Source organism: Vicia villosa, linkage group LG3, assembly GCF_029867415.1.
Source record: "Vicia villosa cultivar HV-30 ecotype Madison, WI linkage group LG3, Vvil1.0, whole genome shotgun sequence".
Classification (NCBI taxonomy): Eukaryota; Viridiplantae; Streptophyta; class Magnoliopsida; order Fabales; family Fabaceae; genus Vicia; species Vicia villosa.
In genome coordinates, this window is record NC_081182.1 from 36969914 (window position 1) to 37042002 (window position 72089).

The following is a 72089-nucleotide window of genomic DNA, read 5'->3' on the forward strand; positions in this document are numbered from 1 at the left end:
AATCATAAATCAATTTCTAAACGTGGTAGAGCCCTTGATTTGAGCTAATTCAGTCTCTAATTATGCAGCCCCAATTTGAGAACTTAGAACCCTAGTAATGGTGACTCTTGAAACCTGCATCTAAAACACAATTAAATTATCCAGATCGAATCACACCATCAATACAAACACAAATATATAATTAATTCATATGCAGAAGGCGTGTAAGCATGGAATCGGGTTCAAGCAATTTTTGCTCTTTGCTTTAGCTTCTCTTTTTTTTTTTTACGGTTTCTAGCGGTTCTTGATGCCGCCGACCAATCCCCCCTCACGCTTTGAATCAATTTCAATATTTATATCTATTGCATTAGGTTAACAAAATTCAAGTTAATCTTTAAAATTAACATGGGGGATTTGATTTGCAAATTCATGATAATTTTCCTCTTTGGTCAAGATTGGCTGGAGATTTGGTCTGATGTCATGAACGTGAATAGTGACTTCTACAATTGGGCCAATTTGATTTTTTCCTTTTTTTATTTATTATTTTAATAACCTAATGATGATAATAATTAATAATAAAATGATAGAAAAATTAAAATATTAACACAACATTTTTTATAAATACCAATAGTAATGATAATAACATTAATTCTATTAAAATTAATTAATAACATTAATCAATATTAATCCTAAATAATAATACTAATTCTAATAAGATCCTAAAAATAATCCTAATAATAATAATGTTAATAAAAATAATCCTAATAATATATCATAAAATCTAATTAAAAATAATAAACCTAATTAATTAAAATCTAATACTAATCCTAATCCTAATATTAATAACAATAATAAAAATTAGTAATGTTAAATGCTAATAGTTAGTCGAGATAATGATCGAAACAAATGTTAGTAAAACCCCAAAATACTCCCACAATCGATAAAACCCTTGTAATAATTGGGCCCAACGCTTCGGTCCTCAACATCTGTTAATTACGCCCTTGTTTTAACTCAACCTGATTTATAAGAGAGCGGGTTTGACAATAGAAATGTCAAACCCTATGGCTCTTAATTTTGACTCTAGATGGGTTAAGAGACGTAGATCTGATCGGGAAAATTTTGGGGTATGACATACTCAACCTACGATACTCATCTATGTCATCACGTATCTCTCACATAAGCGTCCATCTCTGGAGCACAAACGAGATCATCTCACAACTAAGGTTATCTCTAACGCGAAATCGCGAGAACATCCGTATTCTCGCGTCGACGATCTCTCATGGCCGCTCAAACACGAAAGCATTAAGTACAGATACCCACAGTGAATGTTAGCTCTAAATCTATCTCTAGAGTTCAGAACCAACAGATTATCATCCTAGATAAGGATTCAAGAAGTTTATCTTTAAAGCAACCCAAATCCTCAGCATAGAGCAAAAATTCAGAACAACATCAACACATATTTGTAAAGCAAGTTAAACATAACATTATAATCGGTAAATATACATAAGATTCGAGTAACTATACAAACAAACCCAACACAAAGAAATAAACAGAGAATAGAAGAGATAAACTAAACATCTCGCGGGTTGTCAGCTCCGGTTGATGAGAAATCCACCTCCGATCTTCCAAGTGCATGACCCGGTGTTGTTTTCTAAGCCAGTCCTACTCTAAGAATGAAGTTGATGGTGTTGGGACTCAAAAATACCTAACCCATGACCTAAAAATGTGATTTTTCCCCTTTTTAACAAGTCTGAAAATTTGCAGGTCCGCTTAGCGGCACAGAGTCCGCTTAGCAGAGTCTGCTAAAAATCAGATTTTGTTTTCGCCATAACTCGAGAACCGTAACTCCGAATTGCACCCGGTTCGAAGCGTTGGAAAGCTTATTCAATGCTCTATCCAATAGTGAATGAATGGAAACCAAAATGATGATTTTGGTCATCCTTATTTTGAGCCTATGGAAGTCCGTTTGACGGTGGCTAAGCGGGCTTGCACAAAAACTACGAAATCAAAGCCGTGCCTTTGACACTTTATTCCTCAAGGCTCCAATATACATAACTACCTACAAAACACAAGAAAAACTATCAAATGGTATAAAAGTATATGAAAATACAACTATTCACAAAGTATACATATTTATACACAAAACGAGGAATTATTCAAACGGTATTAACAAAAGTATCGATAAGTGCCACTATTTACATACATAAAATAAGAACATTTTGGCACTTATCAAACTCTCCCCAACTTGAAACTTTGTTTGTCCTCAAAAAATGTCAAATAAATCAAAGAATTGAAAGTAATAAACCAAAGAATTGTGAATCAACAAGTTTAGAAAAACCAAAAACAAATGTATGGTTTAACACAAAAACGTATAAACAAAGTAAGTACTTACCACTATCCTACAACGAAAACATGTAAACGAAACGAATCCTAAGCACAAAAAGCATAAAAAACATTCTAACACAATACGTGCTCACATCATGAATCACACCTAGCAAAAATTCATCAATGGATGAATAACACACAAAGGTGAAGGACTTTTAACACTCATCCAACAATCTTGCAAACAAAACATTAAATTATGCATTCATCCAAAAATCACATTGAAGATACAAAAGCAAGAATCACAAGGACTTTTCAAGGTTGTAATGTGGCTTGGTTAACAAACAAGGGATATGTCCTAAGGCTAATCAAAACAAAAACTTGCCTAAACCTAAGGGAGAGATCAATCCACCAAAGTCCTAAGCAACAAAATCTCGATTAAACTTCTTCCTTAACCACAAGTTTCTCAAACTAATCACAATACTTATTAGCACAATTATTAGCTTCTCTTTTCTTTTTGTTTTTCAAAACTTTTTCATTTTTTTTTCTTTCTTTTTCTTTTCACATTTTTTTCTTTTCAACCTCATAGCAACAACCAAATAAGTAGCAACCATTTCTTCTCCTCAACTTGAATTCAACCACATCATCATGTGAATACTCCCTACTTTCTAAGGCAAGGTAAGAATTCATACCAAAAATCATGGTTGAGGGTTCAAGAAAACAAAAAATCAATCACCTATGCAAAAATGAGAACTAAACACTCAAAGATAAGCATTTAGCAAAAACAACATGGACATTGACAAAAAGGCTCAAAGGGGTTAACAAATGATCACACACTCACAAGGTGAATTGACTTTTTGGTTTTGGTAGTTGTGCTCAAAATGAAACAAAATGCCTTGATCCTTTTCATGCTTTCATAAAATCAACATAAACAAAAGATTAAGCATAATAAAATCCAGTTAAAACAAAGATTGTGGCCTCCAACATATGTAAACAATGGAAAGCTTCCTCGCATTTATGGTTTGGGAACTAAAGTGATTCAATCAACAAGCAAGTAATGCAAAAGAATGAATGGTATGGTAATTGTACAAATGAAAAGTTTCCTAAACATGTTATGCTATAGAAAGCGATAAATGAGTACCTTAAATGATACACTTCAAAAACAATATCATACCATACATCCGCAAGTTGAAACACTCAAGCTTTGGAAAATCACCTAAAAAATCTTCGAATCACCGAACAAAATTTGAGTCCAAAAAAACCAATAAAATAATTAGAAAAACAAAACTAATATATATTACTAATTAGCCTTGGTGAAAGTGGGAAAAAGAGTGAACCAAGTGGAATGGAAGCCCCACTAGTACAAAGCAGGAAAACAAAATTCTGCTATGCTCGCTTAGCGAGCTCTGTTCCGCTTAGCGGACACAAAAAAAACCAGAACAGAATTAGGTGTTCCAGCCCTCTCCACTTCACCTAAACACCTCATAAACATAAAAATAGCCAAAACTTTACAACCGTTGGGGTGCCTCCCAACAAGCGCTTGTTTTACGTCGTTAGCTCGACGCCTTTATTGTTTCGGTGTTTGGAAAATAGCTTCCTCCAATTATGCCATGGTGACGTCTTACCGCACAAGCCTAAAGAAAGTGTCCTAACCAACCACTCAACAAACGTTACGGGTACAAATATATACAACAATTATACGAACATAAAAGAGAACGCAAGTATACAATTATGTACACAAACCAACACATATGCACAAGTATGGAACACAAACAACTATTATCATATAAAAAGAGAAAAGTTATTGAATGTTGGATTCACAAGTTGAAAAGTGAAGATTTGTTATTAAAGAGCTCATCCGAGATCAACATGTTTCACCAACATTCACCAATAAAAGTATACTTATATGTAACATATACAAGTAAACTTATATGGTGAACATAAACAAGTAAACATGTACAAGTAAATATATATACAAGTGAAAATATACAATATATACGATATATACAAAGCTCAAAATTACGGAAACTATTGCGATGCAATTCACAACCATCCCCGGCAACGACGCCATTTTGTTGAATGCAGTATAGGGCAAGCAAAATAAAAAAAAAGATTTGAAAATATTGATCCAGGAATTATCGTCCACAGAGATGGAGAGATGCCATTCAATAGTTTCTATGGTTTCGAGCTCGGGATTGAATGAGCAAAAGGTAAACAAAGATATAGACAGTAAAAGAATAAACACATTCTTAGAAGAGAAATAACTTATCAGGAATGTAAATATATTCACTCTTCACAAACATACACTTACCAACCCGTTATACTCAACCTACGATACTCATCTATGTCATCACGTATCTCTCACATAAGCGTCCATCTCTGGAGCACAAACGAGATCATCTCACAACTAAGGTTATCTCTAACGAGAATTCGCGAGAACATCCGTATTCTCGCGTCGGCGATCTCTCGCGCGCCGCTCAAACACGAAAGCATTAAGTACAGATACCCACAGTGAATGCTAGCTCTAAATCTATCTCTAGAGTTCAGAACCAACAGATTATCATCCTAGATAAGGACTCAAGAAGTTTATCTCTAAAGCAACCCAAATCCCCAGCATAGAGCAAAAATCCAGAACAACAACAACACAGATTTGTAAAGCAAGTTAAACATAACATTATAATCGGTAAATATACATAAGATTCGAGTAACTATACAAACAAACCCAACACAAAGAAATACACAGAGAATAGAAGAGATAAACTAAACATCTCGCGGGTTGTCAGCTCCGGTTGATGAGAAATCCACCTCCGATCTTCCAAGTGCATGACCCGGTGTTGTTTTCTAAGCCAGTCTTACTCTAAGAATGAAGTTGATGGTGTTGAGACTCAAAAATACCTAACCCATGACCTAAAAATGTGATTTTTCCCCTTTTTAACAAGTCTAAAAATTCGCAGGTCCGCTTAGCGGCACAGAGTCCGCTTAGCGGAGTCTGCTAAAAATCAGACTTTGTTTTCGCCATAACTCGAGAACCGTAACTCCGAATTGCGCCCGGTTCGAAGCGTTGGAAAGCTTATTTAATGCTCTATCCAATAGTGAATGAATGGAAACCAAAATGATGATTTTGGTCATCCTTATTTTGATCCTATGGAAGTCCGTTTGACGGTGGCTAAGCGGGCTTGCACCAAAACTGCGAAATCGAAGCCGTGTGTAATACGGTGAACCGACTTTATTTGAAATGTGCGGATAGCAAGAGTCGCCACCGACTTTTATTTTTTTTAATTTATAGAAAGGCTAAAAGAACAGGAAAAGACCTTTTAAAATATTTTGAGTTCGGGGGGTAAGTTATACAAAGGGAAGGTGTAAGGCACCCTTTGCATCCATGGTTATCCATGGGCTCTTAATTGCTTAGCTCATTTGTTTTTGAAAATGTTTGAATTATTTGAAAAGTAATGTGTGAATAGTAAAAACTTTGAAGAAGAACTTTAGCTTGTAAATAAGCGTAGTCTTTTTGAATTTATTTGAAAAGGAGGTGTGAAAAGGATTTTGAATTTAGAGCAAGCAATTAGTAGCAACTACCCTAAGTTTTAAAATTTGTTCTTTTAGCTTTTCAGGGTGAAAGGGTCTATCCATACCATGAGAGGGCAGGAAGTCTTTCAATTGGATGTTTAAGGGTCATCGAGAATAATCGTTCGCCACAAGACTGTCCCTACCATAAAGAGGGCAGGTAGTCTAAGGGAAGGATATAATATTCATTTTATAGGCAACTAGTAAGGATACCTTAACATTCGAATGGACTATCACCATTTTATCGAGGGACGAGATCATATTTATCGTAAGCAACTCGAAGGGACTATGATCTCTTATCGAAGGGACATGGTGATTTTGAATCGAAGGCAGCAAGCTAAGGTATCCCTACATCCGAGGGACTTGACTATATTTAGTACAATTAGAGGCAACAGATAATAAGGCAACAAGGCAACCAGAGGGATTACCCTAAAGGTGTGTGTGTGGCACAATCACGTGGTTAACTTCAGATATTTATCTTGTAAATTAGTGATTCTATATTCAGTTCATGGTTTAACACTCCCTAGATTACTAACCACGCAGTTTATATTGTGCGGAAATTTAAAGGCAGAAAATAAGCCTACAACTATTACAAGGCTTTGGGACAGTTACATAATAGAGGAAGAATGGAGCGCGAAAATAAAACCTAACTATTACAAAAACCTTTTGCAAACCTATACACATTTTCTAGAATTTAAATGGCAGAAAATAAATAATTAAATAAATGGCAGATAATTGAATAAGAAGGCAGGAAATAAAAAGGTACATTTAAAAGGCAGAATATTTAAAGGCAAAATATAAAAAGGCAAATAATTTAAACAAGGAAGAAAATTAAATAGAGAGCATTCGACAATCAATGGAGTATGAGATGAGAAGAGAAATCGCGTTATGACAGTTTAGGAAAATCAGGGTTAAAAACCTTATGGCTAAAAAGAGGGTAAAAAAACTTAAACCTACAATTTGACAGACAACCCTTACATTACTAATAGTCACATGGTTTTGATTAAAAAGGTTAAATATAAAAACCTAAAAATTAAAATTAAAATTATCTAAATTAATTAGCCTAAAATTAAATTATGATCCTAAAAATAAAACCCTAATTATTTTATTAATGGAGATTATTAAAATTAAAACTAAAATTAAATTCAAATTATTAAACCTAAAACCTAAAATTTTTAACTAACTAATGGAGATTATTAAAATTAAAACTAAAATTAAATTAAATTATATTATTAATCTAAACCTAAATTAAAATTGTTAAAAAAAAAGGTTTTAAGAGTTTTATGAAAGAGCCTAAAAAAAACTATTAAAAAAACTATATCGGTTTAAATAATAAAAAAGAAAAAGGTTATAAAAAATAAAATAAAACCTGGGAGCTGGGATCTGGTGTTGCTGGCTCCAGAGGGTGTATGGTGAGGGACGCCTTCTGATTGTTGGATCTCTATATAGTGGAGATCTGGTGGCTAAGGCTGAGGGTGTATCGTAGGCTTGCGTGGGCGTGTAGCGCAAGATCTGTAAACAAGAAAATACTCAACAAAAATGCATAAGCCTTGGTTCGAACACAGGTTTTCAAGATCAGCATTTGCACAGCCACGCCAGTTGTACTAATCTGTTTTGTTGTCATTAAACCTGGACAGAATATTATACATTAAACATTACTTCAAATAATAAATTCAAAGTGAAAGTCAAAGGTGGGCCCCTGTTTACTATGACCGGCCAATCGTAGTAGGAGAGAGGGATTGGGAATTTTGTCCAGCCAATCGAACGCCTCCACGCCTTGGTCCACGAATCTAGGTTACTGTTCATTGTCTTCCTCGCTGGAACCTGTGGAATCTGCTGCGGAAATTACTGGGATTTTACCTGCGGATTTTCCGCAGGTTCTTCTTCTTCTTGGTTGCGATTTGGAATCAATCACAATCGACGTCAAACGAACCTGAAGCTCGCCCAGATCCACTAAGTGGAGCGTGGTGAACTCAATGGTGGTATCCTCATGGTCTGAAGCATCAAAGGATGGAGATCGAGGGGAGTCTTTTTGCGTGTTTGAAACTCCAATGGCTGTATGATTGAACTCCTGGGACCGTAACAAATAGAATGGGATGGTTAGTTTGGAGTGAATCTCGTAGAGGGGGAAATTTGAGTGTGCCCTAGCTTCTTGAAAGTTTCCAACGTTGAAACCCTTGTCTCTCTCTCTCTCTCTCTCTCTCTCTCTCTCTTAATTTTTCGTCCTCCTCTCTTGAGTTTGTGTATGAGAATATATAGAGTGAATTAGGGTTAATAACTTGGGCCAAAAGTCATGTGATTGGTAAGAGAAGATTTTTGGAAAATATTTGATTTTATTCATATGAAATCCTTCTAATTTTGGACTCAAACTCAATCAAATATCTCCTTCCATATTTTCCTTGATTTTTATGAATTTTTTAGGGTAAAAAAATCAATCACACAACTTTGTATAATTTTATTTGATTTCATTTTGGATTTATATGAAATATTTCCAAAATTAAAGGAAATAAAAACCATCACATGTTGTGAGATTAATTTATGGGCCCCCAAGGTGATTTTAGATTGATCAAGAATTTTAGAAAATATTCCCACCATTATTTATCATTTAGTTATGATCATATTTGATTTTATTTGAATTTAAGTGATTTAATTCAAATAAAAATGAAATAAAATCAAAAAATAAAGGATAATTGGTTAATGGGCCTATAGTGTGCTTAATGTCACGTGGAGAGTTCAAAACCTAAGGCCCAATGCTCAAAAATAACAAATTCCTCATTTAGGTTTTCATGCATTTCCTCAAAATCGACCAACTTGTGCAAGTCATAACTCCTTCAATATTTATCATATAGGGATGATCTAGGACTTGTTGGAAAGCCCAAGATGTCCTCTAAAAGCCACTTTGGAACATATTTTTCATTTGGATATTTTATCTTGAAGATATGGCTTCTGACAAAAAACAGCTTTCTGCGATCCTTTAGAAGGACCTGTAATGTTTTGGCTCATATCTCCCAAATGGTACATTTCTGGCCTTGGCTTGTGAGAGACAAAATTGTATAGAATTCAATTTCCTTCTGAATAGGCTTTGGATGGGAAATTTCTGATGTTCCATGTGGGTGTTATGGCTGGTCAAAGTTCAGTTGACTTTATCCTATGAAAACCCTAATTTAGAAACTTTTGAATTTGTTAATTTCTGATCTTTTCTTGATGAATCATGATCAATCCTTGATCAAATGATGAATGATACTTCAAAATAAGGATGTTAACAAAAAATCAGGAGTTTTGACTATACTTTGACCACAGTTGACTTTTAGGTCAAACTAGTCGACTGTTGACTATTTGAACTGTTGAGTGGTCAATCCTTTGAATTGAGACCTGAATTTTGCCATGGAGGTAGTTTGAAACATCATAAGTCATATGAAATGCCTTGGAGACCTTGGTTCATTTATTTTCTTCAGGAGACCATAAACCCTAGTTCTTTGAGCCTTTGCTTAGGAGGAGGTGTCTTTGAGCATTGTGCCTTGGTATGAGTTTGAATAAGAGGAATGAGATGGGCAAATTTTGGGGTATGACACCGTGCCTTTGACACTTTATTCCTCAAGGCTCCAATATACATAACTACCTACAAAACACAAGAAAAACTATCAAATGGTATAAAAGTATATGAAAATACAACTATTCACAAAGTATACATATTTATACACAAAACGAGGAATTATTCAAACGGTATTAACAAAAGTATCGATAAGTGCCACTATTTACATACATAAAATAAGTACATTTTGGCACTTATCAATTCCACAAACTAGAAGCCCTAACCCTTTGAACGTTTTTGAGAGATGAGAAAGAGAATTCAAATTCACCTTGCCTAAAGATGGGACTCCCCACTTCACTAGAGAGCTCTTTTATTCTGAACAGTAAGCAGCGAAGAACCCATGGGCCAAAGAATTCGCCCATGTAGATTATGTTAGCAAGATTCAAAACCAAGCAGATATTCATCCTCCGGGATTGAAATGGCAAGGCACCAGAAGCTGGCTAGTTGGAATGTTACAAACGTTACCTAGAGTTTCGACAAAAGATTTCAGAGGTTTAGAAGGAATGCAAGGCTCCGACTCAAAGTTTCGAACCGAGATGGGATAGACATAAGTTTCAGGACCACATAGGACGACGACGACTAGGTTTTCAAAATTTCAGTCCATTCAGCTCCATAGTTAGGTATCATCCACCTCCAATCACGAATTTTTCATTTCATGATTTAACATTCATAAAAACATAATTATCTTTTTAGATTTAATCAATATTATTTTTTTTTAAACACAAAAATATGTTCAATTAAATCATTTTAAAATATTATTGATATTTTTTAATTTAATCTAAAGAATTAAAAGCTAATTGATTTACATTAAAAATAATATAAAGATTGAAAATGGTATTGTTATTGTTTTTTTAAAACATAAAATATGTTTAATTAAAATATTTTGAAAAAATATTGATATTTTTTAATTTCTTCTAAAGAATTAAAAATTAATTGATTTACATTTAAAATAATATAAAGGTTGAAATTGGTATTGTTTTTATTTTTTAAAACATAAAATAGGTTTAATTAAAATATTTTCAAATAATATTGATATTTTTTAATTTATTCCAAAGAATAAAAACTAATTGATTAGTATTTAAAATAATATAAAGATTGAAATTGGGATTGTTATATTTTTAAAAACATAAAGGTTTGGTTAATTAAAATATTTTAAAAATTATTTTTATTTATTTTGAAGAGTTAAAAGATTAATTAATTTAAAAATAAAAATATATAAAAATTGATATATTCATCAACTAACTAGTTATTTTGCTTTGTCTTTCCATTCCAATAAATTTAATAGAAAAGTATTTATTTATTTTAAAAAAGTTAACTATGTTATATAAAGATCTAAAAACTAATTGATTTTTTATTATTCGAATGAAAAGACATAGTATTTATAAAAAAAGTTGACATACTATATTAAAAAATATGTTAACTTTACGAGTATCTAAAAAGTACGTAGTAAGGAATACTTTAAAATAAAAAAACAATAAAAAATTGAATAGTTTATAAATTTGTTTTTTAAAAAGAAATTAATATGTGTAATAAGAAAGAAAAAAATTATTTTTCTATCATATAATAATTGTTATATTTGATAATTTCACATAATTTATTTTAAAAAATAATTAAAAAGAAAAGAGAAAAAATAATGATTTTACTTATACACTATTTTTTTATTATGTAATTGGGTATGGACCTTTGTGATTCATACAAAATGAGAGAACTGAGATTTGAAACTGAAATTGATTGAAAATTCTAGAACGATTGAAATATTTGCAAACATAAGATTGATGTGTAATTCTTCTCTTTAGGGTCCGTTTGGTTCAACGGAGGGGAGGGGAGAAAATTTAATCAAGGGGAAGGGAATGGAGGGGAATGGAGGGGAGGGAATTTAACTAAATATATGTTTGGTTCAAAGAAGGGAAGGGGAGGGGATGGGAGGGATTTTTAACAACAAGTATGTTTGGTTCACAAGGGGAGGGGAGGGATTTTAAAATCAATTTACCTTTTTTATCCTTATAAATATTATTATTTATAAATATTATTATTTGTGCTTAGTAAAAATAATTCTTAATAAACACTTGTTCATTCATAAACCATAATATAACCGTAAACAACAACACACATTAGTTGAACTATATATCTTCAACGCAAATCAAACTATTATCTGATCTTATGATTCATCTAACCCAATAAAACAATTCCTATAATTAAAAATAAATAAAATAAGGTTAGAATATTAAAAAAATTAAATAAATAATATTAGAGTTAAAATTTTTATTTATAACATAAATATATTATATTTGTATAAATTGTATATTGTTATCATATATAAGAACCGATATAAGTATAAGTATGTTATTATTATAAAAATAATAATATAATATCAAAAAGGGAACTTCAACAAAATAAAAAAAAAAACTCACTGGAGAGGAACAACGCACAAATAGCAACCGCACAATAGAAAAAAATAAACGTGAAATAATGCGGAGAAAAAATTTAGTTTTTAATAATTCAATAAGGACAATCTTGGAATTAAAAAAATAATTGAGGTTAAAATAGGGAAAATAATATAATTATGATTACTAAATCTTCCCTTCCCTCCAAATCCCTCCAATTTGGAGGGGAGCAAAAAGTGAGTCTAGGAGGGATTTTGCTCCCCTCCCCTCCCCTTATAAAAAATGAACCAAACACATATTTTTATGAATATCCACTCCACTCCCCTCCCCTCCCCTCCATCTACTCTCAACCAAACGGACCCTTAGAGTGAGCTTTTATGATTTCCAGGGTTCTAAAATTTTAAAACCTTATTTTTGGTGTGTATATATATATATATATATATATATATATATATATATATATATATATATATATATATATATATATATATATATATATATATATATATATATATATATATATATATATATATATATATATATATGTATATATATATATATATGTATATATATATATATGTATATATATATATATGTATATATATATATATATATATATATATATATATATATATATATATATATATATATATATATATATATATATATATATATATATATATATATATATATATATATATATATATATATATATATATATATATATATAAAAGACATATCTATCTACTCTCAACCAAACGGACCCTTAGAGTGAGCTTTTATGATTTCCAGGGTTCTAAAATTTTAAAACCTTATTTTTGGTGTGTATATATATATATATATATATATATATATATATATATATATATATATATATATATATATATATATATATATATATATATATATATATATATATATATATATATATATATATATGTGAGAACATATATATGAGAATGACATTTTTATGTGAGAACATGAGAATGAATCTGAATCATTAGATTTTAAAATAAATGGCGGAGATTATGTGTTACTATTTTTTTCTCTCTCGTCCATCATTTATTTTAATAATGGAGGAGAGAGAAAAAAAAATAATCACATATATTCTTCACCATTTATTTTAAAATTCAATGGTTCAGATTCATTCTCATGTTCTCATATAAAAATGTCATTCTCATATGATTATATATATATATATATATATATATATATATATATATATATATATATATATATATATATATATATATATATATATATATATATATATATATATATATATATATATATATATATATATATATATATATATATATGAGAGGGCATGTATCAGAAGATCTCTAAAAGTACAATTTGACATTCCTCTGTCTTCCGACTACTCTGATTAGGTGTTATTTTAGGACATACCCATCTTAAGTTCTGCAGTACTAGGCTTGTTAGTAGTCGGGATTGAACCTCAAACTTCCTACATAAATTTTTTCCGATATCCCAACATAAATCACTAAACAGCTCCATCATATACTAAAAACAAATCTTAGAATCTTGTTTTATTTTATTATGAAAATGTATTGTTAACTTTATCAACAGTTGTCACTACTTTGGTAAAGGTCCATCGTAACACCCTAGATGTCAAGCGTGGAAGATTTGCATGGGTTTATGTCAATATTAATATGAATAAATCAGTCATTGGTAAGGTTTGGATCAAAGGTCATTGGTATAAAGTGTAGGGGCGTCTTTGAAAGTGTGCAAGGTGACCTACAACACAAGACCTCATACTTTTTCATGCTTAAGTTATGACAAAAAGGGCATCCAATTATATATTCTATTGCTAATTTAAGCTTAAATAGGGCCCCTTAAAAGTTTTCCAGGATTCAACTGAAGATAACTTCAACTTCTTACACAGAGACTCTCAAAAGTTAGAGACGGCTCATTAAAGTGGAATATGAAAAATTGCATTGGATTTGCACCAATTGTTGGTGTTATGGACATCTCCTAATGCATCAACTACCATTTTTGCCTAAATTTAGTTCCGAGATGCATCTTTGAATAAACCTAAGGTTAATTCGCAGATACATTTCTAAAGTCACGTTTTGTCCTTAGTAAATCAAGCAGCCACCATATTTCTTAAGAAAATAGTTCGGAGATGTATCTGCAAACTATGGTGGAGTAAATTCGGAAATACATATCCGAAATATTGCTTGCATGTTTCTTATGCAAAAACAGTGTACTGAGATTGTAGTTTTTCATTCCAAAGTAATTTTAATTCGATTAAAATTGGCATTATTTGTTTCAAAGATTAATAAACATGAATATCATATAACAAATTAATACATTAATTAATCAGAAAGACAATCATAGTACAAAAATTATTCTCAAAGTATGGAAAAAATATACAAAATACAATCAAATATATAATCTATTGAGTATGTCTAATCCTAACACCCCGGCTCCTCCTCTGCCTATGGTAACCCAGAGCATTCAGTGTCTCGGTAAAATGGAATGTGCTAGAGAAACCGCTTCATCGCCACTTCTCTCAAACAACCCAGACTCGATGTCTGCTCTTATCATTCATATAATGTTCTGACAGATCGGCAACACATCAACGACGTGATTATCCCTGGCCTACTCATTCTCCAGGATCTCCTCATGAGCAGGCCTAGGTGGACATCCAGGAGCGTCTGACGTCATGTAAGAATGTGACACGGAAAAGAACCAAGTCATGTAACCCTGAACATAATGTCACTTAGATGTGACTTCCTGAACATGATACTCCTTACTCTCAAAATCTGCCAAAATGTCATCCAATTGTCTGCAGATAATACTCTCAAGAGCAGCCTAGAAGAGGGACCTCAGAATGATCTGCACGTACCCAAAGTGTCGCATGCACTGCACTGGCAGATTCTTGCACATGATATTAGTCCCACATGCAAGCCATCCAAAATATAATGAAATATGGTCGAATGGAATTCTATCTCGGTGAGTATTATATGACATCCAGACATCCTCATGTTGAGTCCGATTAATATACACACAAAACAACACCACAACATCAATCCTAATGTGCAGGAGATACATGCAATCACGTGGGTAATCTTCAATATACGATGGGACATACCCAAACACGTGTATGCGATGATGGTGGGCGTGAATCCATCTCTAAAAATGAATAAGAAAAAAAAACAACAAATATGAAAAAAAAGTTGTTTTTAACTTATTAGTGGGATTTATAAATTACTGTAAGTAGGGTGTATGAGCATGTCATTTGCTTTGTCATCCAATGAGAACCTTCGCTCGGTTTGGAGTACATGTATACCAAGCATGTGACCTCCAGTTCCACTTGTGAATGACCTCCAAGTCGATGAAATACTTGAGGTATGCCACATCCACGTAGGTTGTACTTTTGTCCATGGACGTGCCAACCAAAAATAGGAAGAAATACCTCAATGCACACTTCCTGTGGAAGCCAATTTGTAGATCATCGGGGTATGGGTCTTCGGCTATCTCTAAGTAGTCATTATACAATGTCTTCAACCAAGAAAACTTGGCATGTGCACCCCTGGTGGTGATACACTGACTCATGGCTGCCTCAGGGTTAGCTCTCAAATAAACCATCATCATCTCCACTACATTAGTCTTGGAGATCTTAGAATGATCAAGCAATCTTCCTATGATGGGAAGATGTAGGAGGCAAGCGACGTCATCTAATGTAATTGTCATCTCACTAATAGGGAGGTGGAAAGATGACGTTTCACTATGCCATCTCTCAGCAAATGCCGCCTGCATGCCATGGCTGATGATAGAGTATCCAGAAGCACAAAGACCTGCAAAACCGGAGGCCCAGGGTATACTAAGGAACCATTCTTTCTTAGGCTGAGCAAACCTGTGTGTGAATCTTTCTGGAATGGTTAATTGATTTCAAACACTCTCGTTCTTGTTGGAAATAAAATATAATATTCTCAGTCGAATTGAATTTGATTAAAATATTTATAAAAAAAATAAAATCGTTAAGAAATATATCTCTCCGTCCCAAATATGCGGATCTACGTGATCTCCAAAGTATATCATTAATTAAGTGTCTAATGTTGGTGTAAAGTGTTGAATGCATTAGTTAGGAGTTGGGGATGACAAGATAGAAACAACCAAAGGATCTGAAGTTGCTTCAAAAGTTGAGGGAGAGTGAGAACTGAAAATGGGTAGAGGGAGAGAGAGAGAAAAAGTTTCTAAACTGAAAATGAAGGAGAAAAGAGGGATTCTGACGTGCATTTAAATACGTTTACCTAATTTGAAGATGCATCTCTGAATCAATTTTTTGAATTAAAAAAAAAAGTTAATTCAGAGATGTATCTCCGAATAAATCTTTAAATAAAATGAATAATTGATGTGTTCGGAGATATATCTCCGAAAACATGAGACATTTTAACTTTATACGGAGTCTAGAGTCTAAGAGAAGAGGTAAGGGTGCAATCCGGAATTCCCTAAAATATAATTGTATTCAATATTGCCAATATGCCCAATAAAAATTAAAACCTTTTGGTTTGTGTTTAAAAAAAAGAAAACTTAGGGGGGAAAGATTTGCTTGTATCTCGCGTATTTTTTCCCAACAAAAAACAATTCTCATTCAATAGCAAGTAGCTAGCAGCATCCAAAAGGACCAAAACGAAACTCACTACAAACGAACTTAAACTTTGATGAATAATAACTCATGTAACTTATATACAACCCCTGTACTGTATAACCTTGATCATATGATAAACTCCCAAAATTTTGGAATGTTACAAAACTCATTCTAGTTGAAAATTGAAAATGGATGTGAAGAACCATTAAACAGTCTATCATATCTTACAACAAAAGATGATAATTACAAACATGTGGCCCAGCAAAATCAGCCTAACAGCTCCAGACTCGCAACAAAAAGTGTGTTTTCTGGATGTATTGGAATGACTTGTTGGTTGGTTCTCAATTTTCTCTAAAAATGAGGCATTGATTTTATGGGATTGTTATCTGCTTGTTGTTAAGAGTGCAAGAATGTCTTTTCCAATAGCGCCGGATTCTGGTGCAAGCTTAAGAGGAGTGTTGCCTTCTTTATCTAAGGTAAGTGGATTGGCACCCCTGAAAATAATTGCACTTGATCAAAATCGCTTTGTATGTGCAAATATTTAGAGATGTAAGGTAAGAAAAATTGGAATATCTAGAAATCTTCCAAAATAATAACTACCTTGTAATAAGCAATTTTGCAGCTGCGTTCTTCCCCCGCAAAATGCAGTAATGCAGCGGTGTCCTACCTCTTGAATCAATAGCATTTATATCCGCTCCATACTGTAGTAGCAGCTCTATCATTCCAGTATCACTTGTTAGACAGGCCAAGTGAATCACACTAGAACCCTCTTGTATGTCCTCCATTAGCTGAACTTTATTTGTAGACGTCGTGTTCGAATCAATTGACGAAGACATATTAGAAAAAAGGCCTGCGCAACAATTGATTATTCTTTATCGTTCTTTTTCAAATTTCAACGGCAAAACTTTCCGGAAGTCTGGATTTTATGCGATTAGAAGACTTACTGGATAACGCTTCTCCACTAGCAGAATTGATGTCCACGTCTGATTTGACAATATGCCGGTACACGGCTTTCTTGTCATTGGCATAGATGCATTCCAGAATTTGTTGTGCCACTGAAAGAAGATGGTGGCTTTTTGGCATCCGTCGAACAAAGACTTTCTCAGAATACTGCGATGACAAGAGAAACAATCAAGTAATCGTTCAATAATCAAGGAAAAAACGAAAACTATCAAGAAATGAACGTAGAAAATATTTTCACATAAACCGGCCCTAATATTGCTTTCTACGTAAGAAATAACTAGAAATAAGCATTAGACTACCTTTGCATGAATGAATTTCTCCTTAAGTGAAATAGGATCATCATGTTCTGGTTTTTTTATATGACATAACTTGTTTTTAGCAGCTCTGGGTGAACTGCAATGCAAATTGCGAGAATGTTAGTGAAAGTTTAGACAGTTAGTCCTATCAATCTCTGCAATACTTACCACCCATATGGAGTGTCATCAGTTTGTGGATTACTTGTTGTATGCAAAAGCTCCTCCCAAACCGAGTTTGCAAAGAGATTTCCCAGTGACTGAAACATAGTTAAGACAGACGAATCCCACACTTTGACATCAAGTTTCAGTGATCTTACCTACAAAAAATGTTATCCCACCTTAGTAGCTCGATGAGGACTGAACACAGAAAGCCTTAAAATGATAAAACCAATAAAACATAAAATTTGAATAATAAGATTTGGATAAGACATGAAACATATATGTAGATGTAAATATGCAACTTACTTTTGATTTATGTACACCAAGATTACGGTGAACACCCGAACATTCAATGCATACAAGGATGCCAAGGTTTAAGGATGCCCAGTCTGGTTCAGGTTTACCACAATCAGCACATTTGTCATTGCCGCTAACCTTTCTTAGAATATCAATTGGCTGTTCAACTTTTACATTCGACCTATTCTTCTGTACGTCTTCAGATGACTTATTAGTGGCGGAGTTTTTGGAAGCAAACTCCTCACTCACTAATCGATCGTAATCTTGTATACTTTGTAGTGAGTCGACATAACTGGAAGAGTCACTTTCACCGCTTTCTGACTCAGCTGAGATAGCCTGTCAAATAATTGTTTTTTATGGTTATGGTAACCATAATTAAAGCATGCATCAAAGGATGTGCTAATTAACAAAAGGAAAAGAAAAACCAGTGTGTACCTTTCCACCTAGTGTCTGTACAGACAACAGGGAGGCAATGACTCCATTTATCTTTTCCATCCAATCCATCTGGTCAAGGGCATTTTCTGCCTGCAATTTTTGTCCAAAGCATAATGAAGAGCAATGACAAATGCCAAACTGTAAGTTAATAAATCCAATTTATTGAATCTGTATACAGCATACCTGTAAAGTATACATTTTTGAGGGTGAAACAATCCTGAAGCAGAACCTTAAATCTGATTGCTCAGCATCGATCTTGATTGTTGATGTTAGCAGGTTTACTGTGTGGCGTGCTACCGATTTTTCATCTGGAACAACTCCATGGTACTGTGAAGAAAGCAACTTACTCAAAATGCCAGCACTGTTTTCACTGACACAATTCCTCTGTGAAGATTGCTGATTGGTACTCTGAAATGATTAATACATGCTAAACATTCATTAACAAGATAAGGTGATAAGTAGTATTTGACTTTTAGTTTTACTTGGATATTTACATTTCCTTGTAATGATTTACGATAGTAGTAAAGCATTCCACGAGTATCAAGAACAAAAAACCTTCTCTTCCAGTCACCCCTCAAATTGGAGGAACGCTTTGAAAGATACCCTTGTCGAATGACTAGAACCTACACATATATATAGTGCTCAACTTACGTTACTCAGGATTGAAAACTAAGTAAAATGAAATGAAGTAAGGGAAAACATCATATCCTAAATACCTTTCCACTTGCAGCTGATTCAGCTACTACATCTACAACACTGTTTGATATCCTAGAAAAAGGATGCATATGCGCACCTTCTCCACTGGGAGAACCATAAGGGCCATTTAAGGAGAACCTACTTTCTTGATAACTTAGTTTTTTGTACTCTACCATTCGTTCACAAAGGGAAATCTGCTCCTCGTTGTAACTTTCTCTTGCTTTTTGTGCATAAGCCAAAACCTACAACATAGCAGATACAATACAAGGAACTCTTCCATTCAGGCGATATCAATAATATTCAAACCAAAAAATTTGCTCGATAAATGACAGTGCCATTTTTGTGCTGCAATGAATTTCACTGCTTTCACATCTCACGTCATCATAGATTTTGAGGAAGTATATGCATTATGAATGCAATGTTTTAACTTCAAACATCTAATCAAAAGAAACCTAGATGAGTATACGTGGAAGTGAAGTGTTTCCTAACCTCAATAATGAAAGGCTCCAGCTCCTGCAACTGCTGATATCCCTACAAGAGAAAGAATTTTTGAAATTGGCTTAAGTGCAAAATTGTATCCCTCCTAGTGATGAATATAAGTAAAAAGGTAATTATATTTGATCTAAGATTGACCAAATACAAGTATCTTTATGCTTATATTTAAGATCGAAGGGAGTATATGGATAATCTCATATATGCACATGCCATATATACCTGTTGAAAGTATCGAAGATGAGCGTCCATAACTCCAGTGACAGCCTCCAAAAACTCAAATCTCTTCTTGGCCTCAATGTTATGAAGAGCACCAACCTAGAATAAAGTATGGAATATGTTATGTCGTTAAAAGCTGAACACATTCATTTTATATGCTCTAATTCTTATTCAAAGCAGCATATCTTGTTCCACTAACATTACCAGATTGAAACGAGCTTCCTCAAACATCGTTCTTGCATTGTGCAATTCCTGGAATGTCTCTCTAACAAATTAGATTAACAAAGACCATGCTAATCCATGACAACATATTAAAATGTTGGTCAATACAATGTCAAAAATGAGCTACTCAACGTACCTCTTCTATGACTGCGGCAACATCAAACTTGGTGCTTTTTCTCAATGACATAAACTTCTCACGTGCCTGTAGCATGAAATCCATGTTGTATTTGTGTTATGATTGAGAGAAAGGCAAATAAACTTCCAATATATCTAATTTATTCTAAAATCTCCTAAATTAACTGAGTTCCCACATGCATATACAACTTTCATAAGCACCTGATCATATACAAGGGAAGCTTTATCAAAACGCCTCCGAGCTTCCTGCAAGCATACTTGAAGCGTTAAAATAAAAATTTCACAAGTCATATTTAATGCAGAATTTATGAATATTTTACATTGTAGAATACAAATTAAAGCCCTGTCACATGCAAAGAGCTGCACATTAGCATAGGAAGGACTGCATCATACTATAAATATATCCATATAAGTCATTTACAGAAACTAGAGGAGCTACAAATCATATCATCAAGTATAATGACTAAGCATACCACATTTTTAGCATAAAATAAATAACACTGTTAATTATGTATGTATGTGCATCTTAAAAATTTATGCTACTCACTATATACCTTGACATCAATGATTTCGACATTTAGGATGTTTAGTAACCGGTCATTCAGCATATGCTCCACCTATGAAGCCACATCAAGTACAGTCAGGTAATCAGGTTAGCAATATTAACTAGATCAGAGGTTTCTATCTGAGTTACTTTACGAAACAAATGAACGAGTTAATCCAATTCAGAAGAATCATAAATAGACAAGTTCAAGTTTTCTAAGTTTACAATGAAGATTGAGCGAAGCCACACTGTTTATCATTGGTCTATTCTTATTAAAAGCATAAATTACCGAAAATAAGAAAGGCGATGACTATACAGGTTCACACATATCATTACCTGTGAGCGAAGAAGTTCCTTGTGTGTACTGATTTCTCTCAAAGCAATAGAGAATTTGGTCATTACAGGTCCTGATCAAACCAGGTTTTTAAATCAAAATTCATAGTTAAAAAGGATAGCTTTTTCAATAAAATAATTGAATGAAGTACAATGGTTCAGACTAAATAAACATAGCATGATATAGAGTATAGACTAAAGTATCTGGAGCACCTTTAGAAACTTAAACATATCATGCATACAACTGAAGTATGCATTTAGTAACAATACTATGTACATGCTTGGATTCATGATGAGTTTGACAAAATCACGGTAAGCCAATGTGATTGATTCCAACAAACCCGGTGTGAATTCAAACATGCACAATGCTAAACCTAAATTTTCATGTTGGGTCAGGGAAAATATATTATCCAAGATATTATATTACCTCCAAAGTACACATATGTCATGTCAATGCCTCTCATTAAGCAACAAGCATACAACAAAGAAATCATTTAGGTTTATTTCATAAGAAAAGACAAGAGAACAGCAAAATGAACAGAGCGGAGCGGAATGTAGCTGAATGGAGCGGAATGAAGATTTCATTCCATTGTTTAGAAATTTTAGAACGGCACAAGGAAAATTATGGAATCCATACCGCTCCATCCGATTTTAAATGATTCAAACAATGGAATATCACTCTGTTCAATCTCATACCGCTCCGGTCCATCTGATTCCATCAATCCAAACAAAGTATTTACCTCCTAAAGTCACAAAAAGAGGATCACTCTGGCCTCCTCCAAAACTTTCAAGAGCAGTTGCAAATGCAATGTCTCCATCATACGCCTCTCCAAGCCCTTCCCTAAAAAAAATTGAAGGAACTATTATGGCATTAGAAACTTAACAACATAACAACTGTGGCTCAACTTCTATATTTCATCACCCATTTTCAACAATGCTAAACTCACGTGTACTTTCGACATCCTTTGAAAAACTTCCAACATCTTGAGCGTAACGATTCTGCATTTTCTTCCAAGCCCTGAAGCTGCATTTCAAACACATACATAATTATTACATAATAAGAACTTGAATAATTACAAACAAACCAAAGACAAAAACAACTTGCCGTCTTAGCTCAGCTGGTAGAGCGCACGGCTTTTAACCGTGTGGTCGTGGGTTCGATTCCCACAGACGGCGATTTTAAATTTTTTTTTACATTACTGGATTTTTGTTACCAAAACAACAACATTTTTCTTTTTGTTTTCCTCTGTAAATAATTAAAACACTACAAACAATACACAATGTTTAAATGAACATGAAAAGGGAAGAAGAAGCAGCATGTACAGAACAGAACCTGTTGACGAAACATAGGCGAGTCGTTGAGTTTTGTAAAATTCATTAACCAAAACCAATGTTTATGAATATTCTTCTGTTTGTTGTTGTTGTTGTTGTCACGTTCTTCCTTTTTCTTTTTCTTTTTTGCTGAAAAAAAAAAGCCTAAGATTCTATGGTTAGAAAAAACAAAAGGAAAAAAAGAGAGGTATTTAGTTGTTTTGTTTAATTATATTTTCGTTCAAGTTATTTAGAGCATATTTGAAGTAATATTTGCGATATTTCATGTCTGTCACTAGAAATCTAATCTAATTAAAATCCCACTTTTAATATCTCTCTCTTTCTTTATATATAGCTTGTCACAACACAACTTCAGTAAAAACATGTTTTGAATTGTGCTTTGACCATTATCTATATATTTTTCCTGACCTTATAAATAATAAATAATTCAGTGTATTTTTGTTAGTTAACATCATGTACATTTAAATGCACACTTAGCTTATGTGTTTTTTAAATATTTTGAAGCATGCCATCATTAGCATAATGATTCAACTAAAATGCGATTAGACATGTCCCCGAATCCTAGCTCAAATGACAAATATACCGATATTGTTAGGTTGGATGCCAACACCAGAGTTCGAACCCTAGTTCTCACCGTAATATGTACCACTTCGTCTATGTACAAAAAAATCTCGGAGAGAGAGAGAGACTGTGTTTTTTATTAGATGAAAATTTGTGTTTGATGTTTCTCATCATGATTCTTAAACAAGTGCTTAAAATTACATGTTAAAAGATACATTCCCTCCCAATGCACCTTTAGTGCTTAAAATTGATGATAAAGGTTCTTATTTCCATTGGAGAAAGTTCTACTATTAGCTTTTCTGGATCGACTGGCCCTCCCCTTGACACCTTCGGTTCGAGAGATGATCCTTTAACTTGCCACACTAATCTCTTCTTCTCCATTTCTGCTCTTCCTTGGTTTGCTGATAAACTCGCCTCAGTTACTTTGTTTATCTGAATACAAAAGATTTTATATGAAACTCCGTATGAATGAAATAATTACTTATGTAAGTATTATCTTTCTTCATGCTGTTCTACCTGTTTATTGCCGAACACTTTTTTGAGTTCTACGCTTGACTTAACCGAAAGATTCACATCCTCGCCAATCTTGCATTGTCAAGAAGAAGAAAAATCATTGCATACATATTTCAAACGAAACAAGTACAATTACCCTCTTGAGAAGGAAAATGGTAAGAATGAAACATAAACAAGTAGATAGAAAGCTAAAGAGAATATACCTCAAATAAGTGCGCTAGCCGAAGAAGAACTTCTCCGTTACCAAGATCCTACAGATTACAATAGGATAGATTAACATAAAATCCTATAAATCTTCAAAAGTTTCTGTTAAAAACTCAGCATATTTTGGACTTCATGCTTCATGTTCTTTTACGTAATTCTTCGATGAGATAGTACTATATATCTTCATTAACTATAGAAGGCGGAAGTTATAAATGAGTGCTAAGTTACACCAGTCCCACCTGGAGAGTTATTATTGCAACATTTTCCGGTAAGTTATATGACGAATCTATTCCCGAGAATGTTGTGACATGATAATCTCCCCAGTTACCTTCGCTCTATAAGACAGAAACAAAACGCGTTATTTTAACTATAAATCTAGCTCAATGAGAAATGCAGTTACTTTTAACAACCATTCCTTAACCACCTCTGTGAAGGCTAAAAGCAACGGTGAGTATATTTCTTGACCAAATGTTCGACGCCATCTAGCACCCTCTCCAACAGGATCAATTCTGAAATAGTACTTTCCTAAAACCTGCAAAATTTATTATATATGATGAATAACCCAGAAGCAAAAACTACATTCTTTGTCGTGCAATAACTCGCTGAGTAATTAGATTTTCTTACTGTTAACCCTGCGCACTTATCAGATACGCAAACTGTTTCATTTAGGGCCTCTGCAACACCTCTAGAATCGTCAACAAGTAACCTCCTAAAGGGTCAAAAAATATAATAAGTCATTTGATTGGAAGAGTATAGAATGATGCATAAAGGGGGTAGGTGTATAACAAACCTATGAACCATTAGCTCCACATGTCCATCTTGGATGCTAGAACCGCCTACAGACCTATCTACCAATACAGAAAACTCGCTTTGTTTATCTTTTAGGTAAATTCCAAGATTGATCTGAAACAAGAATATAGATTTCAGTATTTCATTAATGCACATGGTTCAACATAACATGTAAGATCTTGTGATACACATGGTTCAATATAACATACAGGGTAATAATTTCCTGCAACAGGTTGATTTACTTCTAAGTTCCAGTCTTTTCTATAGTCTCGAACCTGTCAAAGTATGCATCAACGTACCGGTTAAATATCCATTGAAAAACTATATCTAGGAAAACTGTTTGACATACCCTTTCAATGAAATCGCGTCCATTAGAATCAGTATAGAAGGTTTTGCTGCTTTCTAGATTTGTTTTAATCTCGGTTGCAATTTCTTTGCCAACTCCGTTGTCAATCGGTATAGGCCCAACCTGACGTCAACAAATTTGTCATGATTGTTAGAACATAGAAAATAAAGTATCGACTATTGAGTACTCACAGTAGAAAAATAGGAAGAAAGTAGAATAAAAAGACTTACAATAAACTCAACTTCAGCATGTTCTTTTCCTTTGAATAATCTGGTGGTCTGTTCAATTAAGCTAATAGTCATATATTGATATAGCTAAAGAATAAGCCTACTGAATTCCTCTAACATAATCCAAGTTTTATCGGTTTTCTTACCTGGTATATCCATGAATTGATCTTCTGATGCACTTCATGCACGATTGGTCCCCGCAAAACAGTGAGAGGAGACTGAGTATTTCAAAATGAAAACTCGTTAAACTCATGTTACCAGTGAACATTGGTAATTGAACACAAGAAGCTCGGATATGATTTCACCTTTTTGTTGGAATTGATGGGAATCGATGAACCGTTGGGGCGAAAAATATATGCTCCAGATGCCTTTATAAATTGAGAACTTTTAAACCAGTAGCTTGATATAAACAATCGCGATCAAACTAATAAAAAGAAGTATTAGAGAAACATTATCACCTGAGCAGTATCTGTAAAGTCATCTCCATAAGAGGCGTAAAACTTGTATGTCTGATCTATAGATTCTTTGACCTTTCATTATGAAAAGAAACATAAAACTCATCATACAAAAATTACTTATAGTATACATCTTTAGCTGTTTAGCAGCACTAACAACGTTTCATATATACCTTCCTTTTTGTGTTAATATATTGAGTAAGTTTCGCTTCCTTCGCAGAGTAAATCAGTTTCAAGTTTCCTAGGCCTACTTCAAACGTATCGCTGTGACTCCCTGATTTATATTTATTGCTATCTGAAATAGTAGCTGCAAATTCAAGGTATTTGGATGAGTGATAAGAACTAACAACACAACACAACTCTCGGAATGGAAATCGATGATGAAAACTAACCTGCTTGTTTAGCTTTAGACACATAGTAGGTGCTAAAACCAAGTGGAGGAACAATGGCTGAAAAAGCAAGCCAATATTTAGGGCTTACACTTTGAGAAACTCCTAGGTATGCTTTCGCGTAGTAGTTTCTTAAACCAAGAAAAGCATCAGGAATTGGCAGAAGCTGGGATTGGATTTCTTTCCCACTCGAATCCCGAACAACAACATTTTCATTGGCAACCTGTGACAAATAGAATGTTTCATAATTAGACCAGAAAATATAAGAATGGAGATACTAAAAGGTGATTGAAAGAAGAAACTCACAGGAATCCTTATAACATCCTCTCTTTTCCGTCCAAGAGGATTGTAAACGACGACAACCTACAGAAAACAATATGTATTACGAAAATCTAACTAGATAAAGTCTGTATTCTGATAAGCAATGGATTAAATATCATTGCTTCTCACCAGGTCTTTCCCATCTGAGAAGCCTGCTTCTGATGCAGGACAGTAACTTATGTTAAGAAGTGGACACTGTAATGAAACAAAGGAAGAGAGAAAATAGTATTAGTACAATGAAAAGGCGTGCGGCCAATAGCTCAATCTCAGTATCAAGTCATCAGAATTTTAAATCTCAAAGTATGTTGTTATGACTCATGAATGACAATAATCTAACTGGTGAAATATATGTAATTAAATTTCAGAAAAGACTAAAGAGGTGTGGGACTTACAATAGTTGAACAAAAGAACATCACTACTTACCTGTTGAAATTTAATTTGTGGAGTCCTACCATCAGTTTTGTTTGCTGCTTCTGCCAAGAAAGAAAGTGATGCAGCAACAGCTTTCTCAGCCTGAATTAGACACCAAAATGAAAAACATTTTTGAGTTTAATTGCAAGAAAATAAACTTCAAAGAGAATATATATATATATATATATATATATATATATATATATATATATATAGAGAGAGAGAGAGAGAGAGAGAGAGAGAGAGAGAGAGAAGTATCACCTCTGTGTAACCTATTGAAAGCCGCTTCGCATAATCATTAGCCACATGCTGCTTTTCTGTACCAGATACAGCATCATGGTGTTGCGCAATAGCCAAAGCATCAGCCAAAGAGTCAGTATTAGGACTCGAGGCACTCTTCCCTTTGAAATACTCCAACTGCCTTGCTGCCTATTACAAGATTGAAGAGCAGTATAACAGCCAAGTTGTGAAATTCTGATAACATTCTAAAGCATATGTGAGTTTTTCAAAGATAATCAAATACAAATTATTTCATCTAACATAGTAACAATATTCAGAAGGCTTACCAAGTAGTAGCCACTCAAAAATCTAACATAACCTTTGAGTCCTGGCCTACTTGTAAAATACCCCGTCCAGTAACCATTTACACGATCTGCATACCTAACAAATGCATGGTTCAAATATGAAATAACAAGTTAGAAGAATGCTAATATGCAGCTAAACATGAAGTAACAGCTTGTGCATTTTTCATTTGGAACTCACGGAAAGAAGTCATCGGTCTTGATTGGCCAGGCTTCATTTGCAGCATGTTTTGCATCAGTATATATTGACGGGGTAGAGTATAATGCGTGAACCCGTCCATCCTAAACAAACATTAGCCAGCCAGCCCATTAGAATCTCAAAGCACACTTGGCCAGATAAGCTTAATTTAGAAATATTGTATTAAGGAAAGAGTTAATGATAAGCAACCTGATTAACATAATGAATAAACTTGTCTAGTTGCCTAAACCAGGTTTGTGCATATTGGTACTTGAAATCTGTCCCCATTGTCCACATTATATGATTTGTGCGCGTTATATTGGCCTGAGACAGGATAGGCATTGGAGTTATTGACTCAAATCCTTTTCAATAGTGACTGATAAATCTTGATTATTTGAATGATACTAAATATGAATAAAAAGTAATATTTTGCCTATGATATTTATTCTATAATGCATGTCTGGCAGTATAATTATTCTATAACATATACCTGTGATATTGCAGCTGCGACAAAATCATTTACTCGATCAGCGACATTGTAATCGAACAAATCAATATCGTCCTTCAAGTTAAAAAACACCAAGTTTACTTAACACGTAATTTCAATCAGTAGCTAATAAGCCTTACAACAATATTTGACTCAGATATTACCTGAACAATTGGAGATTCAGAATTTACTTCAAAGTAGAAATTACTTGTTGGAGGTTCATAATTCTCAGGGAACGCACCAGAAAATATCTATATCAATGGACAATTTGAATGATCTGTAAGGATACTAGGATAAGGAAATGAGACAAACCGAATCCAAGATAATAGAAAATGATATAATTTCATACGAAGCGTCAACATAGATGCAAACCACTTTGAATCAATCACCTGTGCAGATGAACCAAAGCTCTTAGAGCCCTGCCACACAACCTCCAGACTTTTTTCACCTTTTCTCTTTGCTCGATCTTGGTAGTCGATCCGTCCAAAGAATAAAGAATCAAATCCAACCTCTGCTCCCAACAAGTAGGCCTGCACAGCAGAATGTCCAAACGGATCGATTTGCCATCCTATTCTCGGAGTTATGCCGAATTCGTCTGATGCATGTAGTAGTGTATACAACTGTTATTAGTTGTATTTGGTTGTTATAACTGCTTAGACAGTTATATATAGTTAGAAAATAACCATTCAATGTATGCTTTTGTTGAATAAATAAAACACTCTTTCCTTATCCCTACTTTCTATTCTCTCTCTCTCTCTCTTTCTCAATATTCTCCCTCAATCCCCTATCATCGTCTTTGATGAATCTATGTCCAAGGGTTGTCTGATCAATCATGTCAATGTAATGTGTAGCAGCCTCATCATGCATACACATACCACCATTTCTACAAAATAAAAAATAAAAATTTAAGAATCATTTCATTTCTTTGCAACTGAATCCTATTAATTTATACTACTATACTATCAAGCATATGAATAATGGAAAACTGATGTATGAGTGAATACATGAACTCCAATTGACCAGAATTGACCAGCTGCTTGACTGTTTGCTGAACATATTCACTCTGCTCTCTCCACCAACGCTGGAAGAAAGCCTGCAAATACAGCAAACAATGAACATATTTTAACTTCATCATTCATGATTGTAAAAAGAAAACGCAATCAGGTAAGTTAGAGAAAGTTGTGAGTGTTGCCTGTTCAACATAGATGAATTTACGATTCTTGTCTGCCAACAAAGCCGGTATAAGGGAATCAAGCACATTTTGAACGCAAGCCACCTGCATTTACAACAAGAATGAAACAAGATCAAAATCTTTGCAATTTTTTTTTTTTTTTAAAATCTTGGTATCCGGCCTTGCGACCGACTAATCCAAGAGAGACCAATCCTGTTAGGACAACAATCGGGGGAAGGTCGAGTCAGGAGCATTGTTAATTTCCAGGACATTCCACTTGAGCAACACACTTTTGTGGGAGACACACCACTTCTCCACCTAAAACCTTAAAGTGATAGGTGAGTAGGTTCTCCCACTGGACGACGGTCCCGTTTAAATCCAGAACAAAGTTTTGTATGGACTGGTCCAACATAAGGATTGATAGCACCTAGCAGAATTCGAACTCAAGACCTTGAAAGAAGTACACTCTCAAGACCCAAGCCTTCACCGTAGACCAACCATTGAGGGTTAAAATTGAGTTGGTTAGAGAGAGAATATGAATGAATGACCTGAATGGAGTTGTTGGAACCAACATAGTACTGATCAACGGTTTTCAACCAACCAACATCATCGTGAGTGTGAGGAACCAAGTGAACATTGAGCTTCCCAGGAACAATGGTTGCATTAGTATTGTATCTGATGAATTTGGATTCAGAGGAATGGATAGAGAGAGAAAAGAAAAGTAGTAAAAACCATAGTACAGTTACACTAGTATCCATTGATTCAAGAATAAACAAGCAAGCAATAGCACAGCACTCCAAGTGGTGGATGATTGATTGTGTGCAATAGTTATCGTATTTGTTTGTAGCTTAGTTATGAAACGTGGAAATTAATGTTAGTTGTGACAAAAAGTAGCTGTCAGTTTATGTTTTCCATGAGAGTGCTAAATTATTGAATAGAAAAAGTGTAAGGATAAGGTTTTGAATTGTCTTAACTCGTGGAACAGGAGGGACAATATCAAAAAGATTTAAGATTTGGTTGTTTGTGTCATGTGAGTGTTGATTTGATCATTTGATTGTTTTGTTATTTACGAGCGGGATGGGTGGGTACAGTAGACGCTCTTCCATTTTTGTATACCGTGGGTAAGTAGACGCTCTTCCATTTTTGTAGAGAATTTCCTTTCTAACCCCTACTATTTTTGTCACCTCTGACGAAAATCTCAAAATGGCCATAAACTTTAAAAATGCATTTTCGAAATTATTTTTTTTCAAAATTTTTTCAAAATTCAGAAATGTACTTTCAAAAATATCAAATGGGGGTATTTTCGGAAATACATCTCCGAAAACACCCCTTTTTAGAGTTTCGAAAGCATGCTTCCGAAAAAAACTCTTGCTTTTCCCTCCTTAAACACTCGCATGATGTTTGTGCCCCAGTTTTTAAAATATGCATATTGTTTTGTCATGTGTACTACGATTTATTTTGAGAGAATAGTTTCCTTTAATTTATATTTGTGCCCATTTAATCTTTTTAGTATCTCTCTCAAGCCAGTGAAAAAAATCATTGAATGTAGTATTACAATAGTTGATAATAAGTATTAAAGATGATGTACCATTTTTTCTTCTTGTTTTGTTTCTTGTTTTCATTAGTTATGTATTCTTACTCATGACTATTTATTTATTTTTTCCCTCTCCAGTAGACAGTTTCTCATAGCAACCGGTGAAAAAGAATTTTATTAAGAAGATTAGATAGATTTTACTTTTTGGACATGGAAGTATATATAGCCCCTTTTTACTTTATGAAAAAATAATTTAGGAAAGGTACTTCATAGTGAGGTTCAGGTTTGGTGAGGAAGAGGAGTTTGTTATTTTTTTTTCTTCGGAAGTATACTTCCGAAATCTCCAAAAATTGGTGTTTTTGGAAATACATCTTCGAAAACACTCCTTATTTGATGTTTTTGGAAGTACATTTCTGAATTCTGAAAAAATTTTGAAAAAAAATTATTTCGAAAATGCATTTTCGAAGTAGGGGTATTTTTTATTTTCCGCGGGAGGTGACCCCCATAGGAGGTGAATAAAGAAATTCTCTTTTTGTATACCCAAAACATTAAAAATTCATCCTAAGACTATCAATAATGGTTTCTAAATTCAACACTCTATTTTTTCATTTTTTACACTCCACATTATCATCTATCTTCCACCTAATAATTCAATACCCACCACTTTTATTGCATATTATTATTTTTTTGTGTTTTTATTTTTGTGATTATATATTAATAACAATTATCGATTGAAATTAAATTAAAATAATTAAGAGTTAAATAATTTATTTTAATTTTTCTAATTTAATAACTTATTTTAATTTTGTGTGCGTGTGTGTGATCTAGCGGAGAAACGCTTGGACCCTGAGAGTGTGCTCCTCTCAAGGGCTCAGGTTCGAAACCCGCTAGTTACAAATTGCTTATTAAAAAAAAAAAAAAAACTTATTTTAATTTTATTTTTCTAATGTTATATTTTTAATTAAGTTAATGTTAAGAGCTACAAACAAGAGAGTTAAATAGAAAAATTAGAGAGAAGAAAGTTTTTTTCTCTGTGTCCAAATCTAATGAAACTAGTCTTTATTTATAGAGAAAAAAATGATGAATTTTGGTAAAAAAAAAAAATAAAAAAAAATAATCTACTATGAAATAATTGACCCCAAATGATTGTGATAAAATAAATAAAAAATTACAACAACCAATAATATTTTGCCAAGTTTTTTTGTAGCCCCCACTCTCTCTTATTCAACATGTTGAATTTATTCAACACAATTTAATTCATCTCATTTTCAACACCCCATTCAACACCCCCATTACACTCATTCAACTACTTAATAAATTATTCAACATGCCCATTGTAAATGGTCTAAATATATTGAAACACCACTTTAAATACTCCTAATTGTAGAGGCCAATTGGGCAGGTGTTGTTCTAAGTCTGTTTTTGATAAAAAAAACAACGATTGACTGATAAGTTAGTTGATAGCTTATAGTTTATGGCTGATGGCTCCTAACGGATATATTATAACTTACACCCTCTGGTCACATTTATAAGCAATATCTTTTGGAAGTACAAGGGGACTGAACTACTCTTGATTTATGGGAGGAACCAGGATATATCGTTTGTGTTATTCTTCTTTACCTCTGAACTATTTTTATCTGTTGCTAAACACTTAGCTCTGATTCAGATTCTCTATCTTATGCTTAGAATCTGATAAGAGACTTTCAGAAAAGTAAGAAAAAGTTAACACATTTCAACTTCATTTCTTGTGTTTTTCTCATCTTCATCCAAAAGCTCCAAAATCACTTTTCTCTCTCAAGAATCGATCCCCTCGTTTTTCCTTTCCCTTTTCTTATGAAGCAGTTAGAAAACGTGTCTGCTAAATCAGAATTGTGGGTGCACTGGCTTCTAACGCGGGCGCGTTGCATAATCATTAGTTCAATGCGGATGCTATAGCTCAAAGTGGGCGCGTAAATTCTAGAGAAAAAACAATAAATTTTTTATCATTTTGTTCGCTAGTTTTTCAAATAAGTGCTTTTCTTTACCCAAAAGTTCTTTTAAAAGCTCTTTTTGCTCGTTTGCTTCTAACTTGCTCATTTCTTGTCGAATTTGGTCGATTTTTCTTGCTAACTGGCGTGCAATGACAACATGTCACCACAACCCCAAACTTGAAACGTTACTTGTCCTCAAGTAACCAATCAACACATTGAAATTTTGTTAACATCTCTTAAGGCAACCTTAGTGCCCAGGATCGAAGAAGTACCCGCTACCTTTGCGTCTACCCAATTATACGTTTGTGCAACTGACCGACGTTGGAGGGTTATATGCTTCAACACCTCAACATTGTTAGGCCTATGGCTTTCGACCCTCAAATGAACCTGAAGAAAATCTTTGGCAACTTCCCCCTATGAAAGTTAGCCCTCGTTTCTTCCTTTAACAAGACGCGAAGGAGTAATGGTACCTCAATGTGATTTTTTCTTATGCAAAAATTTGATATAAGGGCGTCCAACAACCCTGAGAAAAAGTTTCTCCCTCCAAGGAAGGATATAACATTCCTACTGACCCAGGGTCGTCATATATGGTTGTAACCTAGGTTGTCAATAGCGCACTATAACGGCGCTATAGAGGTGTAACGTAACGGTAGAGGCCCTCCCCGCGACGCTCTTGATCTGTTAACCACTATTTGAAATAGTAGAAATAGCAGTCGCGATTTGAATGAGGCATAGCAGTGGAATAGCGACGCAATAGGGGTATGTAGCGCTTTACAGACCGCTATTGTGAAGATGAGGTCCCAATTGTAACTTTGAATTTTTTTAAGTGCAAATTTGTATTTTTCTCTTTTATTTAATTATTATAAAAACTAAAAGTAAGACATTAGGTCATAAATCTCTCTCTTCACTGGAAACAGCAGTCGTTCCATTATGCCCTAGTTTTAATTCATGTTCCATTTTTTTTCTTCACAGAACTTCTCCTTCTCCTACCCACTCTTCCAATTTGTTTTCTTCACATAATTTTTCCTTCTCTTCTCTTCACAACAAACATCAATCTTTCTCAACCTTATTTCCACTTTCCTCTTCACCTATTCATCTTTTTCTCATCCATTCACATCTACTTAGAAACCATGGCATCATCATCTTCTGCAAGTTTAAGTTTAACACAAACTTCCAACAACAAAGGTTTTTTTAAACCTATTGGTGACAATATTGACATAGCTTAGCAGTGGAACTCCTATAAAGATCAAAGAAAAAAACTATTGTTTGTGATTTTTTGTTAGCATCCTTCAACAAGAGGAATAACACTAGCTAAGAAGCATCAATTGAGGATAAGGGGAGAGGCTAGAGCTTGCAGAAAAATTCCAACTGACATTAAGAAAATTCTGCAGGACAGTTATGATAAAAAAAAAACTAGCTGCAAGTGATGCATATATGGTAGACGTTAATGTTAATGAAGAGTGTGAAGATGTTGTCCAAGAAGTATCAAACCTAAGAACGGGAAAAAGACGTTCAACCGCTGCTTCCAGAACCGAGAATAATGCTAAAGGCCCTATGGATACGATATTGTTTCAAAATCCAGAAGTATCACAAAAGAAGACACTTTCACTAGCTAAAATGTAAACATCCATTAAAGATTCTTGTGTGGAAAATGCAAGGGCGTTAACTAACCAATACATTGCTCGTTTCTTATATCAAAATGGCTAAATTTTAATGTTGTGAAATCCAAAAGCTTTAAGTTGGTGATTGAAGCTGTTGGAAACTATGGGCGGCACTTGAAGCCTCCCAATTACCATGAACTTAGAGTTCCCTTGCTCAAAAAGGAACTATAGTTCACAAAGAAAAAGGTACAAAGGTTGGTGATAGAGCGAACTCAATTGGGATACTCTATCATGTCGGATGCGTGGACAGATTGTAAGTCTAGGACATTGATCAATTTTATGGTTAATACTCTAAGTGGGAGTATGTTTGTGAGCAGTATTGATGGTTCGAGCTACATGAAAACCAGATTGAAGACATTTGAGTTGTTGGACTCATTTGTTCAATAGATTGGAGAAGCAAATGTCATGCAAGTTTTGAGTGACAATGGTAGCAACTATGTCTTGGCAGGTAATAATGTTCTCCTTTGATGATTTCTACTAATGTGATAAAGTTTATTGGTTACTAATTTCTACTAATCTGATGTAAATTGGTTACTTATTCAGCTCATTTGTTTTGATCTTAAGAAAATATTTAGAAGATAAATATCCTAGACTTTATCGGACTCCGTGTGCTGCACATTGCTTGGATTTAATGTTAGAAGGCATAGGAAAGTTGTCTACTGTTAAGAGGGCCATAACAAGAGGACAATTTCGTGTTGGATTCATCTACAACCATACCATAACCCTTAAATTAATGAAGACGTTCACTGAAGGAGCTGAATTGATTAGAAGTGGAGTTACTAGGTTTGCAACAACATTCCTCACGCTTCAAAGATTGTATAAACTAAAGAATAATCTTGGAATAATATTTGTATCACAAGCATGGTTGGACACAAAGACATCAAAAGAGGTTAAGGGGAAAAGGGCATGTGCTGTTGTTCTCATGACATCGTTTTACAATTATGTTTTATACTCTCTTAAGGAAATGAGGGTTATAGTGACAGTTTTAAGATGAGTTGATAATGAGAAAAAGTCGGCAATGGGGTACATATATGAGGCAATGGATAGGGTAGAGGAAAGTATAGCAAAATCTTTCAATGGAATTGAGAGTAAGTATTCTTATATTTTTAAAATCATAGATAGTAGATGGGAGTGTCAACTACATCGTCCATTGTATGCAGTTGGGCATTTCCTTAACCCATAACACTTTTATAATGATCCAAACATCGACAAAGACACGGAAGTGACAGATGGGCTATTTGATTGTATTCAAAGGCTTTCAATAGATTAAATAGAGAATGACAAAAGTCTATCTTAGATTGCTTTTTATCGGAAGGCTAGTGGGACATTTGGCATGCCTTATGCAGTTAGAATTAAGGAAACCATGTCCCCTGGTAAGTTAAAGTCCATTCTTTTGTTAATTTAAAATGGCATACTCAATACTAATTTATTATTGCATTATAATTTACAGCTAAGTGGTGTACCATGTATGGAACCATTGTCCTCATTTGCAAGCAATTGTAATAAAAGTGTTGAGCCTAGCATGCAGCTCATCATGATGTGAGCGTAATTGGAGTACTTTTGAGCAAGTAAGTTAAAAATTAATAGTTTTTTTGTGTAGTTAGATTGGAGTTGTGAGATTTGAAATCAATTATCTATACAAATTATAATATAGATTCATTCTAAGAAAAGAAGCAAGCTAGAGCATCAAAAGCTACAAGACTTGGATTTTGTGAAGTACAATCAAGCTCTTCTAGAACGTTTCAATAGCAATGATTTAATTGATCTTATTCTCCTTAACAATATTGATGAATGTTATGAATGGTTGCAAAAAAATGAGGATGAAAATGGAATACTGGAAGATGGTTTGGTTTTAGGAGAAGAGGGTTTGACTTGGGAAATTGTTGATAATGTCGTTGGGGCTAATGAACCAACAAGAGTTAATAGGCATAGACTTGCTACATTAGTGTCTAATGGAGATGACGAGTTGGAGGTAGAAGAAGAAGAAGTGTTTGAAATTGAATCAAGTGATGAGCAAGATGATATTAATGTGGTGGAACTTAGAAATGAAGATGAGGCGGATGTGATTTATTCATTTTGTTTACGTTTAGAATTTGATTTAGAAACTTTGAGTAGATTACTAATTTGAGTCATTATGTTTAGTTTATGTATGTTGCAACTTTTGGTTTATGTATGTTGCAACTTTTGTTTTCAAGTCATTATGAATGTTGTTGGAACCTATTTTTAGTATTTATGTATGTTGTTGGAACCTATTTTAGTATTTATGTTTTTATATTAAGTATTTACCTTGGTTTTTAAAAGCTCATAATAGCGGTCATTCCGCTATCCGCTATGCCACTATAGCATTTAGGAGGTCCGGTGCTACGCACCTCTATCTAAGATTAACAACCTAGGTTATAACCTCTGGTTCTACATGACCGTTGCTAAAAGAGGAGCAAAGGGAATTAGAAGATGACCCTGATGAAGTTTTCACTTCAAAATCTCTCACTGAATCGGCGTTATTACTGCTCATTTTGGTAAGATAAAACAGAGGATGCTGAAAAACTTGAATGATAAAGATACCTTGTTAAAGAAGGTTAATGAAACATGAAAAATTAAAAATGCGAAAAACTTAACGAAAAGCTCTAAGTCACTTTTAGTAGTGCTCTTAGGGGAAAGGAACGAAAATGTTTCTTTGGAAATGTAACTGAAAGCTTAAAAGCTAAAAGTTACGAAAACTATAAACTTTTTGACTCATCGTATTTATAAGCAATGAGTCTTGAAGCATCAAGACCAATTGTGAACATGGATCATTAGATCAATGAATATATTTCCACTTATTGATACACACCAACTCGAGTTCACTTAAGTATTCTCTAAACCGCGCCATACTCTAACTGGTCACGTTATCACACATGTTAGGAATGATTGATGAAGGTATCAGTGTTAAAACCGATTTAAATGTGCTTGTCCCCATTACTTTTCAAAAAATTGATCCCTAAGCAATTCAGTTATGCTCCACGCCGGACTACAATATAAATGTCGATCAATAATACTTAAGACTTACCCCATCTATTTCAGTGCTTGATCAAGCATTGGGGGAAACTATTCTGGATCGACCAAAGGCCTAATCGACCAAGGCCTACTCCAAATAAGACACACTCTACTCGACCCAACATATGAAACAGTTTTCATGCTATGAGATGGTACACAATCTATGATCTTCAATTTCACCATACTCTTCTTTAATCTTGAACTAACTTGGACGTTGGAGTGCTAACCATGCAGGTCCACCCTACGTCACCGTAAAGGAGGTAGAAGCCATTGTTCAAGACCATTATCATCATCATCTATGGTTCTTTCGTGGAATTAAATAATCTATTTCTGCCTCCCGAACTAAACATATATTACTTCATTTATCTCATAAAAACCGTCACATTTGTTATAATAATAATAATAATAATAATAAATAATAATAATAATAATAATAATAATAATAATAATAATAATATCATTTATTTTTCAAAGTAAATTTTTTTAAAGTCTTTTTCAAAGAAAAATTAATTTGGTTTAGTTGACCCAAAAAATGGAGGTGCTAATATTAGCGGCACTATATAACAGAAAAGCCCGTATATTGATTGGACCAGTCACATAAGAAACTGAGCCCATAACGATAACACTTTTCTAGTCAGATTTGATTTTCCCTCCACTGAATCTCATCTGAAATCAGAGGAATGGCAACGGAAGGAGTAGGTGGAAGCGGTAGCAGCAGCGAAGTGGAAAACGACTTGGAAATGAAGCTCTTACGCGACAGATTCAGACTCTCCGCAATCTCGATCGCCGAATCTCAAGGTTCAATTCTTCTCACACTCTCTTCTCGTTTACGATTCAAGTTCCTAATTCTCGTTTACGATTCACAGCAAGCAAAAGCGGCATGGAAGTATCGAACGTCGTCGTCGCTTGCGTCGCTGATTTAGCCTTCAAATACACCGGTAATGTACAGTTATTGTTTTTCGTGTTCTTCGAATTAAAACCCCTATGATTACAACGTGTATGAAGTAGTTTCTGTTACAATGATAATTTTACATGTTGATGGATTAATTAGGTATAGTTTCCATTTGTATGTTGATTATTGAGTAATTGAGTTCATAATGTTGAGATTAAAGTAACTGTTATGTGAGCAGAGCGGTTAGCTAAGGATCTTCAACTATTCTCACAGCATGCAAATCGTAAATCCGTAAATATAGAAGATGTTATACTCTCTGGTTAGTTTTGAAATGTTTTCGCATTGGCTTTTTTGTTGATTATATTGTTTATGTGTATATTTTGATTTTAAGATTTTGAATGAATTATCGATAAAGTAATTGTAGTGTGTGTTTTGGTTCAGCGCATCGAAATGAACATTTATCTGGCTTGTTGAGGACTTTCTCCAATGATTTAAAAGCCAAAGATCGTCAATTTGAGCGGAAGCGAAAGAAGAATGACAAAACAACTGTTTAGTGCGAATATTGCTATGATTTTAAATTGGCCTCTATTCTTGGATTTGTTACCTGTTTTGGTATATCGATTAGTATTATTCTTTATGGTCTTATGCATCCTTTGGAGCTTAATAGTTAATATCAGCCAATGCTAAAGGGTTAGTCTATGTAAGGCAAAGAAATGTGCTTTATATACTTGTATAAATATTCTAGGTCAAACAGAATTATTGTTGCAATGCCTATTTTTTGGTGCTTGTAAGTATTAATCTAGCTAGTTGACTCTGTTGGAAAAACGAGAACCACTTGACTCAGGTCTAAATGAGAGTTTGGACTGGCCGTATTAACAGGTGTACATTGTGTCTCCTAGCAAATCCTGAAATTGGATCACGTTATTATGATCTATGTCCAATAATAATCTATGTTGAATACAAAACTAATCACCCAAAATTAGAAGGAATTCAAAATCCTGGAAATCTTTTAGAGAGCATAGAAAGTAGAAACAGAAGCATAATTGTCATTATGATCTTGTTTCTGTTACGACAAACCCAAAAAACATATTCTACAGGTTGAGTCTAATAGACTAATATATTAAAATTTGTGGAGTGGCAGAAAAACTGCTTGTTTGAATTGCTCATCTTCTTCGCCAGGTTTGCTTGGTAAATTCTTTGAGCCACCACATAATGCCTTATTATCTACCTTTGACCATATGGTATGAAGGTTGGTAGAGGAAAGAACCTCAATTAGACCAGGGTTGTTGTTTCAAAGAAGCTTTCTTGGAATGTAATAGTACATTCTAATAATTAATTGTTTTGTCTTTCATGGAGAGAGACGGATTATACTAAGGGTGTGTTTGGTAGAGGTGAAATAGAAGAGAGAGAGAGGTTGAAGAGAGAGAGATAGGAGAGAAGACTCATACTTCTCTTGTTTGGTCGTGAAGAGAATGAGGGAAGAGAGATATAAAACATGTGGACCCTACTGTTTTTGGAGTCTTCTCATATATGAGAAGAAATAGACTAGAGATGCACAATATTTAAGGTATTCCAATTATATCCTCCATAAATAGTGCTCATATAATATAATATTATGTTTATTTTTTTATTTTTTATTTTATTTAAGGATAATTTTGTCATTTAAAAATAATCATATTACTCTCTCTCTTCTATTTCTCTTATCTTTCTCTTCTACCAAACAATATATTAAATCAACTCTATTTCTCACTTCTTTCTCTCTTTTCACACTCTCTTACCTATTTCTCTCTTCATAATTTCTCTTCCAAATCAAACATACCCTAAGTGATAGAAAAATGAGTAAAAAACTGGTGGCTTAGATGGAGGATGATGTATAAAATTTGGAAGTGTACGATTTTTACAGAGTAGCATAAAAAACTATGATCTCTACGGGATCAATCAACTCTTAGAATTTGAATTGAATATAGTTCAACTTCACAAGATCTGATTGTACGATATGAAGTACCACCGGAGTAACATCACTCTCGATGTGGGACTAAGTGTCCAATTTCATAAACACCACCTAAGCTCAATATAAGTTAGTAATGTGGGATTAAAGTACCGGCTTACTCAGTGTCTGGAAATTTCCTTCTGAAATGTGTATTTATAGTCTAAAAGCGCCATTCTATAACATAACAAAAGAAATTGTAAGTAAATTTACAGGCAAAACAAAACCACATATCAAAACAATGCAATAAAAAAAAAGAAATTTCAAGTAAATCTACGGTAATAACTTTGAACTTTTAAAATAAATTATTAAAAAATATTATATATATAAATTATTATAATATTAAAGATTAAAGTATAGATAATAATTTATTAATATTATAATCTATTTTAAAATTAATATATTTTTCAAATAATATATTTTTATATATTTAATAAATAAATTAAATGAATTAATAATTTCTTTTAATATTTCAAAAATATTAACCGTGAATTGTTTATGATTTATTTTATTTAGTACGTTTATATTTGTGATTTTTAAAAAATAAATTTTTAGATAAAATGACCAAAATGAACAAAATGGATTTTTTTTATAGGATATATGAAAAATATGAGGTGAATAGAAATTTTTTTCTCTTTTAAAAAAAAAAAAACTTAACTAAGGCGACTAAAGATGAATCATATTACAGCATGAAAAAAAAAAAAAGATGAATCATATTACGCACATGATTTAATACACCCCCCAAACCCACGGGATCTATTCACACCCAAATCCAACGGACCAAGATTGGAACGATGCAACTAACACAACCATTGTTTTGAGGATTCCTTTTTCAACTCTATGTGTTGTTCACCAACTAAGATGAAAAATCAAGAGAAATTATCAATTGCACCCATATACCTCCTCATAAATATGCGGTGAAAATTTGAAAATATCCTTATGATTCGGATATGAATATATGAAGACACATTTAAAAAAAAAAGAAGGTGAATTTGCATATGCACATCCGAAGTCACCATTTAAAAAAAAGTATTTTCCAATATGCATATCCGAAATAATTTGGGGTATTTCATAAAACGCAAACAACCACCCTCACTATTTGCATTCTCTTCAAACACCAAATTTTTACTTCTAGCCCATTTTTACAAAGTCTCATTCAAGCATTCCTACTCTACAAGTTCCATTCAAGCATTCCTAAAAGCTCAAAGCTCATTTCAAGTTCTACTCAAAATTCCAAAAATTTGTAAGTTTCCTCTAGATTCTACCTCTAGCTAAAAGTTGTTATTATGGTTGTTAGAATTTAGGATAATGTGTAGGTTAAAGTTATTGTACTTTAATGATAGTGTTTACATGGAAAAAATAGGATTTTGGATGACTTAGGGCAAGAAAAGGAAGTTCGTAAAAAATAGTTGTTCGCAGGTTATTTCAGAAGTGCATATCCGTAATAACCTCTAACTAGTTTCGGATATGCACTTCCGAAAATTTCTCTGAGTTTTTTTTTTCAAATATGTTTCATATTCTTACCTGTGACATTTTTTCAGGAAAATGACTGACAACCAGGCACCGACAGATCGACTTAGACATGGGAGGCCAACCCAGACGTCCTCAACTCAACGCAAGAGAGCCGCACAACAAGGAGTAACTCGGTAACGGGGTCGAGTCCAAGTCCAAATGAAAGAAACGCCTACGGGATCCTCATCAGCACCGAGGAGTCGGCTGTCTCGGCCATCTTCCTCTCGTGAGGTTAGTCAGGAGGATGAGGAGGAGCAGGAGGAGGTACCTGAGGTTCACCCAGAGCACGACAACGATGCTCAAGACGCACAGGAGGGCGGCTATCCGGGAGTGTCTTCAGACATGTCTGTCTTAATATACTATCATGACCATGCCGCTCGACATATTTGGGACGACGAGGTTGTTTTTTAATACACTTTTTAATTTAAACGGTTTACTTACAAATAGTTGAAATGAATTTAAAAGGTTTATCTAGGATCCAATAACTAACATTCTTTTCTTTTCTTCTCTTTTCTGTGACAGGAATGGATGCCCATAAAACCCGTGAGTCATTCACGAAAAATATTTGATCTATTTAAACCATAGGTTGAGTGGGTTAATGATGTTGTTGCTGGATCCGGACTTGGTGGGTTATGCTGTACCAAATATATTACCATAAGCCACGGCATGCAGGGGGCATTTTTCGAAAGGTGCGACATGGAGACGTTGTCTTTCCACTTTCCTATTGGGGAGTTGACGACCACACTGCATGATGTGGCCTTTCTGCTCCACTTGCCTATCAGAGGGAGGTTACTGAACCATTTATAGATACAGAGGGTTGAGGCCATCGAGTGGGTGGTGGATTATCTGGGTATGGACCTATATATGGCCGATTTTGAGTGTAGGTTAACGAATGGGGCGCATGTTCGATTCTCCACCCTAAAGGAGATTTATGAGCACCACTTAGTAGCGGCAGCTGGGGCCGAGGATGAGGAGGATGAGGGTTTTGTTGAGTACCACCGAGCCTGTGCTCTGCGCATTGGTTCATGTTCTTGGTTGACACATCCCTCTTTGTGGACAAAAATGCAACCTACATGGACATGACATACCTCCAGTACTTTATGGATTTGAGTGCAGTTCATAAGTGGAATTGAGGGGCCGCCATTCTGGTATACCTATATCCGAAGCTGAATGAAGCATGCAACTGGAGGACCAAACAGTTGACTGGGTCTTGCACACTCCTCATGGTACATTTATTTTTAATTATATAACTTTTAATATGTTATTTGTTAAGTTGTACTAACATATTTTCATATTTGTGTTTCAGAGCTGGATCATCTTTTACTTCCACTACATTCATGGCTACGATCTCGATAGTACTGCTCACGATGACATCAATTGGAATCCTTTTCCTGATTACCTTCGGGTGTTCCCCTTCGACCTCATCTTGTTATATTTCAGATTGTTGGCATGTGGGACCAACACCATGGTCAGATATCTGCCAGAGTGATGAATCAGACAGTTTGGGCGCGTGCAGATGATACCTAGGTCTCCATTTGAGGCAGCTCCCGACACCGTTACCCGCCGAGATCTCACTGCTATCTTTTAGGATTGGGAGCATCATTTGGTGCCAAAGGAGTATCGGCGTATGCGGGTCATCGAGAGCTGACACTGTGTAAATAAATACGTGATATGGTTTTATCAAGTGTCACATCATATCATGACACCTGAAGCTCTTGGACGTCCACCTAAGCCAACGCACGAGGAGCTCTTGGAGACCCACCAGGCCGAGGATGACCATGCCACTGATCTCCTGTCGATATGATAGCAGATACAGTTGATTGAGCAGGAAGCATTGGACAAAAGGATAATTCAGGAGGGTGGTGCTATTTACGGTGATTTCCGGTAAACAACCGCTAGTCTTCCAAACTATAATAAATATGATTTGGTTACTCGCAGGATCGACTAGATTGATCCTAGGACACATAGTCAAAAAGATTATTATCAATGTTCATTTGAACCATATTCATGATTCATCTTCTTCAATAAGCGTTGTTCGATAAAGAACGAGTAATCTTGATAATCACTTTGTTATATGTAAGTATGATTTCAATGAAAAGATAAGTAACATAACATATGAAACTAAAAGGACTGTTAAAACGTAAAGAATCTTAGAATGCAGGAACGTTAAAGACTTTGAAAATAAATGACATGAAAGTAATTCGAAAGTAAATGACATTAAAATAAAGATACAGAAATGTAAATGGCAAGAAGTAAATGGAATCCAGTAATTCTGAAAAATATTTGAAAACGAAAGATAATACACATGTATTAAGGTGGTGGTGTCATACGTACATTTTCTCAGCGAACTCTTTCTCTTAACACTTGATACTTGAGTAAATATGTGAGTGATTTGTACAAAATGAACACACATAATCCTAACATTAAGACTCCTATTTATACTAGTTTCGACCTTAACGGTCCTACACTAATCTGCTGCCACGTCTCTCATAAGAACTTCCAGCGACGCCATCTGTTACTTGGACAGTTACGAAACCGTCTTCGAATTTCAAATCTTCCCGCCTGAGTCCGTCTTCGACGCGTGGCAGTGTATTAAAAACACTACGAAAACACGCTAAGTAGTAACACTTGAATATATTTTATAAATTTTGTCTAAGTCCCCGAGGACACATACTTTCACTAGCTTTCAGTATTCATTATCTTCATAACGAACTTAGAAATCTTTATTCTCGAAGCATGGCCATCAGTAGCCATTTTTATTTTTAAGGGATGGCCATCAGTAACCATCTTTCCTTCGATTTTCCACTTCTTCGAAGGACAAATATTATAAGACGAAATCTTCAGCTAACAAATTGCCCCCAATAAATGCCTGTTTCGAAAATCAACAGAAATAGGCGTTTCTTGTCATCATAAGATTTCGTTTCTTATTGATCTTTGAGAGTTCCAAGACTGCTGACTAACGTCATAATCATTGATGACCCTGTTCCCAAAACGTCTTGTCATTTTCAAAGATGTCTTCTCATAACTTACATTCCCACGTTTTTGACCTTACTTCTTGATCATTACTCCTACATACTAGGAGTGAAGCTAATTTATTCGACCGCCGTCGGATTAAATCACCAGCAGCCACGTGTTCTTTGGGTTTTACCCAAAAGATTTAAAAAGGGTTTCCGTTAAACCTTTAAATACTTGGTCTTGCACTTTTATACAACCTTTCATTCCTATTTCTTCATCTTCTTCAACAGAAAACCCAACATCCTCAATCTTTTCAAAATCTTGCTTTCTTAATCAAAATCTTTCTATGGCTTCATCTTCAAATGTTCTTCAACCTGTTCTGAAGCTCCAATCAACAACACGGTCTGGGAAACAAGAGCACATTCCAAACCCTAACACCGAAGAAGCACGCATTATTTACGCTTCCCAGGTAATCATTCCCTTTGAACTTTCTGGAAAATCTCTTGCTTTTATGGGTCCGTTACCAGGTGAGAATATTTCATCTCTGAATAGATTCTTCCCTGCTTATTACCAGACTAGACCATTAGTTAGCAAAACTAAGATAGATGAAGATGGTTGTTCTCCCTCAGGAGAATCTGCTAACATTGAAGAAACTTCAACTGTAACCCCTTTGGCTTTGACGAAAATTAGGTTAAACTATATGACCAACTTTGTAAAAGTGTTTAGGTCAATTCCTTTAGCCAAAGATCCTGATTTGTACTATGCCTGGTTAGAAAAAGTAGAGAAACAGAAAGAATCCTTCTGGAAATCGTTAGGAATATACGATTTGATTCAACTGTCAAAAACAGGCTTAGAATATAACCAACCCATGCTAGTAGCAGCGGTTCACTTTTGGGATGCTTCTCACAACACTTTCCATCTCCCATGTGGAATTGTTACCCCCACTCTTTTCGATGTGGCTGCGATTACAGGACTTCGACCAACTGGCGAAACCTTCGATCCCAATGAGATGGATACTGATACTATTGGTTTTAATGACTCGATAGTCACTTATACTGCATTCATCCAGAAGCACCATATCACCACTGAAATGGCAGTATCTGATGAAGAGCATATTGCTTTCTTAGCGCTATGGCTCTCACGATGTGCCTTCTGCTCAAGATCCATACAAGTTGCAAAGAGATACCTTTGCATGACTAATCAGTTGCATGCTGGAAAAAAGCTCAACCTCAGCCAACTGCTTTTAGGGTTTCTTAATGAAAACCTCAGCGAAGCTGCAAACCTTACCAAGAATTACAAATCCGGTACTTTGCTTTATGCTGGTCCTTTCTGGCTATTGCAACTGTGGCTTAACGCTACATTCGAAACTCATCTTCCCTTTCGAGGAAACGTCAATGAGGAAGATAGCAAAATCAAGAATCGAACTATAGAAGGGACCAGGTTAGCTTACCTAACTCCAAAAGAAGAAACTGGGAAGCTTCGTGAACACTTTCTGGCGTATTCAATGATGTTTGCCAAGCGTAATCAGTTCGAACCTTCTATGGCCCCGTTTGTACACAGAACAATAGGTCCCGAATGGTTTACTCGAAAATTCCCATCAACATCTCAGGATCAACAAACTGAGTCTATGGAAATTTGGAAAGCCTTTCTGACTCCAAGGTTATTTTCTCATCGCCTTCGACCATCAAAAGGTCAATGTATTCTCGTGTGCTATCAACCAAATTTGGTCTCGAGACAGTTTGGGTTGGTTCAAATAAAACCCAAGTGCTTATATGAGAAAAGGAGCCATATGTGTTTCCATACCTTGTACTTGACTGAAGGAGAATGTGAAACAAAAATCAACAAATACGTTGGCACCACCAATTTTTCTCCTGTTCCTTTCGAACCTGCTTTTTACTCTACACCAGATTTTCACCAATGGTGGACGGATTATTATAACTCCCAAATCTTTGATGCCGATAGTCTTGCTCAAGAACTAACTGCAGCTTTTACTGATGTGCAGGAGAATTTTCACAAAGGTACTTTAACTCATATTAAAAAAATCCAAGCTTTTCAAAAATTCTTTGAAACTATCTACAGGCCTGATGATCTTAGTCGGACCGTTCGTGAGGCTGCAGTCATTTTGCGCGAAAAGTTTTCCGCCAAACTGGATAAGTTGAAGTTGCCCTCGTATGTTCGACCAGAACTACGTTATGAAGTGGCTTTCAAACTTAATCCTCCAAAATTACCTCCACTGCCAAGTGCGGATTTTGGTGTGGCTTTGAGCCCTCCTTTTCCAAATTGGTTTGTGTGTGGCAACGTTCTAAAAGACCTTCAAAACAGTACTAAAAAACGCGCCGAACGAGTGGTTCCGACTAAGCATACCTTGGATACTTTCAAAGGACATCTACATATAGATCTTGAACATGTTCGTGTCTTGACTCCAATACCTGAAGGTTTGGATTCAGACAATCTTTTCGACTGACTTTTCTTTTCTTTGCTGATATACTGATTTCAGTTTCAACTACAGCTGTTGCACGAAGGAGGAAGGTTAAGGAAGCTCCTGCCCAAAGGGATTCTGGGACATCTAAAAGCAACAAACTAAGTGAGAGTGACTCCATCGTCACTGACAAGAAGCCCACGGTACATACCCATCTCATATTCTTAATCTTGTACAATTTGTGAGTAGTACTCATCTTACTTATCATCTATTTTCCAGAGCTCGAAACCCCCAACAGGTTCGAAGCGGAAAGTTTCTTCGACAGCTGCCTCAGATGGCGAAGATAAATCCCCTCCTCGTACTAGACAAGGACACAGGAAGAAACAAAAAGCTGTTACCCCTTCAAGAAAAGGGAAAGGGATAAGTCCCTCTAAAGCTGCTTCTCCTGGCGATAAGGCATCCTCTGAAGAGTCTCCTTTGAAAGTTGCCAGCAATGCTTTTGTTGTTGAAAGTCATAATTCAAGTCCAGATAATATCCCAACCAAGGTATTTGGGTCTCACCCCACATATTATCTTGTAATTTTAACTAAATGATTGAACTGACATTTTACCTTGTTATTGCAGGATGATGCTGGCACTGCCACTTCAGGTTTTAAGGATCATGACCTTACCATTAATGTTGACAAACTTTACGGTAATCGCCAAACTTTAACTTTCGTCAATAAACCCTCAAAGGCTTATATTTATGACTAACTCTGCTCCGTTTAATACAGATACCTCTCAAAACAAAACTCATGTTCTCTCCCCAGTCTTCGAAGATGCTAGGACAATCGCCACCATATTGCCTAATGAACCAGTCGAAGAAAGCCAATCCACTGACGAATCCCCACCTACTCACCAAGACAAAAATTTGGAAGAAGATCACCCATTCTCAGGCAGCGACAATGTGAACCTACAACCACATGACAGCGGAGATACTGCATCGGAGCAAGATGCTATGGAGGAGACTTCTAAACCAGAAAAACAAGATCCTCAAGGAACTTCGACTCTTGGTACAGAAGCTATTCCTGAGACAACTTCGACGCTTGCCCCTGCGAAGCCTACTCCTTCGGAGCTGGAACAACTTAAGCAAACTGATCCTCTTAGTTTCCTAAAGGCTATCATGAATGTGAATACTTCTTCGCCTTCGAAACTTGATGTCTCTCCAGCTGTGACTGTAGAATCTAGTGACAAGGAAGATATTCCTAGCCTCCTTCGACAAATAAAAGAGAGATTCTTTGGGGTCAATCTTGTGGATGTTCTCAGCCGGGAACCTATTAAAAGTCTCAACTTAAATCAACTTTTAAAGAAAGTAGATTTGCTTCAAGTCTCCACAGAAGTTTCAGAGGTAATTGTTCTGCTAGGTTCTCTGATTGATCAACTCCAGGCCAACATTCTTCGAAAGCAAAATGTCGAAAAAGAGCTATCTGAGACAATGGCCTCTCATGACTCTTCATGGCAGTGTTTTAAAAACCGGACCGGTCATCGAACCGGTAAGCGTACTGGGTCACTGGTTTATCGGTCGAACCACTGGGTCAGTGGTCGAACCGCACGACCAAACCGGATTAAACCGTATTAAACCGGATTAAACCGGATAACTCGATTGAATAGACTTGTCATTATATAGGTATAAAACCGGTCGAACCGGATGATTCAGTCTCTAAAAAAATATAACTACCTTTTAAAATTTTAAAAATATCATATCATAAATTCACAATTTCATAACTTAAATTCAAATTTTAAACAAAGGTATCACACATAATAAAATAGTAAAACATTACAAAGTGTAATTGCAAACAAAGTCTAATTACAACATAATCTAAACAAAGTCTAATTACAACATAATCTAATTGAATAGTTTATAACAAAATAACTCCAATGTGTATCAAATTTAATTCAAAATAGGATCTTCCTAAAAAGAAAATCAAATAAAATTCAATATGTTGATGTTATTTAAGAAAATTTATTATCAAAGATAACAAATAGACAATAAAGTTTTTAATTTGTCACTAACGAAAAAAACTATGTGAGAATGCTATTTAAGTAATACACTACTAAATATATTAAAAAAAAAGTTTAAAAAAAAAAATTTAAAAGAAATGTTAAAAAAAAGTTTAAAAAAAAAAAAAAAAAAAAAAAGCAATTAAACCGCCGGTTTTCCGGTTTTTCCGGTTTTCCCGGTTTTGACCGGTTCCCACCGGTTTGATGGCATATCCGATCCAACTATTGAACCAGACCGGTTACCTGGCCGGTTCCCGGTTCGACCGGTCCGACCGGCCGGTCCGGTCCGGTTTTTAAAACACTGCTTCATGGAACTCTGCTGTGGATGCAACGAAACAAGGTGAGGCCCTCAAGCTTAAACATTCAGAAAATCAGAAGGCTTTTGATGATTATGAGAAGAACATCAACTCCTGGAAACAAGAGATAAAGGTACTCGAGGACAAGATAAAGGAAGCTGAACGTTGTCAGGCAGCCATACAAAAATACAACCAACAGGATTTGCTCGAAGTGGTGCAGTCGGGGATTAAACATTTCGAGACTGCACAGAAATTAGTGCCAGAGATCGAAAGATTGAAGAAACAACGGGCACTAATTGAGCTTCGTATGTCTTCGTGGGAAACTCAATACTTGAAGATTAAAAACAATCTCCCTGAGGATTTTAACTAGCTGTCTCCAATCCTGTAACTTGTTGCATTTTCGTTTTGTAATCGAAGCCTTTGTAGAAACATCTATTTGTATGCTTGACTTCTATTTTTTTCTTTTATATCTACAATGTTCGCCAGCACTATTTTAGCGAATCTTTCAATTTCTGCCAAAATATATCTTTAGATTTTCTACAGTGCTTTTATTTAATGCAACGTATAGACCCTGAACATCCTTCGCAGCATCCTTGCCTCTAGACTTGACGTTTCCACTTCTCTAGCCATAATCATTATTGAACAGTGACGTCACTTTCTCCAAAACGTCAATTTAAGACGTGCGTGCATCAGTTTCATGATTACTTCTCAACTTCCAAGGGCGGGAAACGGCGGAAGCCATAACTTCTCTCTTTGGAAAACCAAACGCAGTCCAATCAATCATTAACAATTTAAAACCACCCTTCAGTATCCCCAGTCTATATAAAGGGTATAATATTACCTTCATTTCTTCATTCATGCGCTTTCTCTCCAAACTAAACACAGAAAAAGAAAACACACAACTTCTTTCTCAAAAACCTTTCTTTTCCTTGCAATGGCTGGACCTCTTTCCTTTAATAACATCAAAGCCCTCCTCAAGAACGAGTTCAGACTTTTTGAGGATGAACTTGTTCGTAACTTCATCAACATCGAAACCCTCTTTGTCAATCAAGAACTGGACTTCTATTTTGAAGAAGTCTTTGAGGGTGCTATCTACCCCAACATGTTGGCAGAATTCTGGATGAATGCGTCCCTACGCATAGATCCTGAAGGTAGGACCACCATTGATTCTGCTATTCGACATGCTCGTCTTAGCATCACTCCCACCACTATTGCCAACCTAATGAGATGCAGTAACTCTGGGGAAACTTTTGATGACAACAGTTTCAACATGACTACTCATCTCATGTTGAGAACTCTTATGGATAACGACCGCTTCAGTGCCAAAGTTATCAGGATCTGACACCATATGCTCGTGGGAAACTTTCAACCTCGGAGGATTGATGAAAACAACATCATGGTTGAAGACTTAGAGTTTATCCTCTGTGGTCTTCGAGGGAAGAAAATTAACATTCCTTTAATGATCTTTAAAGGACTTGTTAAGGCTGTCTCTATTGGTGTCAACCGTCAAGGGAGCGTGACCTGTCTTCCATACGGGAGACTCCTCAGTTACATTTTCCTTAGGAAAGGTGTAGTGAGGAGGATGCGCATTTCTGGAGCCATGGATATGTTCGAAGCTGAACCCTTGCCTGTGTTATCCTTGGAAGGTTTAGACCAAAGGATTAACTAGCAAGTATTTTCCTTAGGTTTTTTATGCTTTTCTTTTTCTTTTGTAATCTCAGATCCTGTTCTTTGGATCCTTTTGTAATGCACATACTCCTATGTTTTGAATGAAAAATATTTTGGTGTCTCTTTAGACTCTTTTTCTTCCATTTAACAATCTATTCTGATTGTGAAGCCATTTTGATCAATGTGACATATATGTTTTGACACATGCCTGACCATTTTGGCTTTCGTAGTACCCTGAGTATCTACGTTTTTGCAATCTTTACTTCGTACATACTTGGTTTATATCTTTTCAAATATTTCCCGTTTACTCTTAAGATCCTACGATCTTCTGCTAACTCTTCAATTTCGTAAGCATTGTTCGAAAATACTTTTAAGATTCGAAAGGGTCCTTCCCAATGTGGGGACCATTTACCAAGTGCTTGATTCTTTCGATATATAGGTAAAATAACTTTCCAAACTAAGTCATTATTAACAAAAGTTTTACCTTTCACCTTTTTGTTGTATGCTCTAGACACTCTTTCCTTTTGCCTTTTTATCATTCCCAGTGCTCGAAGTCTGTCTTCGTCCAAATCTACTAACTCATTCATCATTAACTCCCAGTACACGTTGGGAGGGATGTCTGCTTGTCTTTGTATTCTTACTGATTGCAAATATATCTCAATTGGGAGTACTGCATCATGTCCAAACGTCAACTGGAAAGGAGTTGTATTTGTAGCTTCTTTTGGAGATGTTCGACAAGCCCAGAGTCCTTGATCTAAAGTCTTATGCCAGTTCTTGGGTTTCTTTCCCACATGTTTCTTAATAAGGCCAATTATTATTTTGTTTGCTGCTTCAACCTGTCCATTTGCTTGAGCGTAGTAAGGTGTAGAAGTAAATAACTTGAAACCTATTTCTCTGGCAAAGTCTTGCATTTTTAGTCCAGTAAAGACTGATCCCTGATCGGTTGTTATACTTTCTGGGATTCCAAACCTATATATAATATGTTTCTGAATAAACTCAATCACAGCCTCTTGATCCACATTTGCCAGTGGTATTGCTTCGACCCATTTTGTGAAATAGTCTATTCCTACCAAAATGTACCTTTGACCTTTAGATGACTTGGGGTGAATTTCTCCAATCAAATCTAATGCCCATCCCCTGAAAGGCCACGGTTTTACTATCGTACTTAATTCGTTTGCTGGAGCGTGTTGGATACCTGCATGTTCTTGGCACTCTTGGCACCCTTTCGCAAACTCTATACAATCTTTTAACATCGAAGGCCAATACATCCCATAACGAAACAAGAGCCATTTCATTTTGTGCCCTGCTTGATGTGCACCACATGCCCCACTATGTACGTTCGACAGAGCCAAGTATGCTTCTGCTTCACCCAAGCATTTCAACAATACCCCTTCAGGAGTTTTCTTGAACAATTCATTTCCCATCAGGAAATATGACAATGCTCTATACTTGATTTTCCTGTCTGTATCCGTCGAAGGATTTTTCAGATAGTTAATAATTGGACTCCTCCAATCTGTGTCTGCCAACGAGTCTATATTTAGTACTTCGAATTCTTCTTTGTTGGCATAACCCAAATGTGAGTTCTCTAAATCACTTGGAGAAAGTTTAGTAGACATTGCTCTTCCTCTTACTTCAATCAATTCCTCCAACTTTTCTTTTGATACTTTATATCCTGAAGCTAATTGTGCCAAGTCGTTTGCTTCCAGGTTATTCACCCTTGATACGTGTTTTAATTCCACATATTCGAATCTCTTGAGTAGCCTATTTGCAATGACAAAATACATGATCAAATTCTCTTTGATACACTTGTACTCCTTTGTCAATTGTTTGATGACCAATTCGGAGTCTCCTTTAATTTCGACTCTGGTTGCCCCCAATTCTAACAAAGCCTCAAGTCCAGCAATTAATGCTTCGTATTCAGCTTCATTGTTGGAGCATAATGGACCTTCGATTTTATACTTGAGCTTTGTTGGAATTCCATCAGGATAAATTATCAACATTCCAACTCCAGTACCCTCTCTATGTGTTGAACCATCGAAGTATAGCTTCCAAGGTTTTAAGTCCACATAATGCTGATGATTCTCAACCACCGCATGGTCGACAATGAAGTCTGACACAATTTGACCTTTCGACTATGTAATATTGGCTTAGATAACATATGTTTAATAACATCACAATGAGATGAAACGTAAACATCAACTGGCTTTATATAATACTTAAGTTTGATACAGGAGAAATACAAGCAAAGGCAGAGCTTTTCTATATCAGTATATCTAGTCTCTGCATCATTGAGTACTCTACTTAAGTAATAAATGTCTCTTTCGATGTCATTCTCATCTTCTTGTGCCAGCATGCTGCCTATTGTTTTCTCTGACGCTGAAATGTATAGGCGCATGTGCTTCTTCCCATTTGGGGGAGACAGAATTGGTGGACAAGTCAAGTATTGCTTTATCTGATCGAAAGCTTCTTGATGTTCAGCACGCCATTCAAATTTTCCTTGCTTAAGCCGTAGTAGAGGTGAGAAAGCTTGCGTGCGTCCACTCAAGTTAGAGATAAATCTCCTTAAGAAATTTATCTTACCCAATAATGATTGTAGTTCTTTCTTCGTGGATGGAGACTTGGTTTCCATAATGGCTTTTGTCTTGTTCTGGTTAATTTCTATCCCTTTTTTGCGGACTACGAAACCCAAGAAATCACCTGCCTGCACAAAGAAAGCACATTTGAGGGGGTTCATCTTCAAGCCATATTTCCTCATTCTTTCGAATGATTGGCTCAGATGATCGAGATGACTCATACCCGAGGTAGATTTTACCACAATGTCATCTATATATACTTGCATGAATGTTTCTATAAAGTCATGAAATATAGAATTCATTGCTCTTTGATAAGTTGCCCCAACGTTTTTCAACCAAAAGGCATCACAACCCATTCGTAAGTGCCTATTGCCCCTGGGCAACGAAATGTTGTTTTGGATACATCATCTTCTGCTATAAAGATTTGATTGTATCCCGAATATCCATCCAACATGCTCAAATACTCAAAACCTGCGGCTGAGTCTACTAGCATTTCTGCTACAGGCATGGGATACTCGTCTTTAGGAGTAGCTGCATTAAGGTCACGAAAGTCTATTCATACTCTTAATGAGCCATTCTTTTTAATTACAGGTACTATATTAGCAATCCATTCAACATACCTTGTAGTTTGGATAAATTTGCAACGCAAGAGCCTTTCGACCTCTGCTTTAATCTTCGAGTGAATCTCTAGCGCGAATCTTCTGGGAGTTTGCTTTATAGGCTTCTTCCCTTCTTTTATTGGTAATTTTAATTCGACTAAGTCTCTTCCTAGACCAGGCATCTCATCATAATCCCAAGCAAAACAATCTCTGTTTTCTTTCAGCATTTTGATGACCGTTGCTTTTAATTCTGGTTCTAGTTTCGCGCTGATATATGTTATCCTTTTTTTATCATTGTCTCCAAGATTTACTTCTTCAAGTGGATCTTGGGCCAACATCTTTATGTTCGACGCCATTGGGTCTTTTTTGAATCCCAAAGGTTCCTCGTCGTATATTGCATCTAACCTTTGATTTGGTTCTTCTCTTATGATCTCTTCATCTGGAGCCGTGTCTTCAGAGAGTTCGAAACTCGTACGTATCTCCAATTCTGTTATTCCTTCTTTGGTTAGAACTGCATCTATCTTTGTATTTGATAGTTCGGCTTCGAGAGCCGCCTTCCTTTTATTCTCGGCCACATAGGCCGAAATCTTTTCGAAGAACGAAGACTCAGACATGATTAATGTCATCGTCCCAGCCTGTTGGCCGTACTGTTGGATAATTCTCCAATGGTGCTGTATCTGCTGGGCCATCCATGATCTCTCTATCCCATTGGAATCCATTTGGGTGTAAAGTTAAATAGTACAATGCATTTTTATTTGGGGTATACATCTCTTCTGCAGCATGACAAGGGCCTATGTTTGCCAGGTTCCTATCGAAGTTGGTTTTATTCAGCTGGTTGACTTCAGCCATATAGTAACTCTGATCACCTTCGATATTCTCCACTATACCATCTTCCCTCCAAATTGTCACCCTCTGATGCATTGTTGAGGGCACAGCTTCTACCCCATGAATCCATTCCCTACCAAGCAAAAGGTTGTAGTTTGCTTTTGCTGGTATAACCATGAACATAGTTGGCCTGGTAATTGAGCCTACTGTCAAATTGACCTGAACGACTCCCAGTGTTTGTCCTATTTTGCCTTCGTAGTTAGATAAAACCATGTTATGTGGCCTTATATCCGTATCGAACATACCAATTCTCTTTAGCATGTATTGAGGCATTAGGTTCACTGCTGCTCCCCCATCAACTAGAACTTTATTAATGCCAACATTCTCAATCTTAGCCCTGATATAGAGTGGCTTCAAATGATTTCGCATACCCTCATCAGGCCTTTCGAAGAAAGCATTCTGTTCTTCAACTACACCATTATTCAGCACATAGTAACACACAGGTCTGTGTTTTGTCTTTTAAGTTAAGATAATGGTTGATTAAAATAAAATAGATATTGTATTGGTAATGACCCGTGAGATAAATAAATTTTTAATTTTATTTAAATAAAAAAATAAATTATTAATATTTTTAGTGATAATACACAAATAGAAGAAAAAAATAAAATGAAAATGAGAAAGTGTGGGAAAAAAATTATAAAAGAGATTTTAAATATTAATGAAGAGAGAGAATGAGTGTGTAATAGTGTGAAGCAATTTTAACTTTCAATCTATCCACATATGATTGATAAAAAAAATATATTATTTTGGCTATTTGTCAAATACATATTGGCCATTTTACAAGTGTAAAATTTGAATGAAAATGACAAATTTAAAAATGTCTGTAATTAATTTGTTATTGTTAGATAATAGATAATTATTTATTTCTAAAAGAAAATAGTTTTAAACTGAATGGAATTTTAAAATTTCAATTCAATTTTATTTATCATCTTTCAAATGTACATTATATTTTATAGTTGTATCTTGACAACAACAAAAAAATAGTTGTATCACTTTTAAGTCAACAATTCTTCTTTTTTTTTTTTTGGAAAACAATATACCAGCATATTTTGATATACACTCTCCCTTAAGAGGCAAAGCACAAATAATTTTGAGTTTGATGTAATTTTTTGTTTCATATCATTGCAAAAATAAATGAATAGACAGCAGACTTATTGCAACAGAAAGTCTTAGAAGCAAGACTTTTGTATAAGGCGAGAGATAGCATGGATTAACAACAAATTGTTTTTTATTTTACTTTTTGGTAAGCAACAAGAATTTGTTAATTGGAGGGTTTGAATCTCGTTTAACATGTGGTGGAAGTGTTTCTCTTCTGACTCCAATTCGCGGGAAAATTTTACTTTTGTCGTGGCATTGCACGCAGCTCAAGGTGTTGTAAAGAATCTTGAAATTTGAAATAGAGACTGCACTTCACTCAGTATGATGATTCTATATAGACTCACACACTCAACCTCAGAAGGAACAGAAAGACAGACACATGGAAAAGGCATGTTGGGATACCATCAACGTACTACTCAATAACACTGATGATAGAGTAACTGACCATTTTTGGCACCTTCTTCTTTATTGTTTTACTCAATAACACTGATGATAGAGTAACTGACCATTTTTGGCACCTTCTTCTTTATTGTTTTATAAATGGGAAATACTCCCTCCGCCTCATAACAAGTGTCTCATTTACACTTTTTTTATGTTTCAAAATAAATGGTTTTTTAGAATACCAATGCAACATTTTTTTTCCACTACTATACCCCTATATATTAATTTTCACGTTTTTCAACTACTCCACTACCTATAATAAATAAGGGTATTTTAGTAAATGATACTAATTTTTTTATTAAAACCAACATATTTAATCATTTTCTTAAGAACCGGACAAAACTCAAATAAGACACTTATCACTTATTATGAGACGGAGGGAGTACTAATCAGTATCCTTGGGACACTCTTTAAGTGATTAAAATGATAAATTTTTATTAAAATATGTTTATTCAATGCATTGAAAATTGAAATCTTAACTTTTATAAAGAATATTTTCTTTATTTAGTATACTTAAAGAGTATCTGAAGGCACGGGTCAGCAAAACCTTTATATATATATATATATATATATATATATATATATATATATATATATATATATATATATATATATATATATATATATATATATATATATATATATATATATATATATATATATATATATATATATATATATATATATATATATATATATATATATATAGGGAGCGTATCCGGTGAGAACTGATATCAATTGTGAGAAACGAAAACTAACAATCTGAACCATCCGATTTAATTGACAATTATGATTTATTTATTTCAAATAGAGATCACCTTATTGAATTGTTTTTCTACTATGTTTAAGATTTATAAATATAATAATATAATGTTACCATAAATAATTTTCTATTTATTATTCTAATATTTAGTATAAATTAAAGACCAACATTATCTATTTTTTATTTGACTAAATTGAATAAATAATAGGCTTTAAATTTATAATTTTCCAACGACACAATTATTAAAATATTGTTAAAATGGTAGAATTTATTTAAAATGGTCATAGTTATATAATTTATAAAAATAAATAATATCCTAAATTGCAAATAGGCAAAAAATCAATAATGTGATTTTATTTAAAATTAACAAAATAATAGAACTTTCAAAAGTAAAAAAAATAAAATAAATAAAAATATAGTTAATCACTTAAAATGCTTTAATATTTTTATTCAAATGAATATATTGATAATAAATCAATAATGAGTTTTTATTTAAATAGTCACAATAGTACAATATTCAAAAATAAAAAGTTGATTTTATTTATCATGTATTTATTTATACTGTAAAATATAGATCAATATATTAGAAAATTCAACTTTTTTTCATCAAAATAAATTATAGATCAATATAGTAATAATTATGTAATGAATAAAATTATATGAATTATAAAATATAAATTAAAAAACTATATTAATTTTAAATTATAAAAATATTATAAATAAAATCAAATTTTTATTTTGAACGATTGTGACCATTTATTTAAAAACACATTGATATATTTTCATTTGGTTAAATATATCAAAGAATGTGAAATTATTATATTTTAATTTGCTTAATTTATTTATCTGCAAGTTAGGAAATTTTTTATGTTTACTAGTTGTGTTATTTTGACAATTTTTAATAAAAATACATTAATTATTTATTACTAATATTTTAATTTGATTAAAAATATTATATAATATATTTTAGTTTGATTAGTTAATTTATTTGCAAGTAAGGATATTATTTATTTATATAAATTCTATAATTCGGACAATTTCAAATAAATTCCACCATTTTAACAATATTATAGTAATTGTGGTCCATATTATTGGATGTTGGGGAAAATTAAAAATTTAAATTCTGTTATTTATTTAATTTTGTCAAATAAAAAAATAGAAAAAAAGTTAGTCCTTAATTTATATTAAATATTAGAATAACACATAGAAAAATATTTATGGAAAGATTATCTTATTAAGATCTTAAGTATAATAGAAAATATACAATAAGGTGATCTCTATATAGAATAAATAAATCTTAAGCGTTAATTAAATCCGATGATTGATATCATTAGTTCTCATTTCTCACCATAGATATCAGTTCTCACCGGATACGCTCCCTATATATATATATATATATATATATATATATATATATATATATATATATATATATATATATATATATATATATATATATATATATATATATATATATATATATAGTTTTTAACAATGTTAATGATTTTGAAGATTCCCTATGAAAAAGATGAATAAAAAATTTCTAAAGAGAGAGGACCAGATCAGTTTGTATTTTTCCAAAAAAGAAAAAGGTAAAAAAAAGCTTAAAAGACTACAAAGTACAAAAGAGTAGGGTAGTCACAATATCAATTATCTCTACCACACTAACCAGATCAGGAAAGAGCCAAAAAGATTGCAGATTAGTTTCAATTTCAAAAGCATTTCCCACTTTCTCATCAACACTCAAAACGTTTTTTATTTTTTATGATAATAATACCATTAAGTCGAGGTCTAGGGTTTATTATGAGTTGGTTTGAAATTCATATTCTACCAACTCATTTTACCTAAACTTTGAAACAGGAATTTAGGTAAATTAATTTGGAGACAGACAGGTCAGGTCACATAATGTGTTGTTGAGCATGGTATGTGGCATTGTGGCGCCGGTTCACTCACGTTACGCAACAATCCAAAGAGTCAACATATAATAATTACAGTATTAGTTGAACTGTTACACACACCTCCTCTGTGGGGCCCACTACAAACTGATTGATTGATTTATTAGTTTCATTTCATTATCCAGTTTCTGTTCACGTGGGTTGCTCTCTCTATCTCGCTGAGCAAAATGGAAGAGTCAGAGTGTCCTTTGTTTTGATCTTGTGGGGTTGCATGTGCAGTTTCCAGGATTGTGACTCTGGTGTTGATTTCAAATTAGTAAAATTAGATTGCTTATACTTTTTTGATACACCTAATTTTATATGATGCATGTACTTAGACTGTAGATAATTGTGTTATTAATTATTTAATGTGGATATTAAATATGTACTCGTATTGAATAGATTTATCTAACAAATTGTTAATTTAATGGCTAATCTTCTCTAAAAAAACTTAATGGATAGTTTTGAATTTTTTTGACGTATGAATTTAGTTTTTTTTATGAAGAAGAACCGAACGCCAGCCACAAAGTTAAAGGGAACAGTATAGTAGATGAGTGAACCGTTAAATATAGGGAGAGAGTTTCTTTATAATTTATATCATTAGATCTAGTAGTTCCAAAGCGGATTTGCGAATCTAAACCCTACCAGCCAATAGATGTTAGCATCCACATTGTAGATGGGTAATGCCACAAACAACACTCGTGAAAATACATTCAATGTCGTTCTAAAACAATTTGTTTTGGACCGATCATTACCATCCAATAAAACCGATCCAATACCGAAAGACTCCATAAATTCTCATTCAAGTCAGACGAACGAGTGAACTCTAACCATGAGGTTGCACACTGTAGGAGCTAGTAGGTAACAAGTTCATCCTAAGATGTCTGATTTAATACAACGGTTTTTCAATCCACGTCGCACCTATTGAGAGAGGTTTCAATCATCAACCATTTATAAGCTCAAGTTCTGTGCCATAACGCTTACAATTTCATTCACAAGTTATAAATATTTAATTTTAGGTTTGGTCGTGAGAGTGATAATTTTGGAGGATCACACTCTTTATACCATATTTAAGGTTTACACCTTTGTATCGGATAGCCTTTACAACAATTTTCATGAGCATATCACAAATCTTCAATTCTATAGTGGAATAGTAACATTGTTTGAGAGATTATTTTTTTATTCTCACAAAATTCTACATGAATTCATCAAATCCTTTTCGTTGCTCCGTCACTACTGTTCTTAGCAACCGATCAAATCGTTAGTAATTTTCTCAACTGATAATGATAGCTTCCAAATCAACTTAGTTAATCGTTCGTTGACCATGCACTTAGTTTTATGAAAGAAGAGAGAGTCCAATTCAAGTTCTTTGTTCCAAAATGTACAAATCATAAGTATTTTAAATTTGGGAAGTTAAATATTTGCTTCAGAGAGTGTGAGTGTATTTGGGGCCTTGGGTAGTTGAGGGTAGTTTATGTGTTGTAACAATTTTTATATAGTGTTATTCTCTGATTGTCATTTAACAACGGTCGTGGTTTTTTCTCTAATTGTGGAGTTTCCACGTTAATCTCTTATGTTGTTATTGTGTTCTTTTTTTTCTTCTGTATGACTTTTTTTCCAACAAGTTGTATCAGAGCCTTAGTTTGGTGGGGTATAAATTTTAGTCATCCCAGGCACCAGAGTCGGCTCATGAGGCGGCATCTTAAGCTTCACCTGTATAGACTCCATTTGCGGTGCCTCATGCTTTTGGAGGAGGACCGTCTGATTTATCCCTTCTTCCTCTTTACCCTGACCATGTAGCTAGATATATCTGGGACATACATGTATAAATTTTGAATTTTGATTTCTATTACATTTTTGTTATGAATTTTATTACGAATTATGAATTTTGGTTTGTTGATTAAATTCGTCAAAGTATTTATGCAGTAACGTGATACACTCAGGCTCATTAACCATGGACGGAAGATCAGTAGACTTATACCCCCTGTTGAGCCATGGTTTGATGAGCTTTTATAGCTTATAGGGTTGAAAGAATTGGCCCAGTGTGGATACACCGTGGCTAACTAGGGTATGATTAACGCTTTCGTTGAGAGGTGGGAGCATGAGACGTCGTCGTTTCATCTATCACATAGTGAGATGACGATGACACTCGACGACGTCGCGTGTCTGCTGCATCTTCCGATTAGAAGGACATTCTTGGATCATGAGAGGATTGATAAAGATGAGGCATTTGATATGTTGGTTGAGAAGTTGGGAGTTACCCCTCAGAGCTTTTGGAGGAGGACCGTCTGATTTATCCCTTCTTCCTCTTTACCCTGACCATGTAGCTAGATATATCTGGGACATACATGTATAAATTTTGAATTTTGATTTCTATTACATTTTTGTTATGAATTTTATTACGAATTATGAATTTTATTACGAATTATGAATTTTGGTTTGTTAATTAAATCCGTCAAAGTATTTATGCAGTAACGTGATACACTCAGGCTCATTAACCATGGACGGAAGATCAGTAGACTTATACCCCCTGTTGAGCCATGGTTTGATGAGCTTTTATAGCTTATAGGGTTGAAAGAATTGGCCCAGTGTGGATACACCGTGGCTAACTAGGGTATGATTAACGCTTTCGTTGAGAGGTGGGAGCATGAGACGTCGTCGTTTTATCTATCACATAGTGAGATGACGATGACACTCGACGACGTCGCGTGTCTGCTGCATCTTCCGATTAGAGGGACATTCTTGGATCATGAGAGGATTGATAAAGATGAGGCATTTGATATGTTGGTTGAGAAGTTGGGAGTTACCCCTCAGAGTGCCTTGGGAGAGATTGATAAAACCCGTGGTTGCCACGTCAGGTATAGTTATTTGGGTCAGGTGTTCACGATAGAGATAAGGCGTGCACGAGAGGCTGATGGTGATCCCGAGCATGTTACCATTTTACAGGAGGTTTACTATGAGAGCATACCTTTTGTATCTTGTTGCATACAAATTTTTGTGGACACTAGTTCCACTTACACTGATATCATGTACCTACGGTGTTTTGATGATTTTGGGGGCTGCTTGCCTGGTTTACTTGTATACGAAGTTGGATGAAGGAATTAGGTGGAAGACGAGGCAGATGATCGACAGCATGTCACTTATGAGAGTATAACTTCTTTGTCTTTGTTGCCTTTGTTAATTATTTTGATTCCGGAACTAACTATTTAATTTTTCTATTACAGAAATGGATCCTATAACACTTCCCCCGCATCTCGGGTTGGTCACTTGCTACGAGTTATATATCGGGTTGTGGTTGTCTGTTTAAAGCTTGGAACCATTTATTTGAAATCTAAGATGCATACCTACACATCTTATGTTGGACTCGAATCTCAATTCATATGGGAGTCAAAAATGCATATAATTGTAGCCAAAATATCGATGGTGAATTTTTACTGCATGACTTAATGGTTAATCTTGTAATGAGACGTTTAACACCTAATGGTCCTAACTCTTATTTAGAATTAAGAATCCTAGTGAATCTTAAATTAAACTATTTTCTATCATTAAAATATTTTGTTTGCAAGGATAAAAGCCTTAAATCGACTAAGTGTTTAGAGCTAGTTTATTAGAATACAGAGATTTGATTTTGAATGTTAATTTAGCTTGATGATTCTAATTATTTCCTTTCAGACCCTTTGCCCTTCACCTTCGGTTTTGGTTGTTGATTAATAATTGAAACTTTTGTTTGTTCTTAGTCTGAATTGAAGTAATCTATTTGATGATTTAGCTCAAAATAAGAGTATTCAATATAATGCAAACAATTGTAAATTTTAATTTGAATAAGGTTTGTTAGAATCTTTAATGGTGGTTGTAGATTTGAGACGATTATGTTTTCTTTGTAATGGTTTTGCCTTGAAGCATTACTGGTCTGTAACGATTGTTTAGTGTAAGTTTGTGCAAGAACAGTCATATTGGGGGATTGATTTGACTTCACACTAAAAAAATCTATAGGATCAAAGAATTTAATATCTCCTAAAATGTATGATATATATCACGCCAACCGTCAATGATTTTATTGTCTTATTTCAATTATTTTTCTTCAATAACTTATAAACTATTTTCTACAATTAAATTTTTTATTTGAGCAATTTTTCTTGCATTTGTTATTTATCAAATCATAAGTCCTTGAGACAACTAAGATTTACTCTACATTTTATAGATCTTTCTTGTTTAAATACTGAGTGGCTAAACTGCTAATCCATAATTCTTTTGGATGAATAATTGATTTGGGCGTATCTTGTAACCTTAATGTTGTAAAAATAAGTATAAATGGTATTTGAATACACCAATAATTTGATATATGTGAACAAAGAATAATAACAACTTAAATAAATAATCTAAAGCAAAACAATGACATGCAAGAATTGAAGGAAATATACAACATAGAAGAACAAGATAAAATACAAGAACCTAAAAAAATTATGTTTATCCATTCCAATCAAATCAATTTTCTATGGGGAGAGAGCATTTATCCAATTCACTATACTTTAAAAAATTATTACAGATGAATTACAAAATAGTTATAAGAAAAGAATAACCCAACTTATCAATAAAAACTCTATTTTTTATCTAAGTGTTTCCCGATCTCTCAAACTCTGTATATGAATCACACAAGTCCAGTATGATTATAAGTGTTCCCCAATGCCTTAAGATATCTCTAAATATTTCCTAAATTTCAAGAACTCAAAGGAATTTCTACCTTTGTATCTTTAAATTTCTCACTAGGTTTCCTAACTCTTCTCTTTGTCTTCAACTCTGAAATTCGGAAGGTTGTGAAAAAAAGAATGATAGGGTTACGTATTTATAAATAAATGTTGAAACCCTATAGATCCTTATATATCTTAAAACATAATAACTCGTTGACTAACAAATTCATGAACCAATACTACCAAGTCTAATACACGCGAACCGCCTGAACCAAATCTGATGCTAGGCAGACCCAACCTTCTACCCCGCTACCTCGAGAGATTTGCCTTCACCATCTTCGAGATTGTGCATGTTGGACACTCCCACGACTCTGACGCCTTGGGTAAACTGTTCTTCTACTTTTCAACTTTTGGATTTCTGACATTCTTAAAATATGTTATCTTTCTCTTCATCACTTAAGATTTTAATGATTACTTCTAGAGTTGAATGAATTTTCCATTTAAATTATTACTATTATGTAATTTATCTAGTATCCGTTCAGATAATTTTCCATTTAAAATTAAAACCGAGAACCGAACCAAACCACATCGATTTTTATTGGTTCGATTCAGTTTTAGAACCGAGCCATAAACAATTGGTTTTATTTCGATTTGATTTGATTTGAATTGTCGGTTTAATTGGTTTTTTCTGATCCGCTTACCCCCTAATTATTATTCTTTCAAATAATTTACTATTTTAACACCAAAACCAACCTCATAAATCTTTTGTTCAACTTGTAAAATGTTAAATTTAATTTAATATTAATTGCAACCATTGTATTTGATACTTAAATTTTTTTTACCATCTTATTATTTGAAATTATTTGATATTTTTGCCAAAACATTATTATGTTTTTGGCGCTGCTGTCAGATACTAGCTAAAATTTATTGAATTGATTTTTCATTTTTTAGTTAAATTATTTTTCTTTACAGTAAAACTATTGTTTATTTGTTTTTATTTTAAACAAAAGTAATTAAATTTTTTTCTTCCTGAGTACTTTTATAACATGTTTTTTTAATAATAAATTATCTGAGATTTATAGTTATATATTCCCCCAGCCTTATTTATAAGTAAAGATTCCTTTTTTAGATTTATTGAGTAATGAATGTACATGGTCGTACATAATAGACTAAATCATTCATTACTCAATAAATCTAAAAAAAAAAATTTGCTTATAAATAAGACAAGAAGGAGTACTATTTTATAACATTTCCATCTTTTCCTAAAGAGGAGACACTCAATAATTTTTTGAATGACTTTAGCAAGGAACCTCTTTTCACCCTAGATATAGGGTCCGTTTGTTTTGGTTTTTTTTAAAAATGATTTTTATAGTGTTTTTAAATTTTGTGAAAAAAATTTTTACAAAGAATTTTTTTATAAAAGCTTCAAATGAAAATTTTGTTCATATCTTTAGAATAAAAAAATTTGTTCAAGAATATAAGAATTTGAGATTAAAAATAATCTCTCATCAATAATATCTTGAATATTTCACACATTTCTCTCTTCTCATATTCTCTTTCATCTATTTCTCTTTTTTCACTTTCACTCCCCAACCAATTACACCCAAATAAAATCAACTACATGGATCAAATTACAACATAATATTCTATATAAAACATGTTTCTATTTATTTGTTAATTTTGAGATCATTATAATAATTTCTCTTATACTAGTCACTACAAAAAATAAGCTCATTAGTGACGTGAATTTCACGCCACAACAAACAAAATCACTTCACAAATTGATTTTTGCGACGTGACTAAATACGCCGCTGGAGAGCGGGTGGCAACTAAGTTGTGACGTGATTTTCACTTCACTAATTAGTGACATGAAAATCACGTCGCAAATGTTTGCATAGAGATTCTCAACATTTAAGTCAGAGCAGGCGCAGCAGTTGGAATTCAGAAAAACAGCTTTATTTGCCACGTGATTTTCATGTCACTAATTAGTGACATGAAAATCATGTCTCTAATAATTGTAGTTTTGAATTCGAACGTTTTGTAATAATTGTATTTTTGTAATAATTGATAAGTTGCGACGTGATTTCCATGTCACTAATTACTGACATGTAAATCACGTCACTAATTTTTTTTTTTAATAATTTTTGAAACCCATTTAATAATTTATATATAAAAATTAAATTAATAAACTAAATATACTAAAATATATAAATTAAATTAATAAATTAAAATAATAAACTAAATATACTAAAATATATAAATTAATAATTTCATAAACTAAATATACTATAAATAAATTTTGAAGCCATTTTATTGTATTATAAAGCTTTGATTTTGTTGTAGGAAAAAAGAATGATAGATGCATAGTCAAGTGAAGTCCTTTAAATTGAACATCAGTAAATAAAATATAAAAGTGATTTTATTGGTAATTTTCTTTTTTATATTATTTCATATCATGATCACATACTAACTAATAATAATGTCATGTTTGACAACTAATATATATAAATGTACGTTTGACAACAAAACTAATATATATTTTAAACTATTATTATTTGAAAATTAAATTTTAAATAAAATAATTACAATAGTTTTACAAAATATATATTCTGTTTATAAAATAATATATATACAGTTTTATTAAATATTTTTATTTTATATAATATTTTTATACCATTTATTTTGTTTATCTTGTTTTTCATTATTTTTTACAAAATATAAATTAAAAGCCTAATCTATAACAAAAAATATATATAATTTCGTATTAAATTAATCTATAACAAAACAAAACATAATGTTTTAACAAAAATCTCAATTATTTTATTAAATTTATAAAAAATATTACCAAAAATACCTCTTCTTCAATCTCCTTCAACCTTCTTATCTTTCAACTCTCTTTTTCTTCAACATTCTTCTCTTCAAAACCTTTAAAAAAAAAATCCTAAATTAACAAACAAAAATATAAATTGATGCAATTATAAAAACGAAATTATAAAAATTAATTGATAATTTACCTTTGATACAAGATTTGAAGAAATTTGTGGGAAAAAAATTTAGATTTGAATGTATAGATATGGTGGGTATGAGATTGGAAGAGAAGAAGAGAAGAGGAAAAAAATGGGAATGAATAGCTTATGGGGGAAAGTGAAACGTGTTTTGTATATAAGCCAATTAGTGACGTGAATATCATGTCACAACTTTGCCATGTGATATTCACGTCGCAACCATCCCAAGAGTCATAATTAATATTCTCTCACCTGCAAAAGTTGCTTCTCTCACCTACTCAAGTCAGACCATTTCCCTCTTAAATTTTTGCGACGTGAATTCCACGTCACAACTAAAATTTTGAAAATTTTCAAACTCCCCCATGTGAACGTCATTGTCTTTTTAATTTTTTTATTTTTATTTTATGGTTGCGACGTGATTCCCACGCCGCAATTTTTTATAAAAAAAACAAAGTTCTGACACCCACAATGTTTATGTTATGTATATTATTTTAATATTAAAAAAACTAGTGACGTGATTATCACGTCGCAAATGGCTTTTTTTACCCACGTGATAATCACGTCACAACTTCACGTGGCTAGGGAGTGTTTTTCTTGTAGTGAGTAATCTTTATAGATTTTACTATAATTTTAGTTGTTTAACTCTTCTCCGTCTGATTTAATATTTTACATGTCATCTCTCTACATGTTTAAATCATCTAAATCTACTTAAAATAAATAATTTAAATGAAAATAAAATTTAGGTTAAATTATAGTTTTGGTCCCCCTCACTACAAGAAAAATGAGTTTTTGCAGCGACAAAAATTGTTGAGAAAAATACGAAGTTGTGGCAAAATGTATTTTTTGCAACAAAAAAAATGATGTTGCATATCGTTGGTATAAGTGTCGTTGCAAAAAGTTTTGCAGCGACATTTGATGTCCCTGTCATAACAAATGTTTTTACAACAATAATTATTGCTGCCTTATTTGATCAAGTACAATGCCCATAGTCGTTACCAAAAGATGTTTTTTGTCAACAACTAAAGATGTTGTCGAAAATTATTTTTGCCAACAACTAAAAATGTTGTCAAAAATTATTTTTGTCAACGATATGAGTTGTTGCCATATATTCTATACCTCAACCATAAACGTAGTTGGCATAAATTATATTTCGCAACAATTTATGTCATTAATAAAAATATAATAATATTTTTCAACTTCTTTTTAAAATTAGCATCATTATTTTCATTTAAATTGTCATTATTATTTAAAAATACATCATTTAACAATTTAATCACAACATTGATAATATTTTTTTCAAGAAATGTTAACAATAATCAATATAATATAATAAAAAAAATAAAAAATATGACATATTATCCCAATTGACATAAGAATTTAAATTTCTAAAAACATCAAAAACTAAATATTAATAAATAACCTCGTTCCCATAAATATAAAAATTACATAGTTAACAAATGAAATTATCACTCTCGCCAACATGATTATTAACTTTTCTTTATATCTTTGCTTCGAAGCTTTCTTGGTGAAGTAGTTGAAGTACTCTTATTTGACCTACAATTTTAAAACAATAAAAAATTAATATACAAGTTTCTTTTCCAATACATTCATTTGCAATAGAAAAAAAAACTAATATAGTAAAAAGTTGCATCAAAATACAAAATATGTACACATTTTTAAAACTCTTTGTTACACAAAAATAATAGTTCACATACTCCTAGAATAACAACGTTGCTCCCATTTTTTTACATTTTACATAAAACACAATTAACATCTCATGACACTATATATCAATAGCATTCTTGAAGAGCACTTGTATAATACATTATCATTAAATATAACTCTTATAACAAATAAACTATACTTAAAATATTCATACCACATATGCAAGACATTAGAAAATCTTACTTACAATTTTTCTGTAGTCACTTGGAATAACAACCTGCAATTTTCCAATAGCGCTCTTCTTTTTCTTTTTTACAATACCTAAGCCAATAGTTCTTCCTCTTCCAGTTTTTCTTGTATTTATATATTCTATTGTATTTTGATCCAAAAATTAAATTTATGAGAAATATAATGTGAACTTTTAAGATAGAAATACGATAACAAATAGTATATGAATAGGAAAACTAATGTTAAGAGGTTTAATAAATACCTTCTTATTGCTTACTTGTATTCGAAGAATTTGGAATTTGTAAATTCCGGACCTTGATTTGGGCGAGCCATGACTAAATAGAGAATGACAAAACATGAACATATCAATTACAAAATTGATTAAGATAAAAATGAAAGGAATTTTAAAGCATGCATTTAGTTTGAAAAAGAATAAACTAACCTGATTATGAAAGAAATTAAAGCTGGTTTGGAAAGAAATTGAAAAGTAAGGAGAAAGGAGTTCTCATAAGAGAAGATAATGGGTAACAGTTATCTAAGAGATAGTGCTCTTCTAAGAATTGCTAAGTTTTTTAGCGCTAAAAATTACCTCCAATTTATTTATTCACTTTTGACTTATTCTCTATATATCTCTCTCAATCAATTGTTTAGTTATTTATTATTAATTAATTAATTAAAAAATTCACTAAAAAATAGGAAAACTTTTTAACTATAAATTCCACTATCTCTCCCAATTACTATTAATGACTAAAATATAGGCACGTAGTTTTCCTTCAATCCCACAAAAAATGGTTTTTTATTATAAAAAAAACATGGTTATAGATTATATCGTTTTTAGTATATCTATGATTAATAATTAATTAATAAAAATAGTTAAAAAATAATGATATGTAACTTTCTATAAAAAACATGGTTATAATTAGTTTATTATTATTTTGGCAAAAAAAATTAATGTATTTTTATAATAATAATAATAATTTTTTTCAATCAAAACAAGCCGTATAAAATTGTTGATAAAAAATTGATTATCTTAATATGTAATATATTTACTTTACTCATTTACGTCACTTATATTGTAGAGATTTATAAGAATCAATTTTAATATAAACAAATGTTACTTAAATAAGTAAAATGTTAATAATGTGTACAAATTAAACACATAATTAAATTAAAATAAGAGAGAATATTAATAATAGATAAAAAAATCCCTAAATTTAATGGTTATGCCAATTTTTATATTTGGAAGACATATTTATAAATGAAATAATATAAAAAAACTATTTTTATTCAGAGTCAGAGTCTTTACTATCTGACTAGTCATCCTCATTTGTTGAAGATTCATATTCGTAATCATCAGTATCATAGTCACTTGCATTATTTGCTACTTTGAGCTCTTCTACTTCGGTAATAGTATGTTCATAGCTTGTTCCACCAATATCATTAAAATAATTTTAAAATAATAGTATGTCCATAGCTTGTTTCACCAATATCATTAAAATAATTTTAATAGAGTATAATTAAATAATTTTATTATAATCTTTAATAAATTGAAATTGCTTTTTCTTATGGGAATAAATTTAAATAGCTTAAATATAATAAAACATCATATAATTGATTCTTTTCTAAAGTGTAAGGATTCCCCTGTACTAAAGCAAGTGTTGAAATTATAAAATTAATAAGAAAAATAGAAGTAAATATAAAATAAATAAGGCTAAATTACAGTTTTGGTCCCTCTGTTTTGGGTTTTCCACGATTTTGGTCCCCCTATTTTCTTTTTAAACAGTTTTGGTCCCCCATCCCAATTTTAATGCAACTGTTCATGCACTGTTCATGTACGGACATACACTGTTCATGTACGGACATGTACTGTTCATGCACTGTTCATGGACAAAATTGGGATGGAGGACCAAAACTGTTTTAAAACAAAATAGGGGGACCAAAATCGTGAAAAACCTAAAACAGAGGGACCAAAACTGTAATTTAGCCAAATAAATATAATCACAAGAGCTTATTAATAAATAAACAAAACTTATTAAAATAAAATAAAGTTTATTAATATATAATCACAAGAGTTTTTTTAACATATACATATATAAAAAGATATATATAAATCACAAGAGTTTTTTAATATATATATATATATATATATATATATATATATATATATATATATATATATATATATATATATATATATATATATATATATATTAATTTCTCAAAAAAACTACATTTAATGTCTTCGTATTACTTTCATCATATGCATTGAAATAATTTATTAGTTTATTATTATTTTATTTGTTTTTGACATAAATACTTCTTCAAACAACGTGTAGTATTTTGACCATGTCCATCAAATATTTCAATTTTTTAAATTTTTTCAAAATTTTGTTGTTTATTTTTTTTATTTTGTACATAAATATATCACTAATTTATAAATTTTGTATTATTTACTAAATATTTTATTCTATTTTTTATTCTAAAATATTTTTGTTTTTATTTTTGATTGTAGATATACATATTTTAACAAACTACACTAAAATTTTGTCACAACATGCAAATTTAAAAAATTATTTTTAGCGGCTATAGTAATTGTTGCGATAAGTCATTTTTCTCAACGATAATATGATTGTCGAGAAAAATAATAATTTATTACTACGACTTATATTAGTCGTTGTAATATACATATTAAAAAGTTGAATTATTTCCAGCGATAATAATAATTGTTGCGATAAGTCACTTTTCTCAGCGATAATATGATTGTTGAGAAAAATAATAACTTATTGTTACGACTTAAATTAGTCGTTGTTATATGCATGATATTGGCAGTAAACTGAAAGTCGTTGCAAAAAAGTCGCTGCCAAATATCTAATTTCTTGTAGTGCCTATTTAGTCGAATTCACGAAATTAATCCTCTTATTTTAAATTCAAACACTTTTAGTCCCCCTATTTTAAATTTAAACAATTTTAGTCCCCCTCTCATGTTTTTAACTTATATTTTTATCTAAAAAATTCAATAATAAGCTTA

The 72089-nt window shown here is 33.3% G+C and overlaps 4 protein-coding genes and 1 non-coding gene across 6 annotated transcripts; 3 read left to right on the forward strand and 2 right to left on the reverse strand.

Moving 5' to 3' along the window:
- Positions 1-16522: 16522 nt before the first annotated feature.
- On the reverse strand, positions 16523-22714 carry LOC131661018 (ADP-ribosylation factor GTPase-activating protein AGD3-like). The gene is made up of 20 exons (XM_058930418.1): positions 22584-22714; positions 22198-22274; positions 21991-22091; positions 21254-21324; positions 20928-20990; positions 20575-20619; positions 20375-20440; positions 20221-20268; positions 20020-20115; positions 19795-19836; positions 19326-19547; positions 19104-19232; positions 18793-19017; positions 18610-18699; positions 18184-18510; positions 17887-18035; positions 17722-17815; positions 17404-17569; positions 17060-17309; positions 16523-16953 (listed from the first exon to the last, which is right to left on the reverse strand). Exons 1-20 carry the CDS (start codon positions 22626-22628, stop codon positions 16842-16844), a joined length of 2418 nt encoding a protein of 805 aa, XP_058786401.1. The 5' UTR covers positions 22629-22714; the 3' UTR covers positions 16523-16841.
- TRNAK-UUU (transfer RNA lysine (anticodon UUU)) lies at positions 22354-22426 on the forward strand. Its single transcript has one exon. It is a non-coding gene; the product is annotated as a tRNA-Lys (tRNA).
- Positions 22715-23253: 539 nt separating the features above from the next.
- On the reverse strand, positions 23254-30283 carry LOC131661019 (probable alpha-mannosidase At5g13980). Its single transcript, XM_058930419.1, has 29 exons — positions 29764-30283; positions 29237-29320; positions 29049-29137; positions 28836-28927; positions 28434-28651; positions 28209-28295; positions 28048-28119; positions 27768-27881; positions 27561-27661; positions 27365-27458; positions 27060-27227; positions 26811-26900; positions 26517-26582; positions 26373-26429; positions 26070-26289; positions 25851-25984; positions 25681-25752; positions 25528-25590; positions 25369-25440; positions 25226-25273; positions 24999-25118; positions 24859-24924; positions 24651-24763; positions 24485-24569; positions 24285-24392; positions 24100-24195; positions 23860-23907; positions 23660-23728; positions 23254-23575 (listed from the first exon to the last, which is right to left on the reverse strand). Exons 1-29 carry the CDS (start codon positions 29971-29973, stop codon positions 23378-23380), a joined length of 3054 nt encoding a protein of 1017 aa, XP_058786402.1. The 5' UTR covers positions 29974-30283; the 3' UTR covers positions 23254-23377.
- Positions 30284-38085: 7802 nt separating this feature from the next.
- LOC131655421 (protein MHF1 homolog) lies at positions 38086-39158 on the forward strand. Of its 2 annotated transcripts, none has more exons than XM_058925308.1 (4): positions 38086-38211; positions 38280-38351; positions 38544-38624; positions 38747-39158. In XM_058925308.1, exons 1-4 carry the CDS (start codon positions 38094-38096, stop codon positions 38857-38859), a joined length of 384 nt encoding a protein of 127 aa, XP_058781291.1. In that variant the 5' UTR covers positions 38086-38093; the 3' UTR covers positions 38860-39158. The 2 variants fall into 2 exon arrangements, with proteins under 2 accessions (XP_058781291.1, XP_058781292.1); XM_058925309.1 differs by having other exon boundaries at positions 38730-38862.
- A 2805-nt stretch (positions 39159-41963) lies between these two features.
- LOC131657886 (protein MAIN-LIKE 2-like) lies at positions 41964-42887 on the forward strand. The gene is made up of 3 exons (XM_058927236.1): positions 41964-42203; positions 42390-42592; positions 42689-42887. The coding sequence occupies exons 1-3, from the start codon at positions 41964-41966 to the stop codon at positions 42885-42887; spliced, it is 642 nt and encodes a 213-aa protein (XP_058783219.1).
- The last annotated feature ends 29202 nt before the right edge of the window (positions 42888-72089 follow it).

Bases quoted from the DNA above. Each gene is read 5' to 3' on its own strand.
- LOC131661019 (XM_058930419.1), bottom strand. From the start codon at position 29,973: ATGGATACTAGTGTAACTGTACTATGGTTTTTACTACTTTTCTTTTCT. The intron at 25,591-25,680 runs GTGATAATGTTT...CAATTTATAAAG, and splicing joins ACTTTACAGATACTGCTCAG to GCATCTGGAGCATATATTTT. The intron at 24,393-24,484 runs GTAAGAAAATCT...TAAATTTTGCAG, and splicing joins ATAAGTGCGCAGGGTTAACA to GTTTTAGGAAAGTACTATTT.
- LOC131661018 (XM_058930418.1), bottom strand. From the start codon at position 22,628: ATGAATTTTACAAAACTCAACGACTCGCCTATGTTTCGTCAACAG. The intron at 22,275-22,583 runs GTTCTGTTCTGT...TTTGAAATGCAG, and splicing joins CGCCTATGTTTCGTCAACAG to CTTCAGGGCTTGGAAGAAAA. The intron at 20,116-20,220 runs GTAATGTTAGTG...ACTTTATTCTAG, and splicing joins AGGAAGCTCGTTTCAATCTG to GTTGGTGCTCTTCATAACAT.
- LOC131657886 (XM_058927236.1), top strand. From the start codon at position 41,964: ATGAAAGAAACGCCTACGGGATCCTCATCAGCACCGAGGAGTCGGCTG. The intron at 42,204-42,389 runs GTTGTTTTTTAA...TTTAAACCATAG, and splicing joins GACATATTTGGGACGACGAG to GTTGAGTGGGTTAATGATGT. The intron at 42,593-42,688 runs GTTACTGAACCA...TTTTGAGTGTAG, and splicing joins CACTTGCCTATCAGAGGGAG to GTTAACGAATGGGGCGCATG.
- LOC131655421 (XM_058925308.1), top strand. From the start codon at position 38,094: ATGGCAACGGAAGGAGTAGGTGGAAGCGGTAGCAGCAGCGAAGTGGAA. The intron at 38,352-38,543 runs GTAATGTACAGT...TTATGTGAGCAG, and splicing joins TTTAGCCTTCAAATACACCG to AGCGGTTAGCTAAGGATCTT. The intron at 38,625-38,746 runs GTTAGTTTTGAA...GTTTTGGTTCAG, and splicing joins AGAAGATGTTATACTCTCTG to CGCATCGAAATGAACATTTA.